This window comes from Rhipicephalus sanguineus, chromosome 2 (assembly GCF_013339695.2).
Source record: "Rhipicephalus sanguineus isolate Rsan-2018 chromosome 2, BIME_Rsan_1.4, whole genome shotgun sequence".
In the NCBI taxonomy this organism is placed as follows: Eukaryota; Metazoa; Arthropoda; class Arachnida; order Ixodida; family Ixodidae; genus Rhipicephalus; species Rhipicephalus sanguineus.
In genome coordinates, this window is record NC_051177.1 from 217121318 (window position 1) to 217182265 (window position 60948).

General features: G+C 47.7%; 1 protein-coding gene across 1 annotated transcript; it reads left to right on the forward strand.

Annotated features, from left to right (window-relative positions):
* Positions 1-8241: 8241 nt before the first annotated feature.
* LOC125757307 (uncharacterized) lies at positions 8242-56845 on the forward strand. Its single transcript, XM_049412765.1, has 5 exons — positions 8242-8356; positions 37864-38069; positions 40817-41018; positions 43114-43217; positions 56577-56845. Exons 2-5 carry the CDS (start codon positions 37947-37949, stop codon positions 56802-56804), a joined length of 657 nt encoding a protein of 218 aa, XP_049268722.1. The 5' UTR covers positions 8242-8356; positions 37864-37946; the 3' UTR covers positions 56805-56845.
* The last annotated feature ends 4103 nt before the right edge of the window (positions 56846-60948 follow it).

A 60948-nucleotide genomic window follows, 5' to 3' on the forward strand; every position in this document is an offset into this window, starting at 1 on the left:
CATGGGAACCAAAATGGCCCCAAACTATGCAAATATTTTCATGGCATCTTTAGATTCCTTTTTTCGAAAGTTCTCCATCCAAACCTATATTCTACCGACGTTTTCTTGATGATATATTCTTCGTGTGGGCTGATGGTGAGCATAGCCTTTCAAAATTCGTCTCTGATTTCAACCCCCTGCACCCTTCGATAACATTTACACACACGTACTCGCAGGAGAGTGTTCATTTCCTGGATGTCACTGTATCAGTCAGTGGCACCCACATCTCCACTTCCCTATATAAAAAACCAACTGATCGCCAAAATATCTGCATTTCCACAGTAGTCACCCCCGCCACTGCAGAAACGATGTTACTTACTCTAAAGCCCACAGATAAAGAAGAATTTGCTCTGAAATTACACAATTTGACACCCACGCACAGGAACTGAGAACAGCATTCTTGCGTCAAAAGTACCCCGACAAAATCATTGACAATGCAATTGAGCGCGCTGTCTCCCTGGACCGAGGGGTCACAATGGAAGAAAGGGACGGAAATAAGATCGAGTGTCAGGGGCAAATTTAGTTGTCACGTACTCCGCAGCAGCCTCTCGGGTAAACTCTGTATTAAGCGGCCACTTCAACATACTTAAACAGAGTAGTCGACTCTCTACTGTATTTCAAACCCACCGAAGGTGGTTTACGGAAGAAATAAAAACCTGAGGGACTTGCTGGCCAGGGCGAAAACACACAAATTCGACCACCATCAGGGCTGTAGACCATGCGGGAAACCTCGCGGCAGGGTGTGCAAGCACATGGTGACCACAAATACTGCCGAAGCCTCCTATTCGGATTTTGATTATAAAATTAAAGACGACCTTAATTGCGACTCCTGCAATGTGGTATACAAAAGTCGCTGTGAAGTGTGCAAGCAGGAATATGTTGGACAGAGAGAAACCTCCTTCCATTTACGCTTAACAACCACAGGGCACACGTGAAAGGCCTCCCTAATTTGCCGTTCTCCAAACACATTAATCTCAATGGTCACTCTTTTGAGCACATAAGTATTACACTTCTACAATCCGGCTTCCAGAACACACGGGAGCGTGAACAACGGGAGTCATATTTCATAAACGAATTCAAATCACTCTTCCACGGAATCAACGAGAGCCCTGGGCGACTGAAGTGCCTCCGTGACCAATCGTAGCGCCCTGAAAGGGAATAAATTAATTAATGTATTTATTTATACGTACGTTAGTTCAGACGCACCGGGGCGCTAAGGAAGCGATCGAGCGCGTGAAAATCGACCCAATCGTTACCACATGTATCAACCGGCTCCACTCTTTCTTTTATTTTTTTCTGTTTTTTTTTTTTCGGAAAAGAAAGGGGGGGCGCACTTTTAGCCCTGTATCGCGGCCAGAGTCTTCCCACAGCTAGAGCGGGTCGTATGTACCTCTTCTCTTGCATACACGGCCCGGCGCCGCGAGCTAACCGCCGAGCCATGTCAACTTGGACGCCGTGTGTGTGATGTGTAGAAGCGACATTTTCCTTTTCCCCTTTTCCTTCGTCCCTTGCTCACGCCGCTTTTTATCTACCGTACGAAGATAAGACAGGCATAGCCCGTCGCCTCGCCCGCCTCCGGCGGCTCTCCGCCTCTCCTCCCGCTGTTCTTTCTCTCCCTCGCTTTGTCACTGTTGCTTCCTTCGTTAGTTCTCTCTTTCTTTTTCTATTTTTTCTCTCTTTTTTGCTTTCTTTTTAGAGTATTGTCTGGCCCCCAAACTGGGTGGCCGGCCCTTGTGCAGCGGCTTCGGCCATGGCCGTTTCATTTCACTTACATCCTCCGATGAAGGCTGGACCGCCAGCCGAAACCGTTAGGTTAAAGTAAATATTTGTTTTGTTTCCTATATTGTAGCACAAAGTTTTTCACTATATATATATATATATATATATATGGCTGTTCTTGTTCTCTCGCTTCGTCGTTCTCTTCTTCAGCGGTTCGTTCCTTCACCGGTGCCCTGGCACGGCCGGAGCTGGCACCTGCAGTGCCGTCGTGAAGGCAATACTGGGGGCCGCTTCTCTGACTGCGTTGTACCAGGAGCGAAAACGCAGTCCCCTAGCTCGTGGATCAACACGGGAGGGGTGGCTTGTCCTTCGTTATTTTTTCGCTCAGTGTAACTTGTCCCATTAATCGGGTGGCAATCGCCGGGCAGATTCCAGGAGCTGACGTATCGGCCCCCCGAACGCACCACGAACGCGCGGCAATTAGGTCCCTTTAGTGCACCAGCGAACGCCGAATGTGGTCCAAAGACAGAGTCAGACCTAAGAGTTGATAACAGGAACAAAGTATATCCTCAGTTAATGCAGTACAACCATCACGCAAACATGCGCACTCAGCTGGTATCAGTCACCACTCACAATATAACATAGCCCTTATAACAACCGGACCAAAACAAACAGATCGCGCGCTACAAATGCAATCTTATGCATTACAATCTATTCAAGAACTCTTAAAGTCTTGAATATTCACCAAACGTAGCGAGTCCACAGTTCTTGGAACGTAACTTGAATGCTTCACTTTCACACATACTCCAGCTCTGATCGTCGTTGCTGCCTTCCGTCGTTGGCCCTGAATGTTCCTATTCCAGGAAACACACCCGTCACTTTCCCTGCTCACACGACGTCATCACTCGATTCTTCAAGATCGATGACTGACTGACCACACTGCATCATAAAACACGTCTTCTTTGGCCGGCTGAACCACACTCAAACTAACTTCTTCACCGTCTTTGACCGAGTACTCCTTCACGTCGGTGCACGCTTATATCTACACGATCCCGGTTTCCAGAAGCGTTGGGTGTGTTCTTTGGCGTGCAGCACAGCCAAAGATAGGGAAAGCGCGAGATTCTGCTGGTCGGTCCGATTCGCAGTGGCACCACTCGGCATCGCATCATGCTTCCTCTCACGAGGTTTCCAGAGTTTGCCGGGCGTTTGATGCGAGACTCCTATTCGGGGGTGGCCGTCTCGAGGGGGGGGGGGGAGACGGCGGCGCCCCGGCGTCTTCCGATATTTAGCTTTTCCCTTGCGCGCGCCGTGAATTCCCGTTGTAGTCCGAAAGCGGCCGAGCGCGCGCGTTATTAACGCGCTCGTTTGTGACACTGAGATAGAACTGCCATATTCGCAATATAAACCGGCACCTCCACGTGCCCAATTGATGATGAGCTTGCGACCCCCGTCATCGATTTTTGTGGCTTGGAAGCGGTCCTGTACTCAGGCAAAGAAGATAGTGAGGTGGGTCGCGACGAGGAGTTTGAGTTATCGACCGCGAAGCCCACCTTGCGGCCTGTGTCGGTGTCTGCATCTGCCGCTGCACATTCCACGAAGCTTGTTGTGAAGGTGCTGCAGGGCACAGCTACACTGTCCGTGCAGTGCTTTTGACGATCTCGGTTACAGAGAGAGGGCATGGTAGTGGGGGCCCGAGCTGCACCGTCGAGCTTGGTCGTCTCATAGCTCCCATTCGCGTCAGACAGTGGGTCGGCAGTTATGGGGTCGCAGACATGTGAAAGCGGGCGAGAAAGGATTGTCAGCATGGCATACCATTCAGGCCAAAATCATTGGCTGTTGCCTTTGTAGCCATGCCATGCCTTGGCGGCACCGCGAAGGTGGTCGATGGCAATGAGCCATTTTCGGTAGTCCGGCCAGGCATGGAGGGTGCCGAGTTAAATTATAACCTCGATCCACCGGAAGACGTCGACCTGGAAGCCTCGGAACTCCGGTACTGCCCAAATAGCCGACGATAGTGAAGCGGCAGGCGGGAACCCAGAGTTGAACGACGCGAAACGGTCGAGATGTTGTGACAGTTACGTGAGGGCTCGCACGAGCTCCGCGTGGTTGTCGAGTGAAGCTCCCGACGAGCCAGGAATCGCGTCCGCGCAGAATGCGGCAGTGCCGGTGCTCACGGCGGCGGGATCCATGCCCAAAGACACATGGACGGCGCCCCTTGTGAAGTGGTATAACAGCATCGGTGAAGCAGCGTGGAGCCGCCGAGGAGGCGTGGAAGCCGTCGCCGAATGGTCGCTCCAGCGGCGACGGTTAGCAGGTGTCAAGGAGGCCTGGACGCCGTCCTCAACCCGTGCTTACCGCGGCGGCAGGTTAGGTGGTTACACGAACGAGGAAGCCTGGGCGGAGTTCCTGAGATGTCGGGGCCCGTAACGCCGAAGATCCGAAGATCCAGAAGATCCAGCCGGGGACCGGCCTTCCTCAGGGAACCCACGATATAGAAATGCGCTCATTTTAAGTAGACACGTGATATAAGGGGCCCCACATGTGATCTATCACTATCACACAGTAATCACTGCAGTAAGCCGAGTCATGCACGGTGACAACAGCAAAGGCGTGTAAACGCATCTGACAGAGCTGGCGCTTCCATGAAACAGATCGCGGGACTAGCAATTTGCAAACCGTGACAAGAACTACAAACAAAAAAGACAATTCTGCGAACGCATATCGGAAAAAAAATATAAACGGAAAAAATAACAATAATAAAAAAAATTGCTTGAACAAGACAAGATGCGTTACTAATCAATTTCAAGGGGTGCAAACATCGACAACAAAAATCAATACTACTTCGTAGTATTGGTTCTACTGGATCCAAGGACGCTTCCTTCCTCATATATATATATATATATATATATATATATATATATATATATATGTGAAGGAAAGGAGGGGACTCTTAAAGGCTCGTTTTCGTTTGTTAGACACAATATTAATGAGAATTGACAGACAATAATGCCAAGGAAAGTATAGGGGGTGTTATCTGTAGTATTTAGACATAAATGTGAAGAAAGTAAAGTGGAATAAAAAAGATAACTTGCCGCCGGCAGGGACCGAACCTGCGACCTTCGAATAACGCGTCCGATGCTCTACCACTGAGCTACGGCGGCGGTAATCCTCCCGTCCACTTTATGGGGTATATATGTTCATTTAAACCTAGGAGTGTTAGTCAGCGCCAATCCCTGCCGGCGGCAAGTTATCTTTTCGTCCACTTTACTTTCTTCACATTTATATTCTAAATACTACAGATAACACCCCCTATACATTCCTTGGCATTATTGTCTGTTAATTCTCATTAATATTTTGTCTAACAAACAAAAACGAGCCCTTAAGAGTCCCCTCCTTTCCTTCATTCATAGCGAGGGTCTCGTTCTCGCAGACATGATGCCTTCAGGTAGTATGCGAGGGAATATTGGTCAGCTTCCAGCTCGTAAAAAGATCACGTGCTACGTGACGCCAGGCAGAAAAAAGTGTTCCACACTCGCCGCCTTGGCTGCGATTGGCGCTGACTAACACTCCTAGGTTTAAATGAACGTATATACACCATAAAATGGACGGGAGGATGACCGCCGGCGTAGCTTTGTGGTAGAGCATCGGACGCGTTATTCGAAGGTCGCAGGTTCGGTCACTGCCGGCGGCAAGTTATCTTTTCGTCCACTTTACTTTCTTCACATTTATATTCTAAATACTACAGATAACACCCCCTATACTTTCCTTGGCATTATTGTCTGTTAATTCTCATTATATATATATATATATATATATATATATATATATATATATATATATATATATATATATATATATATATATATATATATATATATATATATATATATATATATATATATACACACATACAGGGTGTCCCAGCTATCACGCGGCACGATTTTCAAAAAGAGGAACAGCGTTACGCGAAGCAAAGCTACTGCATATTGTTCCTAGTACACTGCAGTAGCCACTGCTATTTTTTTCGGTAATGAGTTTTAATTATTAGCCATATTTATATTTGTAACTCGGCAAGTACTCACCTAATTGTCAAAATGTCAATGAGGCGTATCTAGGCATGTTCAAATGGCATCTAACTGTCGTATTTTCAACACCGTGCTAATTGCGCGCTCATTTTTTTCCGGTTGATCACGAAAGCCTGCGAAATATGAAAAGTGACGCATGATTAGGTCGCTGCGCGCATCGGGAACCAGCGCCCTCAAACAAGCTCGCTAAGAGGTAGCCAGTACCAAGGAAAAAAAGTGCAGAAAGAAAAAATATATTTGAATTGTCCTATCGAACACTCCCTGGCCGAAGAAATGCACCGCTTGGTTTTACAGTCGGGCCGTAATCAGAACAGCGCTCCTGCCGCGTTTTTAATGAGAACAGTCGGCTGTGAGATATGGATAATGATAGTGGTGTACTATCACACGGAATGAATCCCAGCGAAACTGCGACGCATATGGTTGGCACCCGACCTTGCCAAAATGCTGAACCCTGTCTCTAATAATATCTGTGGTTTAACGTCCCAAAACCACGATATGATTATGAGAGACGCCTAGTGGAGGGCTCCGGAAATTTCGACCACCTGGGGTTCTTTAACGTGCACCTTAATCTAAGTACACGGGCCTCAAATATTTCCGCCTCCATTGAAAATGCAGCCGCCGCGGCCGGGATTCGATCCCGCGACCTTCGGGTCAGCAGCCGGGCGCCATAACCACTAGACCGCCGTGGCGGGGCAGGAAAGCTGTCTCTGGCAACGGACAGTAGGCAGAGCGGTTGTTTGCAGTAAGCTTATTTGAGGGAGCACATGTTGTTGGGCTAGTCGGTTCATGTTCTTTCGGAAGCTACGGAAGTGGCTATTTCGCGCAAAGAAAACACAAGGGGAGGGTTAAGGGGAGCGCTCCCCTTAACCCTCCCCTTGTGTTTTCTTTGCGCGAAATAGTCACTTCCGTGGCTTCCGAAAGAATTATTTGAGGGAGCTGGTTTCCTTTGCGCGTGGGAGCGTAGTCACGTGCTATTTTTCATTTTTCGCGGGCTTTCTTTATTAGCTTGAAAAAATGAGCACGTAATTAGTACGTTGTTGAAAATAGCGCAGTTAGATTCCATTTGAGCATGCCTAGATACGTCTCATGGGCATTTTGACAATTCGGTGAGTACTTGTCGACTTGCACATTTAATTATGACTAATTATTTAAATTTCATTAACGAAAAAAATAGCAGTGGATACTCCAGTATACTAGGAACAATATGCAGTAGGTGTGCTTCGCGTAACGCCGAACGCCGTTCCTCTTTTTTAAAATCGTGCTGCGTGATTGCTGGGACACCCTATATATATATATATATGTATATATATATATATATATATATATATATATATATATATATATATATATATACATATACAGGGTGTCCCAGCAATCACGCAGCACGATATATATATCTATATATATTGTATGGAAGCGAAGCAAAGCACGCATTGCGTCAAAGATAGTTTTAACATCACAGATTCTCGGACGAGATCAACGAGATGACAGCATGAAACACACACCTGCGACTTATTGTAATGTGAAACCATTTCATGTAAAACTATTTATTACCGAGGGTAGAGTGATTCCCAACATGTTGGCTCTTCTATTTCATTCAGTTTTTGGCAAGCTAGACGGTGGCATGCTTGATAACGGCTGAGCCATGCGCTTGGGGAGTCTCATAGCGTTAGGCTTACTTACACGCAACTACTCGAACCTCGCCTGCTGCGTTAGACATATTCTGAGGTCGCAGAAGTGTCCATGAAGAGTGGTAAGCGCGACTAGACAGGGCGAAGAAAGAAAACAGACAAGGACACAGCGCTACTTTCAACTGATTTTATTTTCGCTCGAACCGATAAATATATACCGAGCGAGCGGAAACAGCAGAAAGAACAAATAGACAATCAGTGGTTATATCGCTGAACCGAACACGTGTACAGGGCAATATCACAGCACATCAAAAGCATTAACGCGACAAAGCAAGATATTGCAACTCTTTTTCTGAAAGCGAGAGGGAAGGCTGACTAACGCACATCTCTTCTAATCTATTAATCTCATAGGCCTCAACAATTTCTCTAGTCATTTTACTATGCGCCTTATATAGGATACAGGTGTTTTCAAACAAGGGCATGCAGCCACAATCTCGGCAATGAATGCCCAAATGACCTGAGATTGCTTTTGTGACGTTATAGTGATGCTCTTTCAGTCTCTGGTTAATACATCTGCCGGTCTGACCAACGTACGTCCTTTTACCACTCTTCATGGATGCAAACCAACTAGCCCGCCAATGTGTTTTAGCGCAGAAGTGTGTTGTATTTTGTACTGAGCCGTTGTCCCTTGATATCGTAGCACACCTTGTCAAGTGTTTGCTATCTTATCTTCACGAGGCCACGCCGCTTGTATTTCACCAGCTATCATCTGTGTCCGGGTACTGCAGAGGAAACGACCCCGGACTGTTATAGCGCAGGTGACGATCAACCGTTCCGTTCTTACATATAGCAGGAATCAAGAAATTAGACGCCACGCAGAAGGTAGGATCCAGTAATATTTATAACATATTATAAAGGCTTGTTGCCTTTTATGTGAAAGTTGTGACATTTTTTCTCGAGCATCGTTACGTGAATATGGGTAGTTTTATGGTGACAAAATTCTGAGACACGTGTTTCCAGAAACAAAGTTGTGTTCGACATCTATGTTTATTCATCATGGCATGGTGGCTAAATTTTCTGTGAAATTGATTTAAACTTGAGCACTACAGAATAATTTTGATCATCTGCGTTTCCTTAACCGGCACTTAAAGCTAAGTACGCTGGTCTTCTTGCTTTTCGCCTCACTGATTTACGGCCGAGTTGGCCAGGTATTGAATCCCCATGCTGAAGCATAGTAGCAGGACCCGTTGTTTCAAGCTACTATGCTAGGTAATACTTATGAGTAAGCGCAGTCGAAAAATTAATGTAAAGATCAATGACGACAGTTTTTAAGAAGCAGTCTAGTTGATTTGACTTCATAGCTATATATAGCTTTGCGTATATATCCATAACAACTTATTTATAACAATGAAAATGAACGGTTCTTTGCCTGAAGCATATGAGCACATAAACGTTCGCAATGGTAGCGCAATATTTTTAGATATTTAGGCAACGGATGACATACTTTTGATTATACTCAGCCTAAAAATAACAGATGCGGAGATATTGATGGTATTCAGAGAAAACCTGCAAAATTTGCTGCAAATGTTAGAGCGCCAACGTTCACAGATATTTTTAACCTTTGTTAAGCTACGTCAGAATTTTGCAGTCAAAATACAAATTTCAATAATAACTGTATTATTAGAAAGGGAGAAGTGATTTGGGCAATTATTGACCTGTGTCCGTACAGAGAATTGTATATTATTTATTTTGACGTAATTTATTTCGGTTGGGGCGCGCCCTTAAATCGAAGTGGCGACCACGCAGGCAAATGTGGTCGAGAGTCATTTTGGGCTTCGTGTCCAGTGGCAGAAAGAAATTTCGGGAGGGGCATGTGGCCAGTGTGCCACTCCTGGAAACGCCTCTATGTCCGTGCTCCCTGTCTTCTGCAAAGCGGCAGAGAAAATTCTGTGCTGTGTGTTCACTAAATATATAAATAAATATCACTTGTTCACGCCGTGTCAATTCGGAATCGGAAAAAAAAACAAATCTACTGAGCTAGCGCTTCTTGAACGAAAATAACACATTCTGCCACAATTTGAGAATAGAGCTTTCGTAACAGGAATATTGATTGACTTTTCAAAGGTGCTTGATCTTGTAAAACCAGGAATTACTTCTAGAGAAGCAATGGTTCTACGAAATTGGAGGACAAGGTGCAGAACTAATGAAATGTTATTTATTAGGAAAGAAACAAATGGTCAAGGTAAATATTATCAAATCAGAAGTTACGCCGCTTTTCTCTGGTGCCCAGCAAGGCAGTATATTAGGGCTACTACTTTTCAACATTTACCTCAATCATAACGAACAACCAAGATTGCAGATTTATGATATATAAACACGATGCAAGCATTTTTTATTAGGAAGCGGCATTCATGAACTAATACAATGGTGTATAATGGCCATGGTGATGTTGTAAAAATTTAATTATATACGAGTGAATGGAAAAAAAAGAAAAAAGCGGTAATTTACAGGCCGATAAATAAAGCAGTTTTTCCACATGGTAGTACTGTATTTAAACCCAAAGAAATAGGAATAGTTGATCAGTTTAACTTGGGCTGTGCATCATCGTGCTGTCTTCAGAAAATGTATATATTGCAAAAAAACTCTTCGTAATGTCCTTGATGCGAACTGTGGGGCGCCCACCAATCGTGTTTTCTTTATATTAGCACAATCAGAATCTTTGATCTATATTAGTACAGGATAAGCGTTCGCATCAACATAAAACCCCAAAATATTGCTAATCACAACCGACATCTCGCTAACTTGGAGGAACAGAAAACTGTTTAACCATTCCGACAACTCGAAAACTGGTTGGTGACAACAGCACGCATAAATACAGGGAAAGAGCACCGCCAACAAACACTCACAGAAACTTTGCCGTGTGCGCTGTTATGACCTTACGTTGCACGGGTTGTCTTTGATATGTGCAATTATGTTTTTTGTGGAGGAAGCAATTTGCGCTGTGCGTTCATAGTGCGGATATCACTGTGCTTGATCCTTTCTTGCCTATTTGGCTATGTAGCATGCTGTTTTTGCTATATACCGTATGTGTGTGATGATTTGATTTTGAAATGCCTATCGATGTTGCCTGGGATTCAGAGGCGGCGGCTCAGTCAAGCTGCTCCGGGGACTGGCCTTTTTCAAGAGCAGAGTTCACAGCTTTATTTGCGGAATTCATACCCAAATTCCTACGCGCGTACTCACACACACACACACACACACACACACACACACAAACACACACACACACACACACACATCTATATATGTGTGTGTGTGTGTGTGTGTGCGGTGTGCGACACCGAGTTGCTTCGAAGACAGACGCACTTCGTTCTCCTCTTCCTTTCCCTCCGTTGTCGCTTCGGCGTAACACTCCTCCTTTCCCAGACGAAGCCCTCTGGGCGAGTATAAATTACGTGCGCTAAGAGTCACGTGGATGACAGCGCTTTAGGCGGGCGACGTGAGCAAGCTGAGTCTTCCTAGAACGGTAGCCGTGAGCTACGAGGCGAGTTACGAATACGTGACATCACTTAAGCGATCGACGATGACGAAAGGGCCGGTGTAACGAGCCAGAAACTTTTGACACAGACCGCGCTTGCGAAGTGGTGTCCAAAGCCACACTTTGTCCCCTTTTTCGTACGACACGTCCTTGTGTCGCGAATCGTAGGCGAACTTGGAGCGGTCCTGGGACGCCAACGTACGGAGCTGAGCAATGCGACGTGCTTCTTCTGCGCGGCAGAGAGTCTGGGCAATAGAAGAGTCCGCACGAGCGTTTAAAGGTAGAATGGTGTCAAGGAAGCTTCGGGGTGGTCCAACATAAAGAAGATAGAATGGACTGTAACCAGAAGTTTCATGCTTTGCAGTGTTGTAGGCGTAGGTGATAAAGGGCAAGATGTCATCCCAATTTTTGTGCCTGGAATCGACGTACATCGAAAGCATGTTGGTCAATGTCCTGTTGGTGCGCTCGACGAGACCGTTTGTCTGCGGGTGATACGGGGTTGCGTGGCGAAACTGACAAGCACAGAGACGCAAGAGCTCTTCTACTACATCGGCCACGAACTGGCGACCACGATCGCTAACAATAATACGAGGTGGTCCATGGCGCAGTATAACCGAAGACAGGAGGAAACTCGATACATCGATAGCCGTGGCCGTTGGCATCGCTTTGGTTTCCGCATAACGTGTCAGATGGTCAACGCAGACTATAACCCAACGGTTGTTGTTTGATGAACGTGGAAATGGGCCGAGAAGATCCACTCCAACCATTTCGAAAGGCGATGAGGGTGGTGTCACAGGGTGAAGGAGACCGACCGGAGCAGTATTTGGTCGCTTGAATCGCTGACCCTTATCACAACTGGCCACATACTTTTCTGTATTGCGTCGCATACTAGGCCAGTAGAAGCGACACAGTATGCGGTGGTACGTTTTGGCGAAACCCATGTGCCCAGCAGATGCGTCATCGTGCATAGCATGAAGTACGCGCGTTCTCAAATTTTTAGGGACCACTAAAAGAAGGCGGGCACCATCAGCTGTGTAATTCTTTTTGTATAGCAAGCCATCTTGAATAACAAAGTCGTTTTTACCTATCGGCTGAGCGGCTGAATCGAAGAGGGCATCCAAGATGCGGTCGTTGCGCTGTTCTTTCCGGAAGGTGGCGAGATCAGGAAAAGCAGTATCGTCGATGGCAGCTAGAAAATCGTCAAAATTGTCAGCGTCACATGCAGTTGTTGGTAGAGGGAGCCTCGAGAGACGGTCGGCGTCAGCATGATGGCGGCCACTCTTGTAACGGATTTCAAAGTCAAATTCTTGCAAACGTAGCGCCCATCGCGCAAGGCGGCCAGACGGGTCACGGAGACCAACCAACCAACATAGGGAATGGTGGTCAGTAATGATCGAAAAGTGCCGCCCGTAGAGATATGGGCGGAACTTATGGACAGCGAAAACCACAGCGAGGCACTCTTGTTCAGTCTGTGGGGATTGAGGCTTGCCCGTCGCCATTGCGCGGGTTTTTCGCCTATTTCTGCCATCCTCATGTCCGATCATGTCGCTCCCCTCCTCCGCCGTCCTACGGCGCTGGGCGAGCGGGGGTGACGTTAACCCCCTCACCCCGGCGCCGGATCGCGACGGTGGCGCCACGTTCGAGTCTCGCGTGCTCGCGTCTCGCGAGACGTTTTGCGCGGCGAGTCAGACACTCTCTGGACCTCGTAGGGTAAGCACGCATTTTCTTTCCTGTCCGTCGGCTCCTTTGTTTGGGCTCGCTCGGACGGAGTTCGCCAACGGTGCCTTGCGCCAGCGGCGAGCGCTTACCTTACGTTGTCCTTTCCGAACGCTAGGCTGAAGAGCGGTGCGGTGCATTCGCGCGTGGTCTTACTACGCCGAAACCGTATCTATCGAAGCCAACGCGAGCGGAGTTTGCCCTTGCTCGAGCGATCGGGCCCTGTTTTGGTCGCTGATCGTGAGAGCTCGCAGCATAGTCGCGAGGGAACGTTTCTCTCAGCGGCGTGTCCCCGTGAGCCCTTTTGCCCGCGGAGACGTGCTCGCGGCACCCTTTGTGTTGTACTTTCGCCCGTGGCGTGGTTAAGCCTGTTTTGCTTCTCCCGCCGCCTTTGGGAGCGGGCGTTGTACTGCGTTTTGTGGTGTTGCCGCAGGCAATAAAATGTTGCGGGTTTCGAGAGCAGTACTGTGTACTTGCCGCGCTACGCTCGGCGCCTTGTTTGCGCTTGGACGTACGTGTGCAGCGGCGCGCTAGTTCACGCGAGGCGACGGCAGACGCGGCCCTGTGGCTCGCTAAGTCCGAACCCACGCTAGTGGCCGTACTCCTGTGAGATACGTGCACACTACAAGTCACGGTGTAATTCTTCTCGGCCTTGCTCAATGAACGACTGGCGTAGGCAACGGCATGCTCGGCGTCATCGAAGCGCTGGATGAGAACAGCGCCGAGACCTATTCCACTTGCGTCGGTGTGCACTTCTGTTGTAGCTGAAGGGTCAAAATGGCGCAGTATGGGCCCAGAAGAGAGAAGGAACTTAAGTTGGCGAAACGAAGAATCACAATCCGCTGTCCAGATGAAAGGCGTATCCTTGCACAGCAATGAAGTCAAAGGGTAGGCAGTATCAGCGAACTTGGGCACAAACCGTCGAAAGTAGGAGCAAAGACCCAAGAAACTTCTTAGTTCGCGTTGTGATTGCGGTTGTTGAAAACTGCTAACTGCAGCAACCTTCTGAGGGTCTGGACGCACACCGTGCTTGTCCACGAGATGTCCAAGTACAAGCGCTTCTCGTTGGCCGAAGTGACATTTCTTCGAGTTCAGGGTAAGGGCAGCTTGTTCAAGGCACGTTAAAACAACGTCAAGTCGATTATTGTGTTCGGCAAAAGTGCGACCAAAAATGACGGTGTCGTCAAGGTAACATAAACAAATCTCCCATTTCAGGCCGCGTAGTACCGTGTCCATAAACCTTTCAAGCGTTGCAGGAGCGTTGCACAAACCAAACGGCATGACATTGAATTCAAACAAGCCGTCTGATGTGACGAAAGCGGCTTTCTCTTTGTCGACGGAATGCATGGGTATCTGCCAATAACCCGATCGGAGGTCCACAGATGAGAAGTAGGATGCGGAATGAAGACAGTCGATAACGTCGTCTATACGGGGAAGTGGATACACATCCTTTTTCGTCACAGAATTGAGGCGCCGGTAGTCTACGCAAAACCTCCAGGACCCGTCTTTCTTTTTCACGAGGATGACCGGCGCAGCCCATGGGCTAGCAGAATCTTGGATGACGCCCTTGGCCAGCATGTCGTCCACCTGTTCAGCGATCACCTTGCGTTCAGATGCGGACACGCGGTATGGTTTCTGCCTTATGGGATGCGTGGACCCTGTGTCGATCCTGTGGCGAGCCCGCGTATTTGGAACACGAACTTTGGTAGCGTCCTGGGTGAAATCAAACAATGAAGCATGCTTGCTAAGGACGCTGACCAGGGCTTGACGCTTCTCGGAGGGTAGTGCCTTGTTGACCATATTCAGGAACGGTGACGAGTCTTCAGGGATACCAGGGCCAGTTTCATGCGCTCGGCCTTCGAGCGAGGCGTCATTACTTAAGGCGTCTAGGGTGAGGCTGGTATCCGCTTCAAACGAGGCAAGTCGCATACCGCTGGGTAGCACAACAGGCTGGTTTGATAAATTTGACACCCACAACGCACTTGTTCCACAGTCCACAGAGATAATACAACGAGGTACAAGCACACCTTTCTTCGCAATGACCGAAGGCACGGGCTCAACAATAGCATCAAATGCTTCGGTGTCGACACGACCAACAGTAACTTGGACGCTGGACAAGGAACGTGCCGGTAAGACGGAATCTTCAAGGACCGCGAGGGTGCACGAACATGTAGCAGGTTGGTCGGCAAGAGGAGAGAGGAAGAGCTCGCCAGTACCCCAGTCAAGAGTGGCACCGTACTGTTGTAGGAAATCTAGTCCAAGAATGACATTATGCGTGGATTTAGCGAGCACTGCGTATTCGGCTTGATACACGTTATCAGAGAAATGAACGTTCGCGGTGCACACACCAAGGGGTCGGAGCAATTCTCCACTCACAGCACGAAATGTGTTATCGTTATTCCACCGAAACATCACCTTACGGCCTAATTGGGTTTTGAAGTCCATGCTGATAACGGAGACACTCGCTCCCGTGTCCACTAAAGCCAGCGTAGTAACATTGTCCACAGAAACACGAATCTTGTTATGACACACGGTGACTGGCGGAGGCATAGGGGCATGTAGCTGAAGATGACTGGCGACCTCACCTCCATCGGTCGCACCGCCTAGTTTCCCGGTGGCGGTGACGTGAGACGTCGTCGAGGAGATGGGGACCTTCGGTGGCGCGAAGACGGCGGCGTCAAGCTCCGCACAGAAGCCGGCGAGTCGCTGCGGTATTTCACCCGATGGCTTGTCCTGCTGTCAGAGTCAGAGGGCCAGTGTGTCCCGTCAACGGGCTGATTGCTGCGCCGATAGAAATTACGCGGTCGCTCATAGGACGGTGCTGACGTGCGACGGCGATTAGGAGAAAATCGGGCGACGTGGCCGCGGACGCCGCAGTTGAAGCATATAGGGCGCTCACGGGACGCACTGATATTGTCATTAGAAAGATGAATGGCCCGGCCGTCCCACTCCTGAGAAACTGCAGGTGGTCTGCGTGCGTAACCATCATACGACTGGTAACTCGGACGCGCATTCGTAGAAGGGCTTGGCACTCTAGGACGAGGCGCGAAGTTGTAGGCATCAAAGGAGGCGGCGTTGATGGACGTCGCGCCAAAGCCGCAGGGAGGAAAGGGCTCTCGGGCCTTAGGAGTCGGGAGAGAAGCCGCCTCACGTCGGTCGAGCTCTTCGCGCACTACTTGCCGAATCACCGACGCAAGGTCAGATGGGGCTGGAAGAACGTCGACACTGGCGACATTAGTTACGTTGGCCAGGCGTCCGAACTTTGGCGTAGTTCGTCGAGCGTTCAGAGCTTCAAATGTACGGCAGTGCATAATGACGTCACTTACAGACTCCAGATTGTCTTTTGCTATGAGGAACTGGTATACGTCCTCCGCGATCCCTTTCAGAAGATGACCAACTTTGTCCTCTTCTGTCATCCGAGGGTCTAGTGCCTTGCACAACTTGAGCACTTCCTCCTCGATATACGTCGTGCAGGTTTCCCCGGGAACTTGAGCTTGCTGCATGAGGGTTTGCTCGGCGCGCTTCTTTTACAGCGAAAGCTGTTATGAGATCATTTCTCCGGCCGTTTTACAGCGAAAGCTGTTATGAGATCATTTCACCGGCCGTTTTTGGCGCCGTAGTTGTCCGCCGCCGCCGCCGCCGCCGGTGTCCGTAACCAGTATCGCTCGAAATAAGAAAAAAAACTAAATAAGAAAAAAATTCCAGGATGGAACGAGGTTCGAACCTGGGTCCTCTGCGTGGGAGCCCAGTATTCAACCTCTGAGCCATACCGGTGCTTGAAACTGCTTTGCTAAAAGGTCCTATACAGGCTTCATGTCGGGAAGGAACCACATTAGCATATGCAATATAGCGTGGTAGAAGAATAAAATAAGCACCAAGCGTAGCACAACGCGAATTCTGTAACCAGGCGTCACACAATGCGAATTGCGCAACGAGCAGGTTGTTGAATGCTTCCAACCCATTACAAAGGACCCTGCCATAATTCTTCATCATCAGGCACAGCATCAACAAAGTGCGCATAATGCCTTACATGGGTACGCTTTCCGTAGAATGACAAAAAATGGCAGGGTGCCTGCTGGCCTACTTCTAAAAAATTACAATTATTTATAGCGTAGTGGGTTCCTCGCAAGTGCACTTGGATTGGTTGCCAAGGAAGCCCATAAGCGCATGATACACTTCCTCTGGGTCTCAGTAAAATTACAATGATTTATAGCGTAGTGGGTTCCTCGCAAGGGCACTTGTATTGGTTGCCAAGGAAGCCCATAAGCGTATGATCCATTTCCTCGGGGTCTCAGTAAAGTTCTTCGCTCCCCCCCCGTCTCTTTCCCACGTCAACGTATGTTATACAGCATGACGGGAGAGGGAAATAGCGACCGGGCGTCACCCAATGCAAATTACATAACTGGTGGGCCGTTTAAAGATTCCAACCCATTACAAAGGGCTGAGCCATAATTCTTCATCGTCATCAGTCGTCGCGTGAACAAAGTGCACATAATGCCTTACAGACGTGTAGCTGGTGCCTCGCTACTCCGCAGAATGACGAATAATGGCTTAGTAGGTGCTTCCAAACTTCACAAAAATTGTGATTTATGGCGTAGTGGGTACCTTTCTAGTGTACTTGTATTGTAGCCCCAAGAGAGCTTAACGGGCTCTAGAAACGCCGCTCTTCCAGCTTTCGCTGTGACTGTGCTGCGGTTTTAGCGCAGGCCTGGCGTTTTTTGGTGCCGTAGTTGACCGCCGCCGCCGCCGCCGCCGCTGCCGCCGCCGCCGCCGCCGCCGGTGTCCGTAACCAGTATCGCTCGAAATAAGAAAAAAAAACTAAATAAGAAAAAAATTCCAGGATGGAACGAGGTTCGAACCTGGGCCCTCTGCGTGGGAGCCCAGTATTCAACCTCTGAGCCATGCCGGTGCTTGAAAGTGCTTTGCAAAAAGGTCGTATACAGGCTTCATGTCGGGAAGGAACCACATTAGCATATGCAATATAGCGTGGTAGAAGATTAAAATAAGCACCAAGCGTCGCACAACGCGAATTCTGTAACCAGGCGTCAAACAATGGCGAATTGCGCAACGAGTAGGTTGTTGAATGCTTCCAACCCATTACAAAAGGCTCTGCCATAATTCTTCATCGTCATCAGGCGCAGAATCAACAAAGTGCGCATAATCCCTTACATGCGTTTAGCAGGTACCAACGCTCTCTGTAGAATGACGAAAAATGGCACAGTGCCTGCTGCCCTACTTCTAAAAAATTACAATTATTTATAGCGTAGTGGGTTCCTCGCAGGTGCACTTGTATTGGTTGCCGAGGAAGTCCATAAGCGCATGATCCACTTCCTCGGGGTCTCAGTAAGATTACAATGATTTATAGCGTAGTGGTTTCCTCGCAAGTGCACTTGTATTGGTTGCCAAGGAAGCCCATAAGCGCATGATCCATTACCTCGGGGTCTCAATAAAGTTCTTCGTGCCCCCCCCCCCGTCTCTCTTCCACGTCAACGTATACAGCATGACGGGAGAGGGAAATAGCGACCGGGCGTCACCCAATGCAAATTACATAACTGGTGGGCCGTTTAAAGATTCCAACCCATTACAAAGGGCTGAGCCATAATTCTTCATCGTCATCAGTCGTCACGTCAACAAAGTGCACATAATGCCTTACAGACGTGTAGCTGGTGCCTCGCTTCTCCATAGAATGACGAATAATGGCTTAGTGGGTGCTTCCCAACTTCACAAAAATTTTGATTTGTGGCGTAGTGGGTACCTTTCTAGTGTACTTGTATTGTAGCCCCAAGAGAGCTTAACGGGCTCTAGAAACGCCGCTCTTCCAGCTTTCGCTGTGACTGTGCTGCGGTTTCAGCGCAGGCCTGGCGTTTTTTAGCTGCGGGATCTCCGAAGCACTTCCTAATTTCATCTACGAACGTCTGCCACGTCGTCAAGCTTTCTTCATGGTTTTCAAACCATACAGATGCTGTTCCCTTAAGGAAGAGGCCTACATTGTTCAGCTGGCTGGTAGCATTCCAGCCATTAAACCGACTCGCCCGTTGGTAGAAGCTGAGCCATGCGTCGACATCCTCCCCAGGTTGTCCGGCAAAGGTTCGGGGCTCGATGTAGGGTTGCCATGGAATACTGGAAGGAGTTGGCAGGTTGTCGTTGTTGCCGTCTGAAGCCATCGCGGGTGGCAGGCCAGCAATTCGTCGACTTCGGCGAAGCTCCACGTATTGCGCCTCAGCGGTCGGTGCGTCGTCGTTCGTCGGGGGCGCCGTTATCGTACCCAGCACCTTCCACCAAAAACTGTTACGATGGGGTGTGTTTATTTACAAGTGAATAGATGAAAGGGACGAAGGGTTGCCGCGCTGACACCGAGTTGCTTCGAAGACAGACGCACTTCGTTCTCCTCTTCCTTTCCCTCCGTTGTCGCTTCAGCGTAACAATATATATATATCTAAAGTTGCAACCCAAGAGGTAGTATCGAATATTCGAAAGCAAAATCGCTTATCTAAAACCCTACCGAACAAGATGAAGAAGTGTTACGAAGCCTCAGTGGTACGTACGGTGTGCAACAGCAAGCTGAACATACACGTGTAATCAAAACCAACATACCAGCGTCAATAGCCACATTTTCAGAGCAGCCATGTCAAACACTGCTAAACGACACTTTCCGGAGGATCTTCGTTCACATGCTTCTCAGTCTCTCCACTTTAAGCCTGTATTGCCACGCGTGCTTTCTTTCACCCGCAAAGACTGTTAGCACCACGCTACAATATTTGAGAAGCTTGGCGATTGCTTGAGATCATTCCGGTAAGACTGCGCGCAGGGCGCGAATAGTGTAGTTTATTCGACAGCCTACGCGGTTACCAGCTATAAATCAGAGATCTTCGATAGGTCATGTTAAAAGCGGACGCGCTTAGCCGCTTGGTAGATTATGCGACGACCAACTACAGTGCTTGCTGCTAACATGTACAGCGTGTATTGCTTGTACAGGCGCCCAAGTCTCTAACAGGCGTGCGCGTGCAAAAGAGCATTCAAATGGGCTCATCGTTTGCTGGTCTTTTTCTTCTTAAGAACGTCACCTGATATTAGCGCACTACAGAACAACAGGCACCGGGAGAAGACGAATAGTTTTGCTCGCGTGTTATGCTCCGAAGGTGAGCGGTGCAGGAAGGAATCAAGGAAACGAAATATAAAGATACGCCATGCGCCACAATCTTGAGATAAGCCGAAAACACGGTTCGTCTGAAGTGCATTCGTGTGGGATGACCTCCTCAAGAAGGAACTGACTAACATACGATGAGTCTAGCTGAGCGCGATTTGGGCACATGCGCTTACACTCGCCCTGTTTGGAACTTTGCACCGTCATATAGTGCTGGCCCACAGAAACGTCGCCACTCACGCACGCTAGTTAAAGATTTGAGTGGCTGTTCGATAACTTTTCACGTCCTGGCCACACGTTCGCCTGAAAAAGTGGTTCGGCTTGAAAACGCCGACAGCTGCATTAGTCAAGGTTACGACCACGTACATGTGATGGAGGTGCTGTTCGTTCACGTGCCGGACGCCCCTGTCAAGCCGTGAGCCCAGCCAAGATCGCAAAGCCATCGGCACCATCAGCTACAGTCGAGCCAGCCGCAGACCAAAGAGACTACCACGCACCCCCAATAAAGACTCCTACCGGAAGGCCAAAAGCCACGGCTATGAAGATAGCAGCCACGATGACGGCCGCAGTGTCCCCTGCATCGATTGTGATGCAGCCGCCAATGTTCCGTGGTTCGCCATGTGCAAACACCGAAACCTGGCTCCAGACGTACGAAAGTGTCTCAAAATTTAGCGACTGGAACTCCCAGGGCAACCTGCACCAAGTTTACTTCTACCTGGAAGAAGCAGCAAGGACATCACTCGAGAATCGAGAATACACACTTCGATCCTGGGACCTATTTCGCAGCACTTTCTTGTAAATGTTCATGAGCGTCGTCTGAAAGAAATAGCGCCGCGGCCTTGCTGGAGACACGGGTGCAACTCCCGAATGAAAACGTGACCACTCGGGGAGGAAATGACCCGACTGTTCCACCACGCTGACCCGACGTGGCGGAGGAGAAGAGAGTCCGTTTCCTCATGCGAGGAGTCAAGCAAGAGCTGTCCCTCGGCTGATTCGGAACCCACCCAATAACATCCACGAATTTTTGTAGGAAGGTAACGCGATCGGGAAGACACTGGAAATGAACACCTGGCAGTACAATCGGCTCAATTCAGGACAGGAAATGCAAAAAATGCAATTGTCAAGCCTTGTTTAGACTAGCCACTATCTTAAAGAAGAGTCGTGATACCACCGCCCGAGAATTATCAGAAGCTTTTTTCATGCAATCATTGGGGTCGCAGTGCATTAGTGTGCCTTGCATTACCTTGTTTTCCTCTGAATTTTGTTTTTTTGGATTCGCTTTCTTGATTGCGCTCAGGTGTCCAATGTGTGGTGGTTGTGCGCATAGGGTGCACGGCGCATGTCCTACCGGTATCTGGTTGCTATAAAGAGTGGAGTGACGCAATAAACCATGTCAGTTGAGGGTAGCGCTGTGTTCCGTCTTCTTTCCTGTGGTGTCGTATTTTTGCGCTAAAAAAGCAATATGGATTCTCACCAACTAGCTCGCCAACGCATTCTCTTGAACGGTTGCCTACTTGAATGAATTCGTGGACGTCAGCAATACTTACGCCATTTTCAATACCGAACATGCTGCGGCCAACCGAGGTCCCCAACGAGCCTTCTACATCAATCCGAGCCTTCCGAAGAACAACAAAATCACAGCATAACCGCGGGGTGAATGATGATGAGTGGGACGCAGCTCCGGAGAAAATCATCGGTAAACCGTGAAGCCCTTCCGTGAAATTCGCCCAGTACATCATATAAAGGGTGTCAAACAGCGTGTATATATTAAACATCAAACTTTTATTGTACTGTTGGTTTCCATTGTCCCTTCATTATCACCGCTTTGTGATCGGTGAAACGCAGGGAATATGTCCGCTCCCGAGCGAAAGAGAAAGCGCGCCAAGAGCGAGCGCCTTGTCTGCCTCCATCCGGCGACGAGCGAAAGAGAAAGAGCGCCAAGAGCGAGCGCCTTGTCTGCCTCCATCCGGCGACGAGCGAAAGAGAAAGCGCGCCAAGAGCGAGCGCCTTGTCTGCCTCCATCCGGCGACGAGCGAAAGAGAAAGCGCGCCAAGAGCGAGCGCGTTGTCTGCCTCCATCCGGCGACGAGCGAAAGAGAAAGAGCGCCAAGAGCGAGCGCCTTGTCTGCCTCCATCCGGCGACGAGCGAAAGAGAAAGCGCGCCAAGAGCGAGCCGAGGCCGCCGTTGTCTGCCTCCATCCGGCGACGAGCGAAAGAGAAAGCGCGCCAAGAGCGAGCGCCTTGTCTGCCTCCATCCGGCGACGAGCGAAAGAGAAAGAGCGCCAAGAGCGAGCGCCTTGTCTGCCTCCATCCGGCGACGAGCGAAAGAGAAAGCGCGCCAAGAGCGAGCGCCTTGTCTGCCTCCATCCGGCGACGAGCGAAGAGAAAGCGCGCCAAGAGCGAGCGCCTTGTCTGCCTCCATCCGGCGACGAGCGAAAGAGAAAGAGCGCCAAGAGCGAGCGCCTTGTCTGCCTCCATCCGGCGACGAGCGAAAGAGAAAGCGCGCCAAGAGCGAGCGCCTTGTCTGCCTCCATCCGGCGACGAGCGAAAGAGAAAGAGCGCCAAGAGCGAGCGCCTTGTCTGCCTCCATCCGCGACGAGCGAAAGAGAAAGCGCGCCAAGAGCGAGCGCCTTGTCTGCCTCCATCCGGCGACGAGAAAGAGAAAGAGCGCCAAGAGCGAGCGCCTTGTCTGCCTCCATCCGGCGACGAGCGAAAGAGAAAGCGCGCCAAGAGCGAGCGCCTTGTCTGCCTCCATCCGGCGACGAGCGAAAGAGAAAGCGCGCCAAGAGCGAGCGCGTTGTCTGCCATCCGGCGACGAGCGAAAGAGAAAGAGCGCCAAGAGCGAGCGCCTTGTCTGCCTCCATCCGGCGACGAGCGAAAGAGAAAGCGCGCCAAGAGCGAGCGCCTTGTCTGCCTCCATCCGGCGACGAGCGAAAGAGAAAGAGCGCCAAGAGCGAGCGCCTTGTCTGCCTCCATCCGGCGACGAGCGAAAGAGAAAGCGCGCCAAGAGCGAGCGCCTTGTCTGCCTCCATCCGGCGACGAGCGAAAGAGAAAGAGCGCCAAGAGCGAGCGCCTTGTCTGCCTCCATCCGGCGGCGAGCGAAAGAGAAAGCGCGCCAAGAGCGAGCGCCTTGTCTGCCTCCATCCGGCGACGAGCGAAAGAGAAAGCGCGCCAAGAGCGAGCGCCTTGTCTGCCTCCATCCGGCGACGAGCGAAAGAGAAAGAGCGCCAAGAGCGAGCGCCTTGTCTGCCTCCATCCGGCGACGAGCGAAAGAGAAAGCGCGCCAAGAGCGAGCGCCTTGTCTGCCTCCATCCGGCGACGAGCGAAAGAGAAAGAGCGCCAAGAGCGAGCGCCTTGTCTGCCTCCATCCGGCGGCGAGCGAAAGAGAAAGCGCGCCAAGAGCGAGCGCCTTGTCTGCCTCCATCCGTCGACGAGCGAAAGAGAAAGCGCGCCAAGAGCGAGCGCCTTGTCTGCCTCCATCCGGCGACGAGCGAAAGAGAAAGAGCGCCAAGAGCGAGCGCCTTGTCTGCCTCCATCCGTCGACGAGCGAAAGAGAAAGCGCGCCAAGAGCGAGCGCCTTGTCTGCCTCCATCCGGCGACGAGCGAAAGAGAAAGAGCGCCAAGAGCGAGCGCCTTGTCTGCCTCCATCCGGCGACGAGCGAAAGAGAAAGCGCGCCAAGAGCGAGCGCCTTGTCTGCCTCCATCCGGCGACGAGCGAAAGAGAAAGAGCGCCAAGAGCGAGCGCCTTGTCTGCCTCCATCTGGCGACTCCGAGCGAAAGAGAAAGCGCACCAAGAGCGAGCGCCTTCTTTGCCGCCATCTGGCGACTCTGAGCGAAAGAGAATGCGCGCCAAGAGCGAGCGCATTTTACGATCGCAGGCATCCAATGACATGCGCCATTCGCATAATACAAGCGCCATCTGTCATCTTTAAACAGCAACTCGAAGAAATGCATGAAACGCCATCTAGTGAGCGATTCATTAAACTAGAGCTCTAAGAAATACATCAAACGTCATCTAGTTAGCAATTCATTAAACAAGAGCTGGCTACCTACATACTACTACTACTACAACACAGGAGGGAACGGCCCACACCTTAAAGGCCAACTCCGGCGATTTTTTGGCCATGTCAAAGTAATGGTGCTTTTATATTCCTGAGACGCTCCTGTCACGGGTCCGATAGCAGAAACACTCGGCAAATTGGAGAATAATTTTAAATAAGCAAAAAAACGCAACACCGAAACCCAACCGAGCATACTGTCTTCGCGTGACGTATAAGTGGTTACAAAACCGGAAATCATGCAAAGCATGCCGGTCCCGCCAACGCGTAGTATGAAAGCTGCGAAAGCGGCGAAGAGCAGACGCTCATTTGAAAGGTGACTCCGTCGGAAATCTTGTGTGTGACTGACCGTGTCACGTGCACAAGCTGAGCTGTCGGAAAATGACAGCTGCGATTCCGACGCATTTGGAGGCCAACTGTAATGGCCATTCCTCTTCGATGAAGTGGAACTCACCTGTTTAGCTGTTTGCTTGCCTGGTTGCACATTCCACCGCCAGATGGCACCACCTGTCCAGGGAGCTCAAGTTTGTGGGGCCGTGATCGGGTAAAATGCTATCGCTGAGAAGTTCGCGGACTAACTAAAGCTTCTTAATATTGCTATGGGAAGAGTGCATAAGTTTGGCAATAGCGGCGTTCAACATCGCGTTGGTACGGCCGAAGGAATGTAATATAAGCCAAGTATGAGCCACCTTTCGCACCATTAGGTTACGTTGTTTCGCACGACACGAAGCTCATCGTATACCGATATAGGCCCGGTCACGGTGCACCCTGTATATGCTACGGGAAGTGTTTCCGTGGTGTTCACGCATGTGCATTCTTTAGCCGGTACGGTATTACCGTACTTTCCGCGCGGTAAACGGCATTGCTAGCTAAAACACTAATATAGAGACGCAGGGTAATCGTTAGGAGCGAGTGTTTCGTGACTGCCAACGGGGAATCGTGTGCAGCCCACAACGCGACACCACTTACCACTCGTCGCACGCATTACCACAAGGAAGTGAAATTCACACGCCCAGCCAACGAAGCGCTCGCCAAACACTCGCGATTGTTGCCTTGCGTACAGCAGACGCTCTAGGGGCCCCTCGGTTCCGTCACTTCCGCTTAACAAAAATGACGTCACGCACCCAATGTTGCCAATAATTTTGGGAAGCGAGGTGGGGAGAGTCGGGGCAATCAATAAAATTCATTTGCAATGAATCTGCGCATGTCTCCAGCTTGTAATTTGGCATATATAACGGGAACGTGAAAAGGAACGTACCCAGCGAATTTTATTGAGATCCATGGACCTTGAAAAATCGCCGGAGTTGGTCTTTAAGGACCTTCGCCCCTAAAAAGTCCATTTCAAAGCCCTGCCCTTGCAATTCAAGGACTGCTTCTCGTCATCGTCAAGAATTCGACAGACCCCAGTCGCAAAACATTGTGGCATAACACAAGATAGTGCCAGACCAATCCTCCAGAGCCCGCATCGAATTTCGACGCGAGAACATGAAGGCGTAAAGAAACAAGCGGACGAAACACTACACGGCGACATTGTCCAGCCGTACAAACGTCTGTGTGGATCTCCTGTGGTGCTAGCGAAGAATTAATACGGAACGCTACGTTTCTGCCTCAATTATCGTCGCCTGAACAAAATCACGAACCACGTGTATTCTCTTCCGCGGATAGACGACGCCCTGGATCGATTACACAACACTAAGTACTTCTCGTCGATGGAACTCAAGACCGGCCACTGACAAATAGAAGCAGATGAGAGAGACCAAGAAAAGACTGCCTTTATAACACCAGATGGCTTCTTCGAGTTCCAGGTCATGGCATTTGGTCTTTCCTCTACACCTGCGAATTTTCAACGAGTTATGGACAGAGTACAGGCTTGAAGTGGCAGACTTGCCTCGTGTACATGGACGACGTCGTTGCGTTTCTCTCAAGCTTCGACAAACACCTCCAGCTCGTTGACGCTGTACTTTAAGCAATCAAGACCTCCGGACTAACCCTAAAGCCAGAAAAGTGCCGCTTTGCGCACGAGGAGGTGTTGTTATTGGGCCGCGTGAGTAGCAAGTCTGGTGGTCGCCCCGACCCATCGTAAACGACTGCCATCACTGCCTTCCCGCCACCTACGGACGAAAAGGCCGTACGCCGATATCTCGTCTTCTGCGCCGGTTACAGACGCTTCGTCAGGTGATTTGCACGAATCCCCGAGCCACTAACTCACCTCCCGAAAACAGACGTAGAATTCATGAGGGAAACGGAAGAAATCGAAGCATTTCAAGAACTGAAACGACGCCTGCAGACGCCTCCGATACTTGCGCATTCCGACGAATACGGCCACACGGAAATCGACACCGACGTAAGCAGTGTAGGGCTCGGAGCCGTCCTTGTGCAGAGGACTGACGGACTAGAAGGAGTTACCAGTTGTGCTAGCCGGACGATAACTAAGGCGGAAGCCAGCTATTCCACAATAGAAACGGAGTCCCTTGCCATCATCTGGGCTACATCAAAGTTACGCCCCTACGTTTACGGTACGCCCTTCAAAGTTTTACGCGACCAGCACGCCTTGTGTTGGCTAGGACTTGAAGGACCCTTCAGGTCGCCTCGCACAGTGGAGTCTGTGAGCTCAGTAATTCGACATTACCGTCGTTTACAAGTCTGGGCGAAAGCACTCTGACGCTGACTGCCTGTGTCGTGCCCCCACTGACCCACCGTCCCAGGACGACCAGGACAGTCACTGCTTCTTGGAAACCTTAAGTGCTGACGACTTCGCTAAATGACAACGAGCCAATCCGGAAATCAGACGCTTTGTCGAATACCTCTAGGGCAAGAGCACCGTTGTTCAAAAGGTATTCATGCGATGACTGGCATCGTTTTTCTTGAGGAACGGCGTTCCCCTGAAGGTGAATTCCTCGCCACTTCAACCAACTAACTGCTCGTTATACCTTCAGCATTGCGTCCAGATATTCTGGAAGCTTTACATCAGGGCGCGATGGCTGGGCACCTTGGATTTTCCCGCACGCTAGCGAGGAGAAATGAAAAGTACTGCTAGCGTCGCCTCACTGCCAACGTGAGCCATTGTGTAAAGACTTGCTGATATTGTCAGCGACGAAAAACACCTCCGACTAGGCCAGCTGGACTTCTGGACCTCGCCGGCCGTTTCAGAAATTTGTTATGGACTTACTGAGGCCGTTGGGGACGCCGACTTCTGGGAATTAATGGATCGTAGTAGCTACCGACTACCTCACCTACAGGGGCGTAGCCAGAAATTTTTTTCGGGGGGGGGGGGGGGTTCAACCATACTTTATGTATGTTCGTGGGTGCGTTTGTATGTGTGCGTGTATATATGCGCAAGCAGAATTGAAAAATTTCGGGGGGGGGGGGGTTGAACCCCCCCCCCCCCCTTGGCTACGCCCCTGCTCACCTACTATGCCGAGACAAGGACCCTGGCCAATGGCAGTGCCGCCGAGGTAGCGAAGTTCTTCGTTGGGAACATCGTCCTGCGTCATGGCGACCCAGAGGTCGTCAACACCGACAGAGGTATGGCCTTTACTGCTGACCTAACTGAGGTGATCTTGAGATACAGCCAATGAAGCCACCACCGGACCACAGCCTACCACCCACAGACCCATGGCCTCACCCAGCATCCAAAAAAGACCATCGCCGGCATGCTGGCCATGTACCTCGACGTCGAACACAAGATGTGGGATGTCATCCTTCTGTACGTGACCTTTGTGTGGAACACGGCCTCGCGATAAACGACGCAGAGGACGCCATACTATGGAAGGAGTCCACCGACGACGCTCGATGCCATGCTATCTAACGTCACCGACGAAACGGTTCTCAACGACCGAAACTGTACCTGTTCTCAACGACCATGCTGTGCCTGTGAAAAATGAAGAACAAACACTGTAACATTTCCTTATTAGTGCAACGTGTTCCCATTAGTAACACGAAGAACGAAAAGGTACTGTGCAGTTATGTTCTAATAAGCATGTTTCATTCATCAGCTCAGCAGCTAAATTATAACAGTTTTGTAAAAGCGCATTGTGACGAATGTGCCTACACACACCACTGCACAGCCGAGAAAAGATGGAACGCGCGATGTCCCTGGAGCTAACATTTCGACATCAAGACTTATCGTCAGAGCAGCCTAACATGCACCTTTGAAATGAGCAGCGAAAAAACGAGGACACGATAAAAAGTTCAACTCACCACATAGCGCGTGCTGTACTTTTTCTCGTGTACTCCTTTTTGCGCTGCCCATTTCAAACATGCATGAACAATTCAAACTTGCCCAAATGTCAATTGTTCTGCAGCCTCACAAGTTATGCATAACATTTCACACAACAGGCACAACTCAAGAGGATAGCAACATGAATGTTCAAATTTCGCGAAGAGAGTGCCTACCATCATTTGTCGTAGTCAGGTACGTACTTCTGTAGCGGGGATACGGCAAAAGGACAGGTGTTGAGGGCACCCAGCGCCTGCGGGAAACAATTCGCGGTAAAACACTCGCTTATGTGTTCTTTTAACTGCGTTGGGCCCACCGTTCGAATATATTGTCTTCGAGTCGGTCAATCACCGTTCTTCAGAATTGCTTGAAAGCAGTATTTACGGTGAACCTCCCAATGCCAAAAAGGTCCGCAATGGTCCTGTCGCCGTCACTGGAATGCAGCTACACATGCCTACGGGCACCCTCTCTCTACGGAGATAGCTTCCCGCATGTTTATCGTTTGCACTCCTAGGAAGTCCTGCATGATTATACTAGCTATCGAAATGCCGTCGGCGACTCACGGAACCCTTGTTGGGTGTTCTTCCCCTCGATGGGGCAATCTGTCCTCAAAGCAACGCTCATTTCCCTGGAAGCCCCAGCGTTCTCTATGAACGCTGTCCGCCGCTGCCATTACCGCGGCAAATGCAACAGCACTTGCTTGCAGCCGCATTTCAATACCTCACGAATGACTGGTTTGCTCGTCCCTTTTAATGTTCAGCAGTCTTTCCTGATTATTATGCCTTACACGAAAGCAGAAATACGCTGCGAAAACGCTTCTCAGGACACCGCTGCAGCGGTGTCCTGAGGACACTGCTGCAGTCATATTGCACGTTCACAAAAAAAAAAAAAAATAAAAACTCTGCAGGTCCCATGCTTTGTGGGAATCGGTTTTATGCAAGCAGTCAACGAGTACTTCTTTGTTCCTTTTATTTTCGCTTTGAGCCAAGCGGTACGAGGAGGATGAGCGTGTTTTTGTAAGTGTAGTAGTTGTGTGCACGTAGTGGGCTTCCTCGGCACGTTGACAACGCTGGCGTTCGACGGGTAACTTATGGTCTGACGTAACGTCAGCACTCACGTTAGAACACATACGTCAGTATTATCGAAACGAAATGCACCTTACCGTGCGATGATATGAATATCGTACGTAACATTCGTTAGCGTATATCTCTGAGGTCCTGCAACGCCTATATATAGCTTGCTGAATCATAGGAATACGAATGTTATGTCTATTAGACTGCTATAAAAGCGGAGCTAACACTGGAACCAGAGACGTTAACCTGACATGACGCCTGTACCGTACGAGTACATATACAGCGTTTATTGCTTTCTTGTATAATTACATAGCCAGCACCACAACTCTAAATGACGTTACACCGGCATTACCCCTGCATACTGTCTTTTTCCAAAGCAGGTTCTAGCCCTGGCGTGGCTCTGTGGTGGAATACCTGACTACCAAGCGGAATGCTTAGGTTCAATTCCTGCCGGGATCCTAATTTTTATTCTTTGCATTCGTCGGGTCAACGCTTCCAATGCCGCTTTTTCTTAACGCTCTCGCATTTAAATCACCCATGTCTGTACGTACTAACCATTCCTTCGTAGATATTAACTGCCAATCACCTGTAGCGCACACCCGCACACCGCAGTCCGTGGTAAACGGGTATGTGCAACACGTGTCTGGAGGAAAGGGTTTGACGTCGTACGCGACAGGATTTTCCCATTATTCATGTTATGGTCAGACAGTCGTATTCGTCAAATCCTCTTAGCCTCCCTACCGATGTTTGTCTACACCAAGTTAAGGGGCGATCACAAGAGCGCCCGGACCTAGGTCGCTAGATAGATAGATAGAGGCGTAGATAGAAATGTTCAAAGTAGCTAGGGTTCACTAAGAAATGCTTCGCATTTAAAACTGGATCAGTAGGTTGCTCCGGTCTTGCCTTAACATTGTATGCGCCAGCTCTTCTTGAATAGTTACAAAACCGCACGTTTACATTTCAGCATCGTTGCTCTCCTGGTGGCAACAATTTTTGTACCACGTAATGTGCATATGGATATCTGTTTACACGGGCTGTGACTTCTTTTAAATGCGAATCATTTCTTAGCGAACCCTTTGTGAACCCTAGGTACACGCCATTCGATGTGTTGAATGTCATTAGATACAAAAAACAATGAACCTTCTCGTGTGACAAGGGCATGAGAGCAGACCAAATCATCACAAACGTCACAAACAAGCAATAGTTTAACGTTGTCGGTTTGAGGTATACCAAAAAAGAAAACGTAGGTCGCATTGAAAACGTTATAAAATTAATAAAGTTATTGCAATTCAATTCTGCGGAATAGCGCAAGATGGCGGAAAAGCCACATGGAACTTCATACGAATTTATTAAAAAGACAACTAGTTGCCGAAAAATTCTTGCCGGTTTGGGCATCGTACCCAGGACCGACGCCTTCTCGGGCCGTTGCTCTACCAAGTGAGCTAGCCAGGAAGCTAGCAGTATTGGCAGCGCGGGGGCGAATTCATCGACAACTCGATGAACATGGACAGATTATTCCATATCAGTTCTGCGTAATCGCGCAAGGTGGCGAAAGGGAAAAGAAAGAAAAATTGACAATGACCCGTTTGTAGAAAGTAAACTTATTTAATTACAACAATAGAGAGCTTTGTTCTACAATGAGTACAATGCGCAGGAACTATTTCCTCGTTGTTGTACACCTTGCTGATTTCTCCTCATTATTTAGACTGTTTCCTTTAGAAATGAATGCGAGGAGCGTGTGTTGAGCGCCAGCTGGTAAGACACTATGTGAACTTAAACTGCTATCGTTGTCTCAATCTACGCTGGTGTCTCGTCCCAAGAATAGTTTATGTTCACATAATAATTTCTCCAGAAAGTTGTTCGTTTTCAGATCATCTCGAGTAGTTTTAGAAGCGAAGCTGTTCTAGCTCGGCGTAATGTCATGACCCAAAACCTATCATCATCATGAACCGCTATGTGCCCCACTAGTGTGTACTAGAAGAGGAGAGTGCTCGGAACGAGATTCGAAAAGTGAAGCCATATACCTCGACAGCTGGTATGGTGGCGCTACCGCTCTCGCCCTCTGTCGGGCCAGCGGCGCACTGTTAGGACGGTCGCCTACGGGCCCGTCTGCGTGTTTCAAGGCGAATGCGACAGTTGCGGCGGCCGCTGTTCGCCAAGAACAGCAACCGCAGTTCTTTTTTTTTGTCTGCGTATACAAATACGCTGTGCTAACTTATGTTTATACTAGATGTTTTGCTTCCTGTCCTAAAAACCTCTCAAAATACAGCCGTTTAAAGCTGTAGCTGAAAAACCAGCATGCAGCGACTGTTTTTAACGTAAGCATTCAAAAAACTTCGTCCCCTTTTCGCCTCAAGCCATTCGAGAAAGACAGACCCCCCTCATACTTTTTTTCGCCGAAAACCGAATTGCGAGCCCTATAAAAAAAAGGGGGGGGGGAGCAGAGGAAACACAGCGCGGAAACAAGTTCTGTTCCGTCTCTTGGACACCACTCGGGGAACAGTACCCCCCCCCCCCCCGCCACACACACAAACACGCTCACAACACTCACAACGCGCGCACACACGCACACAGGCGCGCGCACACACATTTTTACAGACAGTAAGAAGTGCTGCAAGCGCCCATCAGTTCGTCACTGGTTGTCGTCTGCTAGGAAAGCGCATCGCCAGCCCGCGCGTGAACGTGAAGACAAGAAGCGCCGATCGTGTGTTGTTCTGCGGTTTCCGTAGGATTGAAAAACATGTTTCAAAAGGAGTTGTTCGTCGCTTGGTACGAAGTGCATGCGAGTGGTCAGTGTGTGGTCTTAAAGAAGAATTGATGTGCGTGATGAAATCTTCCCACATAATTGGGAACGGCATAGTGGAATTGAAAACCGTGGACTACGACGTACGAGTGGAGGTGAGCTTTTGATTTTTCAATGCTCTGCGTGTGCTGAGCCATATCGAACTCTTTTCATTCCCAACGAAGAGGACGCTGCAAATGCGTGTCTGATTCCGCACTGGCTGCCCCTGCTCGCCGTTCTGACTGGCAAAAAATCACGCGTAAGAGCAGAAGACGCAGACGAGACATTGCCCCTCTAGGTGGCCGTTGTCAGCCTGCTATCTTCCTATTTCTTTGTGACCTTGTAACTTTGCGTATACATTTAAAATAAGTAATAAAAAGTGAAAAAAAGGTCAAGAGAGTGAGGACACTTGCGGACGGAATTCGAGGCGTTGCTTACGCGCCGCACAGCTGCAGTAGAGTTGTCTTTCAACTTCGTGTGACTTCTGTGGTAACCAGCAGAATTTTAAAGCTAGTTGCTTCCGAACGGTGTTCCTACAGCTGTTGTGCTAGCCATGCACGCAGAAGTACGAAGAAATACCGGACTTCGACGACGTTTTCACGTCCTTTCGGCGAGGAGCCATGCGTTTCTACCGTGACTGCGCGCCCGGGAGCAACAAACGACAATTCCAACTTTCCCGCCGCGGGCGTCTGGTGGCGCTGCCTGTTCGGTTCAAAGCTGCAGCGCCCTAGGCCTATAGCGGCGTCGAGACGCTGGTGGCGCTGCGATCTTTAGACTGCAATGTGTAGTCGATGAAGAGTTGGCCCGGCTCTGCGAAAGTGGTGCACAGATAGACTGCCCACTTCCCACTTAAAAGACGTGGCTTCGAATTGTAGCTGTACATGAAGTTCTATTTTTAGGATCACTTGTATTCTTTTTCTTTTTAAAACTAGCTTTAGTTCCCACACATTGCTTCAAAAGTAACGTGAAATGTCAAGTAAAATATATTATTTCCCTGGCTTTCTTGTCTGCAGTTCTAATTAATGTTGTGTCTAGCAAAGAAAAACGAGCCCCTCAAATTCGTCTTCTTAAGTAAAATAGAAGAAATTTGACAATGAGCGTAATTATTTGCAGCCCACCGCGCGAGGTTCAACAAAAACGTAAATAAATGTATGAACTCCGAGATATTTGCGAATGGCAGTCTGGGCTTTCCTATGTTCTATGCGCTGCCCTTGTTTACCGGCCGCTGACTCGCAGCAAGAGAAAAACTGAAAGTAGTCGAGGTTCGGTCATCGGGAAACGGTGAAGGTTTGGATACTGTAAAAGCAGAGGCAGATCGGAGTTTATAACATTGATGGAATAAATTCATTTTCCGGCACTTCAATTGAAGGCCGTTGGCAAGTGCGCTTACTGCACGCTTACAGCACGCTTTAGGTCTGGTGAATTCCATGTGGTGGCGCTGCCAATAGTTACGCTCACTGTCAATTTTTTTTCATTTTACTTCACATTTCGCTTTACTGTTTTTGCCAACGTGTAGCAACTGAAGCGGGTTTCAAGAAACAAGCAAAAAAGAATACAAAACCAATACAGCTGTAAGCAGTATCACAAGTATCACCCACCATCTAGCACTGCAATTCCAACCCGGGTCTTTTATGTGGAAAGGGCATATCCTACCTTTGCACCACTTTGGTAGAGCCGCACGCATCTCTTCAACGACGCCACATTCCAGGCTACCGATCGCCGCGCCATAAGCGGCTTTACCCTCTTTTGCTTCAATTTCTGTGCAGTGGTGGTGCGGCCGTTCCGAGCACTCCCCCTTCCCTAGTACACTCTAGCCACAGAAGTGGGGCAACAGACGGGCGGCGTATAGCGGGGGGGTCAAAGAAAGATAGAAAGAAGGAGAGAAAAAAAAGAAAGAAAAAAAGAAGCTAAAATGGTTGCTTGGGCGAGTTGGTACGACATATTGGAGGGAAACAGCGCGAAAGACGAAGGACCAGGCAGAGAAGGACACAAACAGTAGCGCTGACTTACAACAAAAATTTATTCGTCAAACCACGCATTATATACCTGCGCAGTTGAAAACGAAAAGAAGAAACTAACAGAGACATCACCAAAAGCAAGCTAATTGCGCATGCAGTCATTCTGACAGATCAACAACCTCCTTTCCTGAGAAAGCAACTGAAGGTCTGCTCACGCATGCGTCACCCAGCTTAGCTATTTCCAAGGCCTCCAGTATTTCACGTGTAAGCTGGTCCCTATGACGCTTCACAACCGCACATAGAGGAAACTCAGGAACGCACCCACAATCTCGGCAATGAATGCCCAGGTGGCCAGACACTGTCGAGGAAACGCTGTAAGCGTGTTCCTTGAGACGCTCATTAAGACACCGGCCAGTTTGGCCTATGTATCGTTTACCACAGGACAATGACAGGGAATACACCACGCCTTGAACGCAGGGAACAAACTTGTTCCGATGCTTAGTCGTGCAGGTGCGGGTTTCTCTAGCTTCAGGGTTGACAGCCCTGCACAGGCTAGCCAGCTTCTCAGGGGCAGAAAAAACAACATCGACCTCACACCTGCCGGCTATCCTCTTCAGGTTATGGGCCACGCCGTGGATGTATGGAATAACTACATACTTCCTTTTTTTCTGGTCTATTTTCACGTATTTCAGCGAGCATCTCTGGGCTCATTTTTTGTTCCTTGAGCAGACACTCAGCCACTGCGGTCATAACGTGATACGGAAATCCAGCATTGTTGAGGCGTTCAACCTGTGTGTTAAAACTGGCCTGGATCTTGTGGTAGCATGACTTCCGCAAAGCGTGCGCGAAGCAGGCCTTCTTCAGAATCCTCAAGGTCCTAAGTTCTGAGTGGCACCGACAGGCTCGCTTTTACAAGGAGTGCCTGTTTCTTTCGCTGCGTGGTACTATGAGCCTGAACGGAAGCATGAAGTGGCGAGAACACCGAGACCTTGCTGATGCGACCGCTGAATTTCGCTGGAGATTGATGCTGACAGAACTTCGAGCTTCGTTGCAAAAGAAGCCTTCGCCAGGCAAGAACTCCGTTCATACTTTGGGTCAGGTGTGCCTTCCAGACAACATTCGTCGTGTGCTCGACAGGCGACCCAAGTATGCCGTTGAGCCTAAAAAGACAAGGGCGGAAATTCTAGGCCTCGTCAGGACTATTTCAAGGAAGGCACCGGATGACTACTCTGAGCGGTGTGTTTCGGAGGGTTTGGACGTTCTGAGCATCTACAAGGCAGCCGTTGGCAAGGTTCCTGTTAAGCAAGTCACGTCTTTCCTTAAGGATAATTCCTTTTCTCTACTAGCGTCAGATAAGGAAGGTGGCTTTCTTGTTCTTCCGAATGACCTATACAAAATCAAAGCGAGTGAGGCAGTTTCGTCAGTCTTTAAGTTGAAAGATAATGTTTATCTTTCTAAGGTTAAGACAGACGCAAAAAATCTTTGAAAAAAGCTAAATTTAGATAGTTTGGCGAAAACGATTGATGCTGGGAAAAAGCTCAGTTTAGCATTATTTTTCAATGCCAAGACGCACAAGGTCGATTGTCCTTTCCGAGTAATAGCATCTGAGGCCGACACGTGGAAAAATCGGTAGCACAATTCCTTCAGAGCAAATTAAAAGTGTTATCAATAGATGATACTTTCCATGCCAAGAGTTCACATGACGTAATTGCATATTTGAAAGATAATCACTTCGCTGGCTACCAAGCATGCTCGGTAGATGTTAAGGATCTGTATTACTCGTCGCCGCATAATAAGCTTCTTGTTTGCATCCGCGATTGCAATGAAAGTTTTGGTGTCATCGCCTATCAGAACATGACGGGCATTTCTGTGGATGGCTTTATGGAACTGCTTGATTTCTACCTTAGATCGACTTTTGCAACTTGGGACAACCACGTTTATCTGCAACGAAATGGAGTTTGCATTGGTTCCTGTTTGGCACCCATATTGAGTGATTTATTTTTGGCCAGCTTGACCGCACGGTCCAAAAATGTTGCCAAAGTATTTAGTTACGTTGACAATTTTCTTGTTTTGTTTGAAGCTGGTAGCTCCGCCGTGGGTACGTCAATGAATAATATTTTAGACGTTTTTCGTGAGTTCATGTCTCCTCTTGTTTTAACTCATGAAGTTGCAGACGGTGGAACAATTCGATTCCTAGATTTGAGCATTACCATAGATCGTGACCATGTTTGTTGGGAGTATGCTCCACGGGGTAGTAAGCCTTTGCTGCCGTTTGAGTCGGCCTGCTCTAAAGTTGTGAAAAGGGCAATAGTGAAGGCCTGCTTCGCGCACGCTTTGCGGAAGTCATGCTACCACAAGATCCAGGCCAGTTTTAACACACAGGTTGAACGCCTCACCAATGCTGGATTCCCGTATCACGTTATGACCGCAGTGGCTCAGTGTCTGCTCAAGGAACAAAAAATGAGCCCAGAGATGCTTGCTCAAACACGTGAAAATAGATCAGAAAAAAGGAAGTATGTAGTTATTCCATACATCCACGGCGTGGCGCATAACCTGAAGAGGATAGCCGGCAGGTGTGAAGTAGATGTTGTTTTTTCTGCCCCTGAGAAGCTGGCTAGCCTGTGGAGGGCTGTCAACCCTGAAGCTAGAGAAACCCGCACCTGCACGACTAAGCATCGGAACAAGTTTGTTCCCTGCGTTCAAGGCGTGGTGTATTCCCTGTCATTGTCCTGTGGTAAACGATACATAGGCCAAACTGGCCGGTGTCTTAATGAGCGTCTCAAGGAACACGCTTGCAGCGTTTCCTCGACAGTGTCTGGCCGCCTGGGCAGTCATTGCCGAGATTTTGGGTGCGTTCCTGAGTTTCCTCTATGTGCGGTTGTGAAGCGTCATAGGGACCAGCTTACACGTGAAATACTGGAGGCCTTGGAAATAGCTAAGCTGGGTGACGCATGCGTGAGCAGTCCTTCAGTTGCTTTGTCAGGAAAGGAGGTTGTTTATCTGTCAGAATGACTGCATGCGCAATTAGCTTGCTTTTGGTGATGTCTCTGTTAGTTTTGTATCTTCATCTTGTCATGTTTTGTTTCTTCTTTTCGTTTTCAACTGCGCAGGTACATAATGCGTGGTTTGACGAATAAAATTTTGTTGTAAGTCAGCGCTATTGTTTGTGTCCTTCTCCGCCTGGGCCTTCGTCTTTCGAGCTGTTTCCCTCCACGAAAGAAAGAAAGAAAGAAAGAAAGAGAGAGAGAGAGAAATAGAGAAAATCCTGGCGAAAAAAGAAATTCCTCACGAGGCGGCGGGATTCGAACTGGCGTACCCACAGTCTTAACCATTCGGCTATCCATCAACGCTCACAGAACACTGCATACTCTTGTATAGTGTCGTATAGCATGGGGGTAGGAAACTAAAGCGAGGGTAAGGAGGGAGTGGAGGAGGAGAGAGTGTAAAGCATCGCATATAAAGAGTGAGAAGGAGCGCAATAGAGACAAGGGAATGCAGAAAGACAAAAGAGGGAGATAATCAAATAGAGAAAGAGAAATAGAGAGAGAGAGGGAAAAAAAGATTGAAGGAAAGAAGAAGCAAGCGAGAAATAGAGAGAAAGTGACACAAAAAAAAACGAAAGAAAGAAAAAGAAATATAGAGAAAGAAATAGAAATAAAGGCAGACAAACAATGCGGGAAGTTCGCACTAATAGCACAAAGCTCGGCACAGAGAAGATGGTGGATCCTCAAGCAAAACGTAGCTATAACATCGCAAAACCTAACAAAACCAGTTACAACTTGGCAGCAACCGGCCAGCTTGGATGTGCCAAGCTTTGCACTACTTACTGCAAACTTCCCGCATTTTTGATAAACGTGAAAGAAGTGTATGTTTTAAATCCCGGGTGATTACTTTCTGCGCAGGTTAATTGCTGGGACGTTTGGATCGCACATTTCTTCAAGGGCATTGCTCAGCTTATCCTCTGCACTAATACAGTCTTGGTGAAATGCGAGCGAAGATTGAAGATGGTGTCGTGTATTCGCCATTCCCTGTGGCCGATATGCCGTGCTGTTCGTTCTATACCGCTGCCAAAGAGGCTCTCCACGATCAGCCTGACAAGCTCGCATTGGTAAGTCCATTCCCCAATTTCTTTCCTTGAGAACGAGGAAGATGTAAGTGTGGACCATGAAGCCGTGAATTTATTGAAATTAATATAATAGCTACCCTTCTGTGCCTTAAAGTAGCAATGCTTAAAGAAAGAAATTCAACAATGTTACCCATGTTTTTTCTTAGTATATATGTAGGAATAGGAATACAATGATGAGTTAGTAAAAGTGTATTTAACATGTAGTAAATGTTATTTAGCCATGTTTCGTTGAAATGTATACAGTAGTTGCTTCAATTCATTACAGTGAAACTTTAGCTATATGTTTTTCTCCGCTTCAATCAACTCCTTGAGTTATCAGACTCGGTGCGCGTTGCTTGAATTAGGGAAGTTGAGAGAGTATAGGGCAACAAATATGATTGTCACTTCCAGGGTAAATTCCTCAAATGCAAAAAAACCCACTCTTGCGAGAGCTTCTCAAGCCGGAACAAAACAAAGACGGGTAGCGACGCTGCAAACAAGTACGGGTAGATCTTCAACTTTATTGAGCGAAAGCGCTAGATGCCTCATCAAACGCGAAAATTGACCTGCGTCGGCGACGTCAACACGAGTGATGCGAAAAATTGTGACCCCGCCATATGATGTCATCATGACGACACAGATCCCCAAAATTTGCGGTGCCATCATGGCGTCCCTGTGACGTTACATGGTGACGAGATCACATGACATCAGCGATTGCTCAGAGGTAGGCCGATCCCGTAGGCTGTGTGAAAAAAGGTGATGTGCAGAAAACTTACAAAGCCTCTGATCCTGTAGGCATTGCAAAACTACGTTAGTTGCAGAAAGCTTTCTGAAGGGAGCGCGGGAGGTTCAATACTTCGGCTTAGAAGAAAAATGAGAGGATGGCTTTCGCTTTCGAGTCGACTGAGTCATTTAGTTTTGTCACCATTTCGCAATGACGCCACGTAATATGATACCGTCGGCTGAGGCCTGGTTAACTCTTGATCAGCAACCGAAGAATACAACGAATACCATTGGATGAAAACACTCGGCCACATGTAATGGTGCTCGCTATTCACAAAGGCCACCATAAAAAAATAATTTCGGTACTTTAAAGATCAGTACAGGCGCTGTTAATATCGCATAGACATTGATAGATAAATTTTGACTTGGATGTTGTTTGCTTAATTTATTTCATTTCAGCGAAATTAACAAAAAGGACTTTATGAAAAATACACAAGAAGGAAAATACAAGTACATTGTTCCTTTATGTCATAATCTATCGAACTTACTAAATCTGAAATAATCTCTATGTTTGCAAGATTTTGCATTTCTATCATCGCAACAGAAATAACATACTACGCATCTACGATAATTACGTATAGTTCCTGGAGTAAGAGCAAAGCTTCCAGTCAATCTAGTTCATACAAAGAACGATGCCCTTTGACACGCTTCAAAACCTATTCTTGTCGCCTAAATTGCGGTCCCCTTGACACGGCTGACCTGGTTATTCTCTGGCCCGTTCGCTCTTGAGAAAAGCTGCCTTTCTGTACGGCGGTCGCCTATGCTCGGCGCGATATGTTACCGTTTCTACATCCAATGTAGTGCTTACTCCATCCAACAAAACTTTCTAGCCACGTCAGTGCTTCACACAGTAGGCCATATATTTTTGGCGAGCCATTCCTAATATCACGTGTTCTTTCTCTGGTGTAGGTCGACGTCACTGTTGTCATATTATTGCGATAGCAATTATATGGACACTGTCGGAGGATTTTTGTTTTCGTCGTCATGTCTCGGATATGTATATGCACAAAGCAAAATAATACAGAAGAAAAAATTCTGAAGCACCCGACCGGGGATTCGAACCAGAGACCCATCGCTACCCAGCGTGCTACGTTAGACAACTCTACAACGCGCCATGTATCCGCCATGTATGCGCGGGGTGAAATAATGGCGACATATTTATATAAACCAGTTACTGCTGGTGGTACGCAGATCTCTGAGGAGCTTGAGCGTGTTTTCTATCACGCAACGCTCTTACGTATTCTTTCAATTTGAAAACTGCCCTTGAGACACGCATGACAAAGTGACTCCTTCCTGTACCCACTCGTGATGTGGAACGATAAAAAGGAACACCGGGCACATTTTGCGTCAGATGGCCGCGTGTGGCAGGAGACGCGGAGGAGTCACTCCACGCGGCGCTGTTTAAAAGACAAAAGAAATATCTGAGAGCGTCTGATTCTCCATTCTCGACACTTGCAGCGCGTTGCTCAAGCACAAAGACGTAACAATTGTGTCATTTGTTAGTTCACGCTTGTCCTTTGTATACCTGTGCGTTCTTTTCGGGTGTCCTTTGTGCTCCAGCGGTGGGTTGCAAGAATCGAGCTGCTTGTCGCTCTTCGTGTGACATTACAATTTCTGGCTATCGCATTCATTGCTTCGCCTTTACCGCGAAACTGTGACTTTTTATTGAAACCGCAAATTAAGTCGTTATGCGAAGGCACGCAACATGAGGATAATACGACACATGAAATGTAGCGCTGTGCATTAAAATAGGTAATTCGTAAGGACCCTTCCATCGATGATTCTGTCCGTATGTCCAGTGCTTATAACCGCCTTGTTAATCGAAAAGAGTACTTCTGCAGTAGAGCGAACAGGTGAAAATATGGTACGAGGTGACTGCAGTACCTGATTTGTGACGAGATGAAAGCATTTTTCTGATGTCCCACAAGCAATACAATATGCATACCTAATGCAAGACTGAAACGCAGGCGGACGGCTCTGTCTCACTAACCCGCAGAGGCCTCTTCGTGCTCATGCAAGCCTATGGAGCAGGTTTCCAGAAGCATGGTGTAAAACCTGGAGACAGAATCTGCGTGCATCTCAGCAACAGTGTGCGCAACTTTGCAGCAATGTGGGGCTGCGTCTTCGCTGGTGCAAGCGTCGTGCTTGCGAAAACATCTCTCACCGCACGTGAGTACTAGTAAGCATTTCATTGACGTTGTTCAGTTTGCCAACCACATCCTTTCGCACGCATGTAGAGCGCACACTAGCAAAGTGTAATAGGCGAAGCCGCTAAGCAACAGCAGAGGTGCGATATAGCTTCTTCCTTATTACGCGGACGCGATTGCGGCTGTTCTCCATAAGAGCAGAGCTAAGAACAATGCGCAAAGCTGCACTCCTGGAAAAACTGTAATGACGCAAAGAAGACGGGGACGAAGCGAAGACACGAACAGAGTTTACCCGACAGTAGCCTTGACGTAGCTGTTGCAGAATTAACTAACACCTTTTTAAAGGAATCTGGCGGACTGGATTCACTTCGGAATTGCCTCAAGACAATTCCATTCAATTTCTGAGTGTTAAACTTAGTTTCACGAAGGACCACCTGTGCTGGATGTGTAACCCTAGGACTAAGAAGAGCCTTTTGCCGTATGACGGCGCATGTTCTAAGCTAATCAAGAGAGGTATATTTATCACATGCCTCAATTCAGCTTAAATGAAGTCATGTGAGCACCGTCTTTTGACGGGATTTAGTAATCAGATTAACAGGCTGAAAGACGCTCTATTTCCTCCCTCCGTTATCACGGGTGAGTCCGAAATCGTCTTGCAGAAGTTCAAACGTGGAACAAGAGTGCAGGAGCCAAAAGAAAAAATGAGCACGCACGTAATTCCTTTCGTTCACCGGCTCTCCCACAATATAAAGAAGATCGCAGCGAGATATAGAGTGCGCATTGTGTTTTCCGCTCCATGCAAACTGGATACGATTTGCCCTTTGATGGCGAATAAGCAGCAGGCTGCTTGCTCCAAGAAGCACGCCACGCGATACACCGAGTGTGTCATCAATGTGATATATAATATTCCCCTAAGCTGCGGTAGGGTGTACATCGGCCAAACAGGCCGGTGTTTCAACGATCGTGCAAGGGAGCACCGCTTCGTGGTCAGCAGCAACATGGGCGGGCTCTTGGCAGACCAATGCAAGCGCTATGTTGTGCGCCACACTTCAGCCAAACCACGTTTCTAAGGACCGCAAGCAACCGCATTGAAAGGGAGATAATTTGAGCGTTTCTAATAAAAGGGGCAGGCAGTCAGTGCGTTAGTGCCCCATCACTAGATCTAAGTGAGAAAGAAGCCATCTCTTTGAAAGATAGCCTTTAGACATGTAGAGTTGAGATCGTGCGATGTTCATTTTGCCTCTCACTAGGGTCGGCACGTGTTCTTAGGTGCTGGCATGTTTTCATATTTCGCGTTAGTGCAGTTTCCGGCGCATGGCTTGACTCTGTATGAGTGGCTCATGATGAATTGTTAGCTCTGCCATGTTTCTATTTCTGTTATAGGATTTCCTTGTTCGGCAGCCTATATAAATATAAATATAAATATAGAATATAAAATATAAATATAGTGGGCGAAGTCAGGCTGATGATGACGAAGTTTAGGCAGTGCAGTGTCAGTGCGTGTCTCGTGGGAACATTGCTTTTGGTGCACACGAAGAATTTGTTCAAAACGGTCACATAAAAAAAATTCGGCAGATCCCACGTACCGCGGGAATCGATGTCATGCGAAGCACACGCGTGATGGTGATTGTGGCGTAATTGTTCACATTGAGCGAAACGTTACGGAATGAGGCTAAAGAAATGTGTAAGTGGTATACGCACACTCATGTGTTGAAGAGTTGCATATGTATTGTTTTCCCGGAGTGTCGCTGAACGAACAAAGCGGATCATCGCACACGTTAACGAACGGAATAAGGCAAGGAGGAACGGCCTGTTAAGAGTTGCGTGCACGAAATGTAAGAGGCGACATGTACAGTCTCGCGATATATGTCTGTATCATCTCGGGCAGTTGCGAATGTGGTCTCTATTAAATGACCTTTAAGGAAAACCCTTGTACACGCACACAGAAGAACTACCGAAACGCGCAAGCGCCGTGAAAGACATAAGCGTGACTGTGTGATCTTTCTAGCGACCCTGAACGTTACCAGTGAGTAGCATAGGATGCATGAGAGCCATTATCATGTTATGCAGAACAACAGAAACCGAGCTTATCCCACTATATTTCTCATTTGTGCCAGGTGAACTGCACTACCAACTGAACGACAGCGACAGCACTCACATACTCACGGAGGACACTTTTGCTGAAAAATCACTCTTGGCGGCATCGTCACTTCAACTAAAGGTAACAAAACAAAACGCAGTCTATGAGATTTCTATGTCTAGGAAAGAGTTCATTTTCCAGCTATTTAATATCAGCTAGTTTCATATTTACTAATCACAGTGCAGTGTGAATATCGGCATTCGTTTGTGCAAAAAGGTGCAATCACCTTCTCGGCACATACACCCGTGCGAATAATATCGATGTCCAGGGGTGTAGCAAAGGGAGGTTCAAACCCCCCCCCCCCCAGAAAATTTCCAGTTGTGTTTGCCGCATATATACACGCACACACACAAACACATGCACTAACTTACATAAAGCATCGCTGAACCCCCCCCCCCCCCCCATCCGAAAAAAAATTCTGGCTACGCCCCTGCCGGTGTCACACCGGCACTTTTAATGGCGACCAGCGCCGGTCCGGAATAAGCACGACCCGGATCAGGTGCTGCTACGCGGGCATTTGTAATCGCGATCAGGCGACATCGGCATCAAGACTATCGCGATCCGCGCATCGGGAACTGGTTCACAGATCGCGATTTCGCTGACGTCTGGGCTTTCTGGCCGAGCGTGTTGAAAGCATGAAAACTAGAAAATCGAGCGTTCAATAAAAACGCATTTAAAATGTCAGTTTTCTATAAAAAGAAGAATTTCTAAACTGTTTAAATTAAAAAAATATCTGAAATTTCGCATATTCCGTAAATTGGTATTGACCCCATGCATTTATGAGAGAAGCAGACGACAAGCAGACGACCGTTGTCACAGTGCATGCTTCGACTGCCGCACCGTTGGAGCAGTTGGATCACCTCGAAACAAATGGATTATGAGTGTTGCCAGCTTTTCCACTGCGTCGCAGCGTACGAGCACTTCGTGGTCGAATGAAGAGGCCTGTGCATTAATGGAGCGCTGGCAGGAGCGGCTGGGAGACTTGAGGCTCCAGAAGCGAAACTCTGACGCGTACAACGAAATTGCCGCTTCGCTGCGACTGGAAGGCTACGAGTGGGTGCCGTCAGAAATAAAAGTGAAGATTAAGAATCTCACACAGCAACACAGGTAAGTGCAATGAAAACTGTATCGAATGATAGCTTTCTGAAATTATTTTTGTGGGGGCACGCAAAATGTTTGATGCTCGTGCGTTTCTTGCACGAATGACATTGCTAATAAAGGCCTCTATAGAAATATCGTACGCTGATTTTTTGTCAGTGGCATGTAAATGTTCACTGTTATTTCGAGTGTTAGAGCACGTGCATATATACCCCTATTTTGAACCTCAAGGGGCGAAAATATGGTGAAGCTCACTTGGTCACAGCCGCATCATGTAGCCACATATATCAGCTGGGGAGTTTACGCTATAGGTACAGTCTACTCTTTAATTTTACGCACTCAGTTATTCTTTGTGCAGACACTGCGCGAACACGTGACAAACTACTGGATCAGGTTCAGTCGAATGGCCCTACTTCGAAAAGATTCGTTCCTTCTTGGGATGCCTCCCGGTGAACGACGCCACGCTCGTGCAGGAGACAAGCTGCGGAGAAGGCACCACTGTGGAAGAGGCATGTGCAATATGATTTGCCTATTATTATTGCATGTCAAGAAAAGTGTACGACATTAGACCCTGTGTACGCGAGTTAGCGATGGACAGGGTGTATACGAAATATTTTCAAATGTACAGAATTAATGGACGAGACATATATTTTAACGCGCATTGTTTTTCCAAACATTGTTATTGAATTTTGACCAGCCAGTGAACGTCGATCTTGTTTCCCTCTGGCTTTTTTTATACAGCTCATCACCGGGTTGGTGTGCGGTGATCGCCAGAAAAACTAGGGAACCGAGAGAACCACCGTCGGAAGTAGCATCCGCTAGTCGTCCAAGATACCAGCTACGGCACAATGCAACCAAGAGGCACTGCCTCAGAATTTGCAAGTGCTTTGCTCGCAGAGCAGAGGAGCATGCGGGAAAGCTGCACACGCCAAGGAAATGCAGTTGAGGCAACATCATCTGAAGCTCCAAGAAAAAACGGTGCATGTTATAGATAAATTTTTTTAGTAGTTGCAAACGGCCCTGTATTATTAAATAATAATAAAAAAGAAACAAATAAACACACCCCAGTGCCGCCCTCTGTTTGTGGTACTCTCAAAGCGCACTTCTACTCCCCCTACGGCGCTCTCGCATGTTTCTGGTTGTTCGAACAGCGAGGCATGAACGTCGGAGGTCCAGTGCTGCATCGGGCCTTCGCCCAACTCCTCGCAGATGAATGTGCAGCATGCACGAGTTACTGTCGGCGCATTGTCAATCTTGCATTCCATGCGCTTCATTGTGTATCTAAACCGCGTTTTCAGCCGCCCAAATGCATTCCCCACTACTCTTCTGGCTTTCGATAGTTGATAATTGAATGATTTAATCTCCAGGCTGAAGCATGCGCCGTGACTGAAATGTTTGATAAGGTGCGCCGTCAAATGAAAAGCTTGCTCACACAAGATGACAGGAGGGACCGCCTGTCCAAAATTGTCTACAACAGCCATCTGGAACAATTGTCCTTCAATGCACTCGCCAGGCCAGACCACTCATATATAAAGGCGTCGTGGCAGCGACCGGGCGATCCAACGTTGACGTACGGGAACCAGTAGCGATGGTCCACCAACGCGAGCAGCCCCATGCTGTATCTGCAGACAGTATGATGGCGCACTTCGAGAAAGCACCAAGCCTGTAACGGATTCCATTTCCCAAACGCTGGCACATGATTTATTTTTATCCTCACCTGGGCGGCGCAAGCGCTAAAGCGATATTCCATGCAGTTGCAGAACAAAATATAAAATTTTATTTGTCTTGATTTTTACGACCCAGCGAGTCAATTTATTGCTACGTTCACCGAAATAAATGTACAGAGTGCTTCATGTATTCTGTGTTTGTGTGAATGTGTGCACATGCATGCGCACTAAAAATACTTACCACCCTTTTTAGTTGTATTAGTCTTTTGCGAATTCCTTCGGTGGCGACACGGAAAGCGGCACCCGTCAAGGGCGCCCACCGTCTGCGGGAAGTCGCCGACTGCGCTGGATTCCTGTCTGTGGGCGGCCATGCCGTCTGCTGTTGGCATCTTCAGCCACTGTCTCAGCCACTGTCTTCAGCTATATACAAATTCTCTGTATATGGTATTCACTGTGGATCGCCCGATGTCAAAATAATTAGCAATAAATCTGTACGCAAGCAAAGCTTGTAAAGTGCCACATCAACACTCTTTTTCCCCAGATATTTCTTGGCGCATCGCAGTCGCCTGACGCTGCATTATAAGCCGGTAGGAATCCACGAGGTATCGAAATGTTCCACTCGATACGCGAAAAGAGTGCTTGAAAAACTGTCCTCAAACCATCTCTCGTTCCGATCAAACTTCCACCTTTGGCGATCAACGACCACGTTACCGGCCAGTGAAGCAGCGGTGCTTAAGGTGTTGGCGAGAATCCAGCGTCTCTTCATTTCTTCGATTTCCCCTCTTGCAACTTCTATACCGAGGTCGATATTGCCAGATGCCACTAGAAGAGCAGCCAAAAATTCGCGGCGCCTGGCGCAGGAAAGCAGACGACAGAAAGTGCGAATGCCAGCGTTGCCAAGTGTCTGCGATGCCTGATGTCGCTAGCAGAAGTGCAAAAAACGAAAACTTTTCACAAAGCAGACGCTTTTAAACATGCTAAATACTACGTAAAAAATGAGTTTCATTATTAAGTTTTTGGGCACACTAACGCCACTTGGTGCACTTTGTTTAAGCCAAGCTCGATTCGGATTAGCTTGGACCGTGTAGCAGCGGCCATAAAGTTGATCGCGATGAAGAAAACCGACCCGGACCACCCTGATCGGGATTAAAAATGTCCGTGTGGCATCGGTATAAATTGAGCAAGCGCAAAAAATGATTTAACTGTGTCATGGTAAGAAGGCGACTAAGGTACCTGAAATATGACGATCGCAATCGGCACACTGGTCCACTGCCTCTGACATAATCTCGTTTGAAGTGGCCGTCTCCTAAGAAACGCTATCGGGGAATGGTTCGAGGGGTTTGATAGGCAAAAGGAGGACATAGTGGTCAATTATTGCAGCTTAGACCTGCAGAGTAGTAATTACGATATTGTAGGAATTAAAGTAGACGAAAAAGCACCTTTGCTGCCTCTGTAGTGCCGGAACACACATGGAATAGCGCGACCGATGCTCCAACAATTGACATACGATGGCGGGCCTTCGTTTGTCAACATTGTTGTGTATTTGTGTGCGTGTTAGCCAGCGCAACTCGTAGCCAAGGCGGTGAGTGCGGAAGACTTTTTTTTGAGCAATAATATTAGGTGTCTGGCATCATTAGGTGTCTCTTACAAGTGTTTCTTGGCTTTATTGAAGCGAAAGCCATGTATGCCTCACTAAGCACTGAATTTAACTTTTGGCGTCCCGCGTCGTCGGCGGCGTCTCGCGTCCTGCGGCGTCGGGGACAACTATGACTTTATCATGACGTTAGGGATCGAAAAAATTCTGGCATGAGGTCATGTGACGTAGCGCCACTTAATGCCGTCGTAGTGCGCTCCTTTGTGCGGTGAACAAAACCGGAGAGCGCGCGACCTCAAGAGAAGAAAATAAGGACAGCGCTTCGCAGAGGCACGCGAAGCCACGGCTCGTGTTCCCTGCTGGCGTCGATTCTGGCTCAGCAGTTTCGTTCCTTCGCTCCTGTGGCCAAAGCCTACACCTTCAACACTCGTCGCTTGGTCAAAAGTGGGCCGATCACGCAGGCAGTGCGAAACCACGCTAGGTGCTCAAGGATTTCGGAGGGTGGCGGGGCAGCATATTATTAGGGAGCCTATATGAGAGGCCGTTCGCGTAAGCGCTTTGATACATCGACGGAGAGGAAAATGAAGGTGGATTTCGCCTTCGAGCGTAGCGATGTGGGCTTGTTGGTGCATAATGGAAAGACAGCTTCTTAGCGCTGGTATAGACGAGGACACATAGGAAGAGACACGCCCATGTGTCTAGTGTCTCTTCCTATGTGTCCTCGTCTATACCAGCGCTAAGAAACTGTCTTTCCATTCGCCTTCGAGTCGTCTTAGGTGAATGCACAATGGACTCTGTGATTTTTTATGCTGAATCTAACAATGACGTTGAGTCCTTAGTAGCGTTTGGTTTCGTGCTAGTTGGTACACGGCTCAAGTTGAATTGGTGGCGCAAATGCTCGGAGAGGGATGAAGAACACAGGACAAGCACACTCGCAACTAAAATTTATTCTTCCAAGAGTTCTGCTTCACAACCCTCAATCATGCGCGCAAGACCAAAGTAAAATAATATAATGTCTAGGAACACCACTTAATCAAATCCTATCAACCAGAAACCTATACTTCTCATAAATAGTCACGGAAGGAACATTGACACAACGATCACCAAATTTCTGTATAAGTTTTTCCCGTTTCTCATGTACAGAGGAGACACCTTCGAGAAGGCTGTGCGCATTTATTGGTGAATGTATGCTTGAAGATTGCAGCAGGATATGTACATGGGCTTTTGTACGATTTTATAATGCTGAGTGTGAGCGAACTCGCTCTGAAAATGTTCTGCTCTGATTGTATCCCTGTATCTGTCAACTCAATAATGACTGTAGGAATTTTCAAACTGAATAATTAGAGCTATCAAGTTATTGTGAGAGGGACACTGCAAGGTCAACTTCATGAAATCGACCAATAGTCATTTTGCTCTAGCGTTACTTTGATATTTGATCATTAAGTGGACACATCCCCGCCGTCATACTGGCTGGGAAATTACAAAAGTGATTCCACCACATTATTCTATGGACGCGAATTCCCGTCAAAGCCAGCGGCCCAATTCATTAACGGTACTTCGCTGCAAATTTCTAAACACTGTATTGCACACTAACTCACCAAGATCTAAAGCTGGCCTAGTTGGTCGTTTGTAATTCCGCGCGCTACTTTCCTGAAACTGTAATAGTTAGCGCTTCTGATTTCATAGCCTTGGATCGTTAATTTTTTCACAGCTGAGAATGAATTCACACGTTACTCAGCATTTTTATTACGACAAGAAACGAATACCCAATGATAAGAGCGAGAATCCGCTCCGTTGGCGGCTTGACGACGCTCCTGCAACGTTTTCTTTGTCAAAGTAATACCCTGAATACGAATGCTAAACGTTCATGGTGCAGCCCAGAAGTGTGGAAATACAGGTAGGGGAGGACTGGGGAAGCCAACGAATCGCTTCCTCCCTTAGCTACACACTTCTTTGCTTAGCGCTGCCCATCTTCACTATGAAGCAAGTTCGTCCACATCGCTATTCTGAATCAGTGCGCTAAACGCTTGTACAATGTCTTTACAAACATGAAAACTAGGCCATACGAAAAAATTTAGAGCCCTTCCAAATTTATCGAAGAGCGAATACCAGCAAAGCTAGGGAAGAGCTCCGACGGCGTGATGTCACGTGTGCGTTTGGTTTTACTCACCCGATTGTCGTCGGTAGCATTGGCTCGACGGGACGAGCACACTCGCGCGTCTGGGTGCACCGACGTTCCTCGTACTGCCACTGCCCCTCTTTGGAACGTACGACAGGCGTCCGATCTATGGCGAGTCCAAAGAACTACTAAACATGGCGTTAGCGCAATTTCTTACGTCATGATACAACGAACATACGCGATTTGTTGACGCGGCGTAGTGGATGAAAACTATGGCATCTTATTCAAGACGGCTACGCCAATCACAACGCGCGTGCTAGCGCGGACGCGCCCACGTGGCAGCTAGTGTAGGCTATGTCATGTAATGAAGAAGCAAAACCTACGGTCCCGCGAAAAGCGCGGTGTAATGTGCAATTTTTGCAATCCTAAGCTTGGAAACGCCGCCAACCTGGCATTTCATATGACGCCACGAGATGGCGTGACGCGTTTGTCTGAACTTGGAGCCCCATAGAGGCGCTAGGTAGGAAGTCTATCACAATGCAACAACATATTGTAGATGAAGGAGGCAATCAATTGGAAGGGTTCGAAGCGCTAGGTTACATACGAAAAGTAACAGCCGACTCATTTAAAAAGATCGTTCAAGGGATATCCCCGGTGAGTAAAAGTATGAAGGAGAGAGCATACGAGGAAGACCTACACTCTAAGAAAAAAAAGAGTATGCGTGACTCTTTTCGAAGAGTTCTGACTTGCCACGTATAGGACTCTCTTTAAATAGTCACGGTGACTCTCTTGGTGGGTCAGGGTCGGCTCGCTCTAGGAGAGTCCCCTGACCCTCTAGGAAGAGTGCAAAGACTCTCACCGGAGGATCACGTTACCACTCATAGGGAGTCAGACGACTCTTGCCGGTAACGCTCCTAGAGGAGTCAAGGGACCCACACCGAAGCATCAAGCGACTCCATAAATATTTTAAGCTACTCATTTGATCCTTGCTCTACTTTTGCGCGACTACTGTTGAAAATAGTGGAGTATTCATTTTAAGCAAGTCGAATAATACTTGCCGTTCTGCCCAGCGACTGTAAAAAAAGAGTAGTTCAGTTTTAGCATTATTTTAATAAAACTCGTCAAAACAACACATATTTTCCAACAAAGTTATATAGAAAGCGCGAAAAGATGGTCTGTGATTTCCAATTAAGAAGTTTGGGTATTCCTCATTTACATGCTTCTATGAGTATAGCCAACTAAAATGTGTGACTGTGATGTGCACAGTGTCATATGGTGCTAAATAAACAGCAGAAATCGCCATCATGTTTCCATATTTATTCCTTGTGATTAAGAATAAATAAAAAAGTGGTGACGGCTTGAGGCATCAGACTTGTGGCTTGCTAGGTTGTCGCTCCTGCCCAGCGTGAGCACCACGAAAAACGGTATCTGAAAAGCAGAACGTGATATTATGATGAGAAAATGAAATTGCAGTAAAAGTTTGCAAAACCTACACAATAAGTGGTTCACACAGACATAATAAAGGCTAACAACAAAACAACAAAGCACATCCTCCGGCAGCCAGGGGCATGCCGTGAGCGGTTATTGACCGCACGTTTTACAAACGTAACCCATCCTTAAATACTCAGATAAACAGATGCGAGTACTAGGGCCCGAACGACACCCAGCGCGTGCGTACGCCGTCTACGTCGAGATCAGACATGTCATATGCCAGAATTAGCGCACATAACTCCCACAATCACGTACACTCACTCGATTCTGTTATAGCGCCCAACGTCATCGCAGTGTATGCAAACCACGAAAACAGCAAACAGAAACGAGGGAAAAGAGTGCACGCCGGCGGCCGCAACAACGCGCGCCGTCGAAAGTCTAGAGCTTTTTTCACTTTACCGGCGAGGCGTGTCCAACTTCAATGACTACCGCGTACATTCTGGAAGCCACCGTACTATATCTGCACCTCAAACTACCGTCTTTAAGCCAACAAAAACCATTACATATAGTGCGTCTGAGCGTACTGTACACAGGCTTTTTTTTTCGCGTTCCCACGCGTGGAAGCACGCCGCACACTCAAGGTCGATGGAAATGTTATTATGAAGTAGACTAAAGTGCACCTCAAAACGACATCTTGCACCTTCAGTAGTGCAGACACGACGTGCGATCAGCAAGAAATGACCCTCGATTATTGTTTGCATCGCTCATTTTATGGGAGCTTGTACAGCAACGCGCATAACGGTGGCAACTCGTTAACTGACAGCTTTAGTTGGGCATCCGCAACAGCCCCGCGGATACAGGCTACTGTTGGAAATGGCGGGCAGATTCCGCAGAGCTGCTGCAGACGCCCAGCTAATGCTGTATAATTAGTACCTACGAAAGCAGTACACTCACCGTTTACTGGCGCCCGTTGTCGGTGTCTGCAGCTCCATGAATATTCCGCCCTCCAAGCGTCACTTCGTGCACGGAGCCGGCTTCAATATCACCGAAGACGCGCAACCAACTCATCCACGCAACGCATTCCAATAGACCAGGAGACTGAGACGACTGAGACATGGGTGTTCTCTGACTGAGAGAGGAGAGCGGCGCGCCACCCAGGCGCCAACCCCGTCTGCGTCTGCGTCGCCGAGCAAGGCGCCACAACGGCGCCAAAGGGCGAGCGTGCGATATGTATGGCGTATACGGCGGCTCTTCCGTATACCGAAGCCAATCGAAACGCGCTTCAGGAGGGTCCAGTGACTCCTTCCCAAATGCGAACTCTTTTTTTCTGCCTGTACCTTCCAAAAGGGGTCAGATGGACACCCGAAGGGAGTCACGTTTCCATGACCCTCTTTTGACTCTCTTTTTTCTTAGAGTGTAGTACAAAGATCCCTGGATTTAGATGGCGTTCCTGTCAGCCTCGTTAACGAACTGGTACATAACACTAAAGAAGCTCTGTTGAAAGGCGTAGAAAAATGCTTACAGGATAGGCAAATACCGGAAAGTTGACGAAAAAGTACGATGAACTTAATCTAAAAGGCAAGGCAGAAAAGGATAACATTCGCACGTATAGACCGCTAACATTACATCGGTACTATACTGGTTGGCGATGGAGGCAGTAAAATTAAACATAGAAACATCGGCATAACATAGCGATATTTTCGGAGAACTTCAGAATGGATTTCGAATTGACAGGCGGTTAGACGAGAACTTACTTGCTCTCACTCATCTAAAAAAGGGGGCCCTTGTACGTGGTTTTTGTAGACATCAGCGGGGCGTATGACAACGTTAATCAGGAAATATTGTTGGATATATTGAAAGAAATGGGCATAGGTGACGACTGCATTCACCTTTTGAGGGAGATATGCCGATGAATTAGAGTTCGCGTAGAATAGGAAGGAATACGTAGCGAAGTGAACGTTGATATTCAGATGGGGTTGAGACAGGGATGTCCTTTGTCCCCGCTGTTATTCATGCTGTACATGGTGAGTATGGAAAAAAGCGCTAGAAGGTAGCAACACTGGTTTTAATCTGTCACACAAACAGGCCGGCGTGATGACTGAGCAGAAGCTGGCAGGTTCATATTATGCTGACGATATTGTCTTATTTTGGGACAGTCTAGATGATATACAAGGGCTGGCGGTTATGTGCGTAAGGGAAGGTGAAGCTCTAGGACTAGGATTTAGTGTAAATAAATGTGGATTGATGGTATTCATTGATCCCAGTGATCAGGCGGTTTCAACCCAGGGCCAAGAAATACCGAGCGTAAGCGAATACAAGTACCTCGGAGTATGGGTACAAAAAACAAAGAGCGTAATGGGGTTATATGATAGGTACGAGGTGCTCCGAGGTCTGTGGAAAGGTGTAATGGTTCCAGGGCTTACATTTTGGAACTCAGTGGTCTGCATGAGGTCAGAGCTGCAATCAGGAATCGCAATCACGAAGTGCATAAAGTCAGAGCGGCAGTCAGGACGTCCCGCCCAAAGCCAGGCGGGACGCCTCGCGTTGGGCGCTCACGGGAAGACGACAAATGAGGCTGTAAATGGCGATATGAGAGGGTACGTTTTGAGATGAGGGAAGCTCAGAGCAAAATGAGGTTCGAAGGAAAGGCTAAGGAATATGAAGGAGAGGAGATGGGCAGGGAAGGTGTTCTGGTATTTGTATGGGAAAAGCGTTGACAGACAGTGGAGAAAAGAACTAGGAGGATAACCAGTAAATACACGGCTGGCACTGTAAGCAATGTGGCAACAAAGAGCTTTAAGCGAAAAGTCAGAAAGGCGGAGAGGATTTACTGGATGGCAGCGTTGAAACAAAAAATAAATAAATGGCTGTGTGTAACTACCGAAAGGGCATAAATGAACTAAAGAGGGAGATATTTTATGATAATTCAAGGCGAAGCGCTTTACTCTTTGAAGCCAGGTCGGGTTGCCTTAGGACGCGTAATTATAAAGCTAGATATAGTAAAAAAGAAAAACAATGCACATGTTGTGAGGAAGCTAACGAAACGGTACAGCATGTTCTGATTGAATGTGTAGATATCAAACCAGGTGTACGTTTGGGCACGAGCCTACATGAAACCTTGGGTTTTAGGGAGAACACTGGAAAGCTGAACACGCACCAGATAGAAATAAGTAAGAAACAGTTACAGTATTGGTAGCAGAAAACTAAAGAGAAAGGACAAATCTAAATTGTGGAAATAAGCACATTCTATTGTAAGGGGCAGAGAACTGGGCGGTTAATTTACGTTTTTTTTATAGTGAGACCAATTTAATCGAAGTAGACAAGGCATTAGGCCAGCACCAAAATAAATGCGAAAAGGTTTTTTTGTCCAGCCTGCTGGCACACATGTCACCACCCGTTGGACGCTCATAGCGTCTATCCATCCATACATCCATCCATCCAATTCGGGTGCCACGAAGTCAGTGCTGCCTCCTCCAGGGGCAGGTTGGTGACATCCTGTGTTCAGGTGAGCGCCATATTGGGTCGAAGTGGTTGTCTCGGAAGCCGCCTCTTTTGACAGTGACGTGCAAACATGATGACCGACACGCGCATGAAGCAGCAGGAATAATAAGCTTCAATTGAAACCACGAATTTCGACGTGATATTCAAGGCGTGCGCCATATGTCTGCCTGTGTGCTCCGGCACAACATGGCGGATAGGCCGGACGTGTTCCACCCTAAATCTTGTCTACATGAGTACGCTAGACAGCTTGGCTGTAAAAGACAGAAATACTGATTGGAACAAAAAAAGTTAGTCTAATGGGGAAGGAACCACTACAATCAGCCTTGTGTGAACCCACACGTTGCCAAATGACCAAAAATGATAGCCTTCCAAAATTGAATATCTAAAACATAAAACAAAACAGGCAGTAATCGATGACATTTTAACAAATAGAGAGGTTCAAAAAAGACCATGGAAAATGAAATAGACTGCATATGGGATCTGTACTGAAAGTAAGGAGACCGAGTATAGAAAACACAACTTATCTGGGAAGTCACTACAGTGTACTTATTATTTTTGAAATCACCTTGGCCACCGACACACCTTGTTCACCGAGTTTCTCGCTGTTTTTAGGCGTCTTAGAAACGTCACAGAAAGAGCGCTCGGCCTGTTTTGTGGCGGGAACATCGTGACTATACCTTTTGCCTTGAACCTCGACAAGATCGCTGAGAGTGAGCCGCTGAATATTGCCGTGGGGCAAAGACAGCGATGTCACAAACCCGCAGGATGTAGCGTCAGTCTCTTGAGGACTTCCACGTAGGAACTTGCATTTGCCGTTCTCCGGGATGGAACAAATTTCTCGTGGACAACCCTCGAGCCATGGAACACGACGACCTTCCGTTTGGATGTATCATATTTAAGCTTTTCTGAGACATGGAGAATCACCTGCACTTGCGTGCAACGCTGAGCTCTGTACTTTTTTTTTCTGGATCAGTTTGAAACCCGACGTACGTTTTATCTTTGTTGATAACCTATGTTAGAAAGTTTTCGGTCAAATAGTGCTATCAATCGCAGTTTACACATTGCAATCATTCGGGAGAAACGGCCATCATGCTCCATTTCGACATGGTTCAGTACATGCGGTGGCAGCTTTCCGCTCATCTCACACTTTTGAAAGTTTTCACAAAAAAATATTGATGAACTGATAAACACTATTTAGCTCGGCCGGTCTCAGTCGGACTGACACTCACAAATAGCTCGCTCAAAGAGACTCGCGAGGAGCCGATCTCGCGAAAACATTGCCCAGTCGCATTCAATAAGACCTGACCCAAACTGATCAAGTTGGTCTGAGTGAGTCACATTGAGTGGACTGTCGAGTTTTTCCACGTATGTTTTAAAGTACGTGCAATTGCCTGTATTTCATATATAATTTCCTTGAAATGTTACCAGTCGACAGCAAAGCCATCGAGCACCATGACGCCTAATATTTGACGGTGGATATCTGTTGGTGAGCTGTTCGTTGTACTACGCTGCTGTGCTTGGAGAGCTCGGCGATTAGTTCATGACGAAATTTTGAATCTATACTAAATGTACGAAAATTATTTCTAGACAGTTAAGACGTCTTCGACATAGTGCTGAATCATTGAGGTGTTGGTGATGAAAGTGTCGTGCGCTTTCAGTTTAAATGTAAACTTCATTATTGGAAGGACAAAGCTCTGACCGGTACATTTTAATAAATATTTATGCAGCAGCTATGGCGGCACACTGCTACTTACAGCACCATGAGTTTAGTGTCCACCTTCGCACCCGCGTTGTGGTGTGGTGGAACGGATGTGCGCCGTGCTTTATTTGCATGTTAAGTAACCCCAGGTCGTTAATGTAGACCGCAGCCTTTTACCAAAACATACCGCCTGTGTGACCTGTAGATTTTATTCCGGAGAAGTTTGTATAAAACACAGGTATACACCGATGTAGTAATCACGATCACAACCGCCAGCACGCAAGTATGTTTCCGGAAAGCTTCTCATGGTGCTAATGATGTGTTTCTGCAGGGTTTCTTTACAATGGGCTCCGCAGAAGGGTTTGTATCAACGGCGACATTTCCCGAGCTCGAAGAGGATTTTTTCCGTGAAGTCCCAGTCGAAGATCCAAGAAACTGTGTGCTCGGCATCTGTTATACGTCGGGCACAACAGGGCTCCCGAAAGGCGTGGTCGTCACTCACTTCGGCTTCGTCGCAAATATAGCAATCGCTGGGTATGCAAGTCCACCTTATATCTAGCTGTGCAAAACGCAGGTTCTTATTATAGTCAGTCAATTATATTGGTAAAAACGACTGCAAAGCAATGCCGACGCGTTTGTGTGGCCACGCTTTCCTTGACCTTGTACAGTACTCACGGATTGAAATAGGACAATTTAGGGCTAAGTAATGCACATGTCTTCGTTTCTACCGTCTTCAGTTCGGATGATATCAGCGTAATTTCGACTTGGAACGTGTAGATCAGAGCCAACATTGTCTTTAGAGACCAGATTTGTCCCGACATGACATGGTTATCTCGAGCAATTGCGCACACGGACTAAAAGATTTGATGTCGCGTTTGAAGCCGTGAATACTGTACATCTTTTTTATGTCGATCTGCGTATATAAAGAAATCTGATGCATTAAGCGAAATGGTACTTATTCTAAAAAGACAGGGCGTGCAAACACGGACACAAGAAAGAAGTCAGGACACCACAAACGCCGACTGACAACTGAGTAGATGCACAACGGCGGAAAAGAAAGAAGGCACGAAAACTTGTCTGCGCATGCCCATGCAATAAGCCAACCTATCAATCCGGCACGCGTGGGGGCCTACGCGAAAGATAACTGTTAAGGCATTTGATTTCATTTTTATGCAAGTTAATCGACGGTTGGCTCACGCATGCGCTACCACTATTCTCGATATGCCATGCTTCAATCACCAGACGCGTTTCTTTATTCCTATGTCGGTAGAAAACTGTGCATTCATTGAAATTTGGCGTGCACTTACAATCTCGACAATGTAACGTTAGATTAGAAGGTGAGCCTCCGGTTAGTGATCTTTTATGTTCTAATAATATCCGGTTAATGCACCGGCCCGTCTGTCCTACGTAGAAGCGGCCGCAACTAAAAGCAACCTTATACACCACACCTGTACGTCAGTCACGGGATTTGTTGGTGTGTTTTACGAAACAAATGTCAGTCCGCTTCTTGTCTAATTCTCGATCCTTCTTTCTCTGCACAGCGACATAAATGTTACCTAGCTTATTGGCAGCCATAAAAACATCTAGCTACGCCGTATCTACTTCCCACTTCCTTTAGCCTGTGGGATACGCAATGAATGTAAGGACTTCCTACTACACGTTTCTTCCTATTGCTTTCTGCAGTCATGCACGGTCTTATAAAAACGGACTTCTGTAAACGCTCAGCGACAACGGCTACGGAAACGCGAGGATAGCCTTCTTCTAAAGACGCGTACATGTTGTGCACCCACGACTTGGTGAGGCAAGACTTAAGGCATGACATGGCTATACCATTTTAAACAACCTTACATTGCTTCGACAAGAAGTTTGGGAGAGGTTTTGAAGATCTAGAATAATACTGCCAGCATACGCGGTTCTTCTGAAGCGTTAAGGAAATCTCCAGATATTGTATTTCATTATTCTGGGGCAATTCCGCGCTAGCTAAAGTTCAGCCCTCCTACATGTAATTCAAATGTTTCGTTCAATGAGGTAACCACGGATTCAAAGAACAAGGGTATCAATGCAGGCTAGTTGGCATTGCATTGCAAGGTGTGGGTGTAGTGCCATGTAAGAAAAGTCACAGTTTCGCCGCAACAGCGAAGCAATGAATGCAATAGCAAGAAATTGGAATGTAACGCGAAGAACGGAAAGCAGCTCGAAATTTCTAGCGCGTCGCTCAAGCGCAAACGACGCACGAAGAGAGCACACACAGGACGAGCGCGAACTATCAAGTGTCACAGTTGTTACTTATTTCTGTTTGAACCGCGTGCTCGTTTCGCAAACGCGGCCGCTTTTCAGTGAATTTGTTTGTGTGTTTTACGAAACAAATATCGGTTCGCTTCTTGTCTTTTACTCGCTCAGTCTTCCTCTGCACAGTGGCACATATCTTACCTACCTTATTGGCAGCCGTGAAAACAACATTAACGCCGTATCTACTTCCTAGTTTCTTTAGCCTGTGAGATACGCAATGAATGTACGGTATACCTACGACACGTTTCTTCCTATCGCTTTCTGCGATAGGAAGAAACGTGGTAACCTCAGTGAGCGAAAAATTTGAATTAAATGGAGGAGGGCTGAACTTTACGAAAGAGTTGCCACAGAATAATGTAATACAATTTCTAGACATTTCCTTAACGTTTCAGAACCACGTGTGCTGGCAGTATGCTCCTAGATCTTCAAAACCGATATTAAATTTTTCGTCGAAGCACTCGAAGGTTGTAAAGACGGTATCGGGGAGGGGGGGGGGGGGGGGCATGCCTTGCCTTAAGTCTGCCCTCAACAAGTCGTGTGAGCACAAAATGAGTGGTAGCTTTAACGTAACGCTTACGTGTCTTTTAGATGTAGGTTATCCCCGTGATGAAGTGGCCACTGTCGCTGAGCGTTTAAAGAAATCCATTCAGTCCAAGCATGGTTGCAGAAAGCGATAGGAAGAAATGTGTCGTAGGTATACCGTACATTCATTGCATATCTCACAGGCTAAAGAAAGTAGGAAGTAGATACGGCGTTAATGTTGTTTTCACGGCTGCCAATAAGCTAGGTAAGATATGTGCCGCTGTGCAGAGGAAGAATGAGCGAGTAAAAGACAAGAAGCGAACCGATATTCTTTCGTAAAACAAACGAACAAAATCGCTGATTGCCGTACGAGTGTGGTGTATAAGGTTCCTTTCAACTGCCGCCGCTTCTACGTAGGACAGACGGGCCGCTGCATTAGCCAGAGATTATTAGAACATAAAAAAAATCACTCACCGGAGGCTCACCTTCTGATCTATCGTTACATTGTCGAGATTGTAAGTGCACGCCAAAATTCAATGAATGCGCAGCTTTGTACCGACATAGGAATGAATAAACGCGTCTGATGATTGAGGCATGACATATCGAGAATAGTGGCAGCGCATGCGTGAGCCAACCATCGATTAACTTGCATAAAGATGAAATCAAATGCCTTAACAATTACTTTTCGCGTAGGCCCCGACGCATGCCGGATGGATAGGTTCGCCTATTGCATGAGCATGCGCAGATAAGTTTTCGTGCCTTCTTTCTGTTCGGCCGTTGTGCATCTATTCAGTTGTTAGTCGGCGTTTGTGGTATCCTAAGATCTTTCTTGTGTCTGTGTTTGCACGCCCTGTCTTTTTAGAATGAATACTTACCTACCAGCTCAGCTCTCTGTTATTCTAAGATATGGTAATGTTACAAAAATCTTTGTTAATATAAGAAATGATTGAAAATCATCACGGTTGGAGCCGCAATCAAACACAGCCATTCTGCGTGGCAGTCAAGTAAGTAAGTAAGTAAGTGCTTGAAACTGCTTACGAAAAAGACCCTGTCATAGCGTCAGATCGCGACAACGTCATCTGTGGTTACTGTGTTCGTTATCGGAGTTTGTAACAATGTAATAAACACTTGATATTTACGCCTATGACTCGCCAAGTAATGGTCAAGGATGGCTCAACCCGGAGGAATGCGGCAAAAACAGCTTCTTATGACGCGTACATCATTGCACCGTAGCGTGCAGTTCAGTTCGGTAAAACTAACATCTGTGCTCTGAGGTCAGTACCGCCGTTACGTCCATCCAAATGGTACCCTTTGGGCTTCAGTGTAGTCGACATGCTTGGTAAGCCCGCGATCAATCACGCAGTAGAGTGTACTAGGACAGGGGAGTGCTCGGAACGGCCGCAGCATCAATGTACAGAAAGTGAAGCCCAAACAGGTCAATCCGCCTGCGGCGCTGCGATCGGTAGTTTGCAATATGTCGTCATTTAAGAGTTGCGCTCGGCTCCGCCAAAGTGGAGCAGGGGCAAAATGCCTGCTTCCCACTCAAAAGGCCCGGGTTCGAATCGAAGCTGTAGGTAGTGGGTTTTTATTCTTAGCGTCGCATTTTAAAGCTGTATTGGTTTTCTTTTGTTCCTTAAAACTAGCTTCTGTTGCGATGTGTTGCTACAAAAAAGTAACGTAAAATTTGAAATCTCGTTTCGAATCCCGTATTTGCGAAAATCTCGGAGGCCATGCTTTACGTTTTCGTTCAATTCCGGCCGGTGGCGCTGCAAATAACTGCGCTCACTGTCAAATTTCTTCTATTTTACGTAACATTTTGCGTTATTTTTCAACCAGCAAGTAGCAACTGAAGCTAGTTTTAAGAAACATAGGAAAAGCAAAACAGCTATAAA

Bases quoted from the DNA above. Each gene is read 5' to 3' on its own strand.
- LOC125757307 (XM_049412765.1), top strand. From the start codon at position 37,947: ATGCGAGCGAAGATTGAAGATGGTGTCGTGTATTCGCCATTCCCTGTG. The intron at 38,070-40,816 runs GTAAGTCCATTC...ACTGAAACGCAG, and splicing joins AGCCTGACAAGCTCGCATTG to GCGGACGGCTCTGTCTCACT. The intron at 43,218-56,576 runs GTAACAAAACAA...GTGTTTCTGCAG, and splicing joins CATCGTCACTTCAACTAAAG to GGTTTCTTTACAATGGGCTC.